We start from the raw sequence: 71,223 nt of genomic DNA, 5'->3' as shown, positions 1-71,223 counted from the left end.
TCTGGAGAAGAGCTTCTCTGCAGCCCTCTCCCATGGGCTTGCTCACCCCCGGAGCCCTTCCCAAGCACAGCCCCATCAGGTGGATGCAGCCGGCGATGCAGGGAAGAACAAGCAGCAGGCACCACAGTCAGCACTGCGGGAAAGCTGGGACCCCAGACACCCACTCAGGCTCCCCAATCCCAGCCTGGCCCACAAGAGTGCCTTTATATCCCTTTCCCACAAGTGCTGAATTCCCCTTCCAGCATTAGCCACTGGACCCACGCTGCTTCTTGCTGCGGTGTACAACAGCCAACAGAGAACTTGCTACACGTCTCTGATTTCCTGCATTTTTCCTGAAAAGGGCGGGTGTGTAACTCTCTGAATGGCTTCTATTTGAAGCAAGGCATTGCTTAGGGTCAACAGTGAAATGAGACACGGGCCATCAAAAGCCGACTACGGGTCCCTTCTTTGCCATGGTCATGGCCTACCCCACAGACTCGCCCCTGGCCGTGTTGGCCACCGGCTGGGTGAAGGTCATGGCTAACAGGGCAGGGGCTCCTGGGTGGTGCTCATCCAGCCCTGATTGCCAAGGGTGAAGCCTTAACACCCAGGTGGGATAAAGCCTTCCCAAGCAAGGGTGGTGCTCCAGGGGCACCACAATTCCTGCTGAAGCTCACCACACATTTCATTTCCCTGTGGCGCCTGGCAGGACACGAGCGGCTCTTGACTGCTGCTAGTCCCCCCGTCTTTTGGTAAAAATGGAAGTTTTTCCTCCCGGTGGGCCTGCTCCAATTCCAGCGCCTTGGGGCCTGAGGCCTAGCACGGCCTGGTTGCCAGAGGCCTTCCAACCGCTAGGCCGGCCTCCACCAAGAGGAGTCTGCCTCAGGCCACAATGGCCATCTCTAGGAAAAACAGCTTCTTTTATTGAGCAGGACCCTGTCAAAAAGCCAGGTGAAAGCGTTGGCCGCAGGCGCAGGGAGGTGGTCCCTGCCCCCTGCCCTGTCCTGCTCAGGGCTCCCCCGGGCAAGGCAGGGCCGGCCATACTGGAGAGGGCCCCAGCCCCGCCCCCCCAGGCTCCGCCCACTTTCCGTTGGGCTCAGACCGTTGGTCACGGGGAGCCCACGGCCACCACAGGCAGCACGGCAGAGCTGTGCTGGCACGCAGCGGCGCTGGCAGGAGGCAGCCTCTGGCCCAGGAGCGCTGCCACAGCACCAGCACCCCGCTTCCCAGCCTCCCCGTCGCCGGCTGGGCCCCCTCCTCGGTGCACAGCCAGGGCCCTCCTCTCCCGGGCAGGATGGGCCAGGCCTGCTGCTGCTGCAGCTCCAGGTGGGCTCCCCCCGGGCTCGGGGACACACGGGCACAGCTGGGCCACGCAGCACTGACGTTGCTCATGCCCGCCACGCTCTGCTCTGCAGGGAGGCTCTCAGCGATGCCGAGCCGGCGCTGAGCGCAGACGTGCGGCTGACCCGGGGCCGCAAGAGGAGCGAGAGGCGCCTGCTCCTCCTCCACAAGGAACTGGTGGTCGCCAAGTTGCGGTAAGACCCTCAGAGCCCAGATCCTTGCCCCCAGCCCCGGCCCAGGGACACCCTGGCACCAGCCCCAGGCCCCGGCCCCTCGGTGCTGGAGGCACCAATGTCGGTCCCAAGGCCAGGTGGGGGACAGGGCTCTGCGCGTGGGGACCCAGCCCAAGGAGCCCCCCTCCAGCTCAGTGCCCGCCTCTGCTCTCTGCAGACATGGCACCAGCCTGCGCCCACAGCTCTGCCTGGCCCTGGACCAGCTGTGGGTGCTCAGCAGCGGGAAGGAGGCTGCGGGGCAGGATGGACAGGAGGAGGAGGAGCAAGGCACCGATGAGGACAGCACCTCTGTCATCCTCGCCTGGCCTACCGGCTCCTGCATCGCCACTTTTGGGTGAGTCGTGGTCGGGCAGGAGAGCTTCCCAGCCGTGCCCACGCCATCCCGTGAATACTGGCCTCTGCCTTGCGTGCAGAGCCTGGGCAGGGAGCAGGCAGCTCGGTGGCAGGGAGGGAGGGATGGGGGATGTTTCCCCATCCTGCATCCCCTGGTCACCTTTTGGTCCCCAGAAGGGAAGGGCAAATACAGCTGCTCGGGCAGGACAGAGCGACCCAGGGCTTGGACAGCGCCTCTGTCCTGCCCCACGGGGCAGGGCTGTGCAGGCACCCACCTTTGCCCAGGGCTGGGGGCAGCAGGGCCTGACGCTGTCTCCCCTCTCTTTCTGCAGCTCCCAGGCACTGAAGGAGCTGTGGGTGGCCACGCTGCTGGGGTAAGCCGGGGACGTGCTCCAGGAGAAGCTGGGCCCACGGGGGAACACAGCCCCCAGCTGGGGAAGGTGCCCCTGGGACTGCAGGCAGCTCTCGGGCACAGCTGCCTGACAAGAGACAAGAGACGGCTTGGGGCTCACCCAGCTCTCTCCCTCTCCCTTCCCGGTGCACAGGACACCAGAAAGACGCACGGGAGCCCGCGTCACCCGTCTCACATCCATCAAGCTCCTGGAGAAGGAGCTGAGTCGCCGCCACGCCGTGAGTGTCTCTCTGCTCTGGGCCCTGTCCCCAAGCACTGCTCCTGCAGCCGAGCAGCAGACCCATGGCTGCTCACCTTCTTCCCCTCCTTCTCTCCCGCCCAGTGGAGGACAGTGCGCGCCAGGAGCCTGGAGAGGCTGATGGAGGCACAGGCAGAGGTGAGAATGGCTGCCTTTCACCCATCTCTGGCTGTGCTGGGATGTGCAGCGAGTGGGGTGACCATGTGCAGGAGGGCGGGGGTTCCCACAGTACCGCTCCGCAGCAGAGGGGGTTGGGGAGACACCAGGAACGCTGGTACGTACTGGCTGGCTGGCGGAGCTGGGACGAAACCTGCCGCACGGGGCAGAGAGCCTGGGAGGGCAGAGGGTCCCAGCTCTGCCATGCTCAGGCTGCTGGCTCCGGGGGGCAGCTCGCCGCTGGCCCTTTCTGCTGCGGGGCTGCTGTCCAAGCGCAGCCTGATTCTTGGTTCTTGCAGGCTCATCCCAAGCAAGGGCCTGCGACGGCCCCATCTGCAAACGCAGGAGGACTTTGCCACGAGCCAGGTGAGTTTGGGAAAGAAAGGCAACCTCCTGCAATGGATTGAACTGTGCTCACTTGTCCCCTGAGTGTCGCCATGCAGGTTGGGCACCGCACGGGAGGACAACACCTGGACTGGCAAGGACACCAGCTGGAGAGCGGCCGCTGCATGAGCTTCTGCAGGACACAGAGCCTCTGCGGCTGCCCACAGCTTGCAGGAGGGCAGGGCAAGGGCTGGGACAGGCTGTCCTGGTGGCACACCAGCTCTCGGCAGCCTCCAAGCCACAGCTCCTGAGCCAAAGCCACGGTTCCAGCTGCTGGCTCCCTGCCTGTCCTGCCGCACTACACAGCATCGTGCTGCGGGCAGGACAGAGCAGGGCAGGGCAGGCTCTGGGACCGCTGGCCTGGGGTTCTCCGTTGGTGGCGTCTTACTCTGTTTTCCTTTGCAGCAGGAGGGAGCAGCAGCAGCAGCAGGAGGAGGATGGGGCTGCCCTGGCCCTTTGCTCTACGGCGCACCCCGGCCGCTGCCCAGGCACCAGGGCAGGCGGGCTCCGGCTGCAGCAAGGCGCTCTTTGGGCAGCCCCTGGCAGCCCTCTGTGGGGAGGACAACACGCTGCCCCGGCCCATCCAGGTAAGCCAGCCTGCACACGGGGTCCCCAGCCCCCCACTCAGTCCACAGGCAGCGTCCCCTGGCTCCAGGTACTGGGGAATTGGGCTCTCTGCCCGTGGATCACGCTTCTCTGCTCCCAGCCCCTTTGCAGGGGGACAGAGCCCAGTCTGGGGAAGAGCTCTGGCCACGGCCACCGCTGCTGCAGGGCAGCTCCTCAGCCAAGCCACTGTCCTGCATCTCTTGCAGGAGCTGCTGGCTGTCCTGCACCAGGAAGGACCGACGACGGAGGGGATATTCCGCAGAGCTGCCGGCGGCACGGAACTTCGGCAGCTACGCGAGGCCCTGGACTGCGGCACGGAAGTCGATGTGGGAAGCCAGCCTGCACTGCTGCTGGCCGTCATCTTGAAGGTGAGCGCTTCTGAGCTGCAGCTGGAGGAGCTCCTGGCTGGCCTGCAGCGTTCAAAGGCTCACCTGCAGCCCTTGGCATTGCAGGAATTCCTGCGAAGCATCCCCACCAAGCTCCTCGTCATCGACCTCTACGAGGACTGGATGGCAGCCATGGAGAGGGCCAGCAAGCAGGCCAAGGTGGAGGAGCTGAAAGCGTAAGTGTGGGCAGCAGCCTGCCTGTTGAGCAGGGACCGGGAGAGTTCTGGGACCTGCCTGCAAAGCATGGGTTCCTCAGAAAGCTGTCTTTTCGGGCAGCTGCCAAGCTGTGCAACACGGCTGCTGGCTCCCACCCGCCTGGGGCCAGCTGCAGGCACGGCTTGTGGGCACCCTCTGCTTCATCAGCCTTGTCTTCCTCTTCCCTCAGGGTGGCTGACAAGTTGCCTGTGGCCAATCTCCTCCTCCTGAAGCGGCTGATGGCCCTGCTGCAGCACATCGGCAACAACGCAGCCACCAGCAGAATGAGCTGCAGCAACCTGGCCATCTGCGTCGGGCCCAACCTGCTGAGCCCACCCAACGAGGACCTGCTCCCGCTGCAGGCCATGCTGGCAGTGACCGAGAAGGTACGCCCTACCCAGCAGCCGGCTGCTGCCTTCCCGGCCCATCGGAGCTTGGCTGTTGAGAGGTCCCTGGCTGCCTCCTCCCTTGAGCCAGGGCTGGTGGGCTGGGTGCCTGGAAGAGCAACCCCCAGCCGCAGCCACCTGCGCAGACAAAGGGTCAGCAGCGGGAAAGGCTGCTTGACACGTCTGCAGGCACCTGGCTTGAGACCAAGGCTTTCATGTCTGCAGGTGAACGTGCTGGTGGAGTTCCTGATTGAAAACTGCGGGGACATCTTTGGGGGGGAGGTGGCCGGCCTCTCCCCTCCATCAGCCGAGGAGGTGCCAGCACCCATGGACAGGCGCACAGGTAGGAGGAGGGGCTGAGGCTTGTCACAGACACTGGGGCTTGGGATGCCAGAAACCTCAACGTTGAGGAGACAAGCGGTGTAGGGCTTGGCTGGGCTTTGCTTGAGATGTTCTTGACTTCCAAGAAGTCACGCTGCTGCACGTGCTTTTGCTTTCCAGAGCTGCAGCACGAAGAGCAAAGTGGCCCTGCAGGCACAGCAGACACCCAGCGTCCAGCAAAAGCCTTTCTGGATGCAGACGCCTCTCTGCTGGACATCAAAAGAGGAGCTGGGGGAGACACAGGGTCAGGGCCCAAAGCGGCAGAGGTACGGCAGCTCCACAGACACTGGGACAACATGTCTCAAGTGGGACAGTAATTTCCCAGGAGGCCAAGTAGCTGCTGGGCCTCCTCCTGGCAGCTGCTCTCTTGTGCCTTTGGGGCTCCTCCTCTCCCCCCAGAGTGGTACGTGTTAAGGAAAACTGGAAAGGCTGTTTCTGGAATGCATTTCATTAAGTATGATCTGCTTCATCAAACAAAACATACCTACAAAATACCCACAAAAGGACAGAAGGGAGTAGCTGTCACCTTGAGAGGGCTTTTGCTCAAATCCTACTCCGTCGCAGCTTCATCAAGTCTAGGCTGCATTGGCTGGACTGTGCAAAATGGGCATGATGCAAACCAGCATCTCCTCTGTAGAGCTAAGATGGCAATTTGGCAGTCAGGCCCTCACTACCCCAGGCCGTTACTTGCCACCCGTTACCTCCCAAATTTCTGGTTTAGGCACCTCCAGATTTGCCTCCAGCCACCCCCGAGGGCACGGAAGAGTCCCTGGCATGCCTGCAAAAACTGACCAGCCTGCCCCAGGAAACCAGGTAGGAAGAGCTCCCCTTGCCTGACCTGAGAGCTCACTGCAGGGGCCTGGGGCTTTCCCCATCTCATCACGCTGTGGGATGGAAAGTTTTTCAGGATCCCACCAGGAGAAGGAAAACTCGAGGAAAAGAAAGAGAAAAGAAATCTGGGCAGAGGAGAGGGACAGCACAGCAAAAATAAAACGGAGAAGAGAGGAACTCATTTTGCTGACCCAAACCTGAGAAAATGCAGGAAGGTGCAGCACGTCAGGAAGGCCAGGTGCGTACCAGGCGCTGCTGCCCATCTTTCCCGAGTCTGAACACGGCCCTAAGTCAGCCCAGCTGGCTGGCAAGGGCCGGCGAGGGCTGGTGCTGAGCAGGGTTTGGGATGAGCCCCACGGCAGCTCCCCAGGGGCTCCCCGTCGAGCCCTGCTGTGTGGCACAGGGGCACTGTCAGCATCCCTGCGCACGCACAGCTCCCTAGGGACATCACCCCTGGGGAGAAGGCCCCTAGTGGAGGCCAGCAAGAGCTCTCCCTTCTGGGTCATGAGGAATTCCTCAGAAACAGTGTCCTCCAAAGAAGGGGGAACCAAATCCTGCCTCTTCCTGCCTCTGGGGGCTTATCAGAGCTTTCTGACTCTGTCGTTGCAGGTGCTGACTGATTTTCACCGGCTGAACCGCTGTGACTCCTGGGCCCTCGCAGCTGGTGTTGACAATAAAAGAATCTTTTCCCTCTCCTGACTGTGTCTGCCATCGTGTCTTCCGGAGTGGGGAGCTCTTGTGCTGGGAAGGACCCTGGGAAGGGGAGGAGTTTGGGATCGTCCCTTGCCCCAGCACCCTTTCCAGCGGGCATCGGGGCTGAGTTGAGGGCCTTTAGGAGGAAAAGCAAAGCACAGAGCCACACGGGAGGGTGGGGTTGGAAGGGACCCATGGAGGTCCTCTGGGCCAAGCCCTCTGCTCCAGCACGCTCACCTACAGCAGGTTGCAGAGGACTGTGTGCCCTTGGCCTTTGAAGATCTGCAAGGACAGAGAGCCCACAACCTCCTTGGACAACCTTTGCCAGCATGGGACCACCCTGAGAGGGAACATTTGCCATTTCAATCTCTTCTTTCACTGTACACATTCCAGAACAGCCATGACATGACCAGCTCAGGCTTGAAACCAAGTGCTGTGGCCGGCCTTCAGGGCCAGCAGGGACTGGGGGCCAGAGGGGAAGTGTTTTAGAGACGGACCGTGGGGGCCGGAGGGAGGGGTTTGAGGGACGGACGCCAAGGAAGGCCTCATCCCTGCAGAGATGGCTCAGGCCCGGGGCCTGTCTTAAGGTTCAGTCTTAGTGTTAGGTCTTAAGGTTATATCTTAGGGTTAAGTCTTAGGCTTCATTCTTAGGGTTAGGTTTTAAGGTTAAGTCTTCAGGTTAAGTCTTAAAATTTATCTTAGGGATAAGTCTTTGGGTTAAGTCTTAATATTTAAGTGTTAAGGCTAAGCCTTAGGGTTAAGTCTTTAGGTCAAGTCTTAAGGTTAAGTCTTAAAGTTAACTCTGAAGTTTAAGACTTATGGATTGAGTCTTAGGGTTTAGTATAAAGTTTAATTCTTAAGTTTAAGTCTCAGGGTTAACTCTTAGAGTTAAGTCTTGGGCATAAGTCTTGGGTTAAGTCGTAAGGTTGTGTCTTAAGGTTCAGTCTTAATGTTAAGTCTTAAGGTTAAATCTTAGGGTTCCGTCTTAGGGTTAATTTTTATGGTGAAGTCTTAAGGTAAAATATTAGGGTTAAGTCTCAGGGTTGAGTCTTAAGGTTGAGTTTTCGGGTTAAGTCTTAGGATTATTTCTTACGTTTAAGTCTTAGGGTTATGACATAGGGTTAACTCTTATGGTTATGTCAGGGTTAATTCTCAGGGTTAAGTCTTAAGGTTTAACCTTAAGTTTAAGTCATAGGCTTAAGTCTTAAGGTTAAGTCTTTAGTGTAAATGTTAAGGTTAAGTTTTAAGGTTAAGTCTTAAGGTTAAGTCTTGGGGTTAAGTCTTAATGGTACATCTTAAAGTTAATCTTACCATTAAGTCTTAGGGTTAAATCTCAGGGTTATGTCTCAAGGTTAAGTCTCAGGGTTAATTCCTAAGGTTGTGTCTTTAAGGTTCAGTCTTATGGTTAAGTCTTAAAGGTTAAGTCAATGCTTAATGTTAAGTCTTAAGGATTAGTCTTAGGGTTAAGTCTATAGTTTAATGCTTAAGTTTAAGTCTTAGGGTTAACCCTTAGAGTTAAGTCTTGGGGATAAGTCTTAGGGATAACTCTTTGGGTTAAGTCTTAAAATTTAAGTCTTAGGGTTATGACTTAGGGTTAAGTTTTAAGGTTATGTCTTAGGGTTAATTCTCAGGGTTAAGTCTTTAACTTAAGTCTTAAAGTTGAGCCTTAAGTTTAAGTCATAAGGTTAAGTCTTAGGGTGAAGTCTTAGGGTTAAATCATGAGTGTAAATCTTAAGGTTAAGTTTTAAGGTTAAATCTTAGGGTTCAGTCTTAGGGTTAAGTTTTAAGGGTAAGTCTTCAGGTTAAGTCTTAAAATTTATCTTAAGGATAATTCATTGGGTTAAGTCTTAATATTTAAGTGTTAAGGTTAACTCTTAGGGTTAAGTCTTAAGGACAAGTCTTAAGCTTAAATCTTAGGGTTAAGTCTTAATGTTAAGTCTTAACGTTAACTCTTAAGTTTAAGTCTTATGGATTGAGTCTTAGGGTTAAGTATAAAGCTTAATTCCTGAGTATAAGTCTTAGGGTTAATGCTTAGAGTTAAGTCTTGGGCATAAGTCTTAGGGTTAAGTCTTAAGGTTAAGTCTTAGGTTTAAGTCTCAGTGTTAAGACTAAGGGTTACATCTTTGGGTTAAGCCTTAAAATTTAACTCTTACGGTTAATTCTAAGGTTAAGCCTTAAAGTTAAGTCTTAAGGTTGAGCCTTAAGTATAAGTCATAGGGTTAAGTCTTAGGGTTAAGTCTTACAGGTTAAGTCTTAGGGTTAAGTTTTTAGTGTAAATCTTAAGTATACGTTTTAAGGTTAAGTCTTAAGGTTAAGTCTTGAGGTTAAGTCTTAATGGTACATTTTAAAGTTAAGTCTGAGCATTAAGACTTAGGGTTAAATCCCAGGGTTAAATCTCACGGTAAAGTCTCAAGGTTAAGTCTCAGGGTTAAGTCGTCTGGTTGTGTCTTAGGGTTCGGTCTTAGGGTTAAGTGTTAAAGTTAAACTTTAGGTTAAGTCTTAGGATTAAGTCTCAGGGTTAAGTCTCAGGATTATGTCTTAGGGTAAAGTCTAGAGTTAAGTCTTAATGTTAAGTCTTAAATTTAAGTCTTCAGGTTAAGTCTTAAGTTTACATCTTATAGACTGAGTCTTAGGGTTAAATCTTAACTTTAAGTCTTAGAGTTAAGTCTGAAGTGTTAAGTCTTGAGGATAAGTCTTAGGGTTAAGTCTCAGGGTTAAGTCTCAAGGTTAAGTCTCAAGGATAAGTCTCAGGGTTATGTCTTAGGTTTAAATCTTAAGGTTTTGTTTTAAAGTTGAGTCTTATGGTTAAATCTCAGGGTTAAGTCTTAATGTTAACTCTTAAGGTTAAGTCTTAGGGTTAAGCCTTAGAAGTATGTATTTAGGTTTAAGCCTTAGAAGTATGTCTTGGGAATAAGTCATATGGCTAAGTCTCAGGATTAAGTCTCAAGGTTAAGTCTCAAGGATAAGTCTCAGGGTTATGTCTTAAGTTTAAATCTTAAGGTTTTGTTTTAAAGTTGAGTCTTATGGTTAAATCTCAGGGTTAAGTCTTCATGTTAACTCTTAAGGTTGAGCCTTAAGGTTAAGTCTTAGGGTTAAGCCTCAGAAGTATGTCTTGGGGATAAGTCATAGGGCTAAGTCTCAGGATTAAGTCTCAAGGTTAAGTCTCAAGGATAAGTCTCAGGGCTACGTTTTAGGGTTACGTCTTAAGGTTAAATCTTAGGTTTAAGTCTCCGTTTTAAGTTTTAGGGATAAGTCTTATGGATAAGTCTCACGGTTAAGTCTAAGGGTTGAGACTTAAGGTTAAAACTTAACCTTAAGTCTAATGGTTCAATCTTAATGTTAAATCTGAAGTTTAAGTCTTATGGTGAAGTATTAAGGTTAAGTCTGAGATTTAAGTCTCAGGGTTCAGTCTCAGGGTTAATCTTAGGATTTAAGTCTTAAGTTTAAGTCTTAGGGTGTAAGTCTTAATATTAACTTTTAAATGTAAGTCTTAAGGTTAAGGCCCAACATTAAATCTTAAGCTTAAGTCTTAGGGTTAACTCTCAGGGTTAAATCTTAAGGTTGAGTCATAAGTCTTAGAGATAGGTCTTAGGCTTAAGGCATAGGCATACGTCATAGGGTGAAGTCTTAAGGTTATCTCTTAAAATTCAGACTTAGGGTTAGGTCATACCTACCATAGGGTTAGGTAATGACTAGTAATTCAAAAACAGCCATGCAATTGTCCATGTTCCAGAAACACGTCTGTTCTGGCTGTTGCAAAGGCCCCAGCAATGTCCATAACTTACAGCCAATTAAATTCTTCTGTAAAATTTGTGTTAGTTTCCAATGAAGAATTAACGGGACGTATGAAAAATGGTAAACAGCTTCTGAAGTGCTGCTTCTTTGTGTCTTGCAGATGAGTAATACTGCAGCATTACACTGAGGCCAATAAGGTGCTCCCCTTCCATCTTCCCAAGCTGGGAACTATTCTCTACAGGATAGTATCAAAGTATACGCACATTTTAAAGTTAGGAGAAACACTCTGAGTTATTAACAACTAATGTTTTTTCTCATATTACAGCAGTTATCCAGCTAGAGAGCACAGTGTAAGGTTTAAAACCACTATTTCACAAGAAAGTACATCTAAACATACCTTAATAAGCTGTGCCAGAGAAAGAGGTGCGGAAGAGTCGCCAATCTATTCAGAAAAATTAAACACATATTTAAGTTCTACATACACCCCTACTGCTGTATGAAAGCCCGCACTATATCCTCTGAGTGCCACTTAAAAGAGCCACCTCCAAGCCAGTGGAATTTGGATTTGTTCAGAACAAAGTACAAACCTTAAAGGGCTGAAGTATGCCTGCGTTGTTAATGAGAAGAAACTAAAGTAACCAACCCCTCTTGAGATCAATCTATCGCTCAGGATACTTCAGAGGGGGACCCTTGTCAAATGCTCACAACTGCTTAAAAGACGGAGGGTCAAGGAAGCTGTCCATTTTCAGCTCAAAAGGATCTAAAAAAAATATTTCCGTTTATTTGAGAAGGAAGTGTCACTACAGGAAACATTGTCAGTGCAGTTTATAAATTAATCAGTTAATAGCTCAACATTTTCTAAATGCACACAGGTATGGTTCATGAACGCAGTATAGTTTTTGCGCTGTCTTTCATTTACTTTCATTAGACCCCAAGTTCATGAATTTCTAGATTAAGTTATCCTAAGAGCTTACAAAGTGATCAGATCCCGTGACCTAGAGCTCGTGTAATGCATCACACCATTCGAGTGAAGAAAAAGCAGTTATACTTACAGATGAAAAGCAAACACCACCGCAAAGTAATGTTTGTACTATGAGGGCTATTTTGAAATGCATCGTTGCACGTAGCATTCCACCCAAGGGCCAAATGGAGATCTAGGCCATTACCAGTCAAGTATCTCCTCGAGTTACTTATTCATGTCTTAGCAGCAGAACGACAGTGTTTTCTGAACTGAAGAAAAATGCTGCCCCTTTTCCAAATGTAAATTCAAAGTGGTGGTGTACTGAAGAGTGGCACCAAGTTCAGTGGTGCAAACCTTGAACCTGCAAGCTCTAAAAATGAGCCTACATTATCTGTACAACACACGGTCATACAAGAAATATTCTAGCCTAGTCAGTACGAAATGCAATGCCTTACTAGGCACAAATACCATTATTCACATTAGAACCGCGCAAATGTTGGCATTGCTCAGTTTTCACTATGCTGAATCAAATACACTGGATTTACGGCATACACTGTGTTTCACTGGAAAATATGTTTCTATATATATCTTACAAATATTCTATATAAAACATTTATATTTTATATATATAAAAGAATTAGTACAAGGCTACATTTCTTAGACTTAGGTGCAGCATGTAGAAAAAAGTTTCAGCTTGTGTCTTTACATACCTCTTTTGATGTTCTACTCGCTGGCTCAGTTTGAGTTCTAGAAGAAGAAAAAAAGATGATCAGAACTTAAAATAAAGCACTCGTAACCAACATAAAGCCGTGAAAACAGTTTATAAAACCTGAACACCAAAACACTGTGTTCTGATAGTCTTATGAATACGGAAATTTATTTCTATACATAAAGTGTGCTCTCCTGGTACATTCAGTGCAACTGAAATAAAACCCCAAATCCCATTCCTTCTTTGTCCCCAATTACTCTAAGATACAGAATACAGCAGTGCAAGAAGAAGTCCTCACATATTTTCTTTCTGCTCTCTAAGTCTCAAAACTGTGAAGACTGTGCTACAGTTTTCGGTTCTTAAATAGTCAGCCATCCAAATATGAAGGCACCTTCAGGCAATCTGCATAGCCCCACTATCACAAACAGGTACCAGATAGAGCACTTTGGTTTCTACACTCCCCTGACAAAACAAGAACAGTTGTCTGTAGAAAAGTGTTTCTTTGTGGAAGCCCAAGCACTGTGTTCAGGTACCTACTATCCTCTAGCCTAAAGTGACTACCAATAGCAGTAGAAACATCACCTGAAAGCAGTTCCAAGGATTTTCTGTGGTCGAGGAGGCCTGTGTTAAAAAAATAAGAAAAAAAGCCTGGATTACCAGAATTTGCTTTAGGATCATCTTGAACATGCTACAATATTTTAGGAAACACTTATGACACACAAGCCCTTGCCGAGATTCCACATACTCATTGGTCTGTACCTGCATGCTACTCATGAATCAAACATGCAACCGTCCATCAGTTAACAAACAATTCATACATCATCCAAAGCGTCCCACGAGCAGAGGCAACCCAAAGGCTGCTGTGCCGGTCCTGCACAAATAGAAAGGCTCATTCTTCCTGCCACTGCTACACCACCACCAGGCTCGCAAGTACAGCCACGTACCTCCTGAACATGAGGAAGTGCTTTAGATTACCACACCAGGGTTTCTCCATCCATTTGCCTTGAGGAAGATACTACAAGGTGACTAACGCATTTCTGAAGGCCTCTCCACCGTGACACCATGCGTTCAGCATTCCCAAACACTAACGACTCTACCAGTTGTTTCCACAAGGTTTCCAGCTGAAGGAATAGAAAGCTAACCTGCCCGATCCATTTGCAACTTTAGGAGAGCAGCGGCATTCATCCCTTACCCCCACGTGCAGGTATTTCTTGGATCTTTGATGCTAGTGGCACCTAGCCTCTCATTTTAGGGCAGCATTCCAACACCAGGAGAGGGTGCCATCCAACCAGAAATGGAGGCTATATTGACAAGACAGCACTAAGCATCCCCACCTAAATTAACCCCCCAAACCAGGCCATGTTTAGAAGCACAGTGCTGTGGCATCCAGAAAGTCTTGGTAGCGCCTGAAAGCACTGCAACACCTCCTGCAGTAATATGCCCAAAGCTTACAGGGGAGCCACATAAATTCAGGGGGTTTTGCTTGCAGATGCTTCATGGGTACTAGGATGCTGCTGTACTGTTTGTTTGAGACACGCTGTAACGCGCCAGTACACTCTATTTATTGAGAACTAACATTAGAAAGACATGGCAAAACCACAAGTCAATAATATCTACTAACGGTGGAGGAGAGGTCTGTCTTGAAGAAGCCTTGAAAACATGAGCATTCAAACCATGCTGATGCAGCTGATACAGAACTGAACTGTACGAATACATCGATGACAGCGATAATGCTGTAGTCAGGCTTACATTTGAGTATCTGCAATTGTAATCAGATTCTCTGTCCTCCATAAATCTGAGGAATACAGCAGTAATACCTGGAGCACAGAGAGCAGCTTAGGGTGAAATCAAACTTAGAAAGGTAACTACTAACATTTGGGAAAGTGCTCAACTGCTTTCTGAGCTTCAGGTTTGGAAAAGATCAACTGTTCCTTCACCGTCCTGGCACAAAAGGCAATACGCTTTAGGATGTTGTTCTTTTTCTCTTGCCCGACATAGACATTGTCTTTAGGAATCTAATAGGAAGCACTTAAGAATGAAACTTCTTGTTTGCACGGTTTGCCAGCTGGCCACTCTCAGTCTTTCCTCTGGAGACAGTATGCAGCCCACACACACCCCCCGCTTTGGGGTGTAAGAATACCCTGCCCCCCTCCCCCAAACAAAGGAAGCAGGCAAACACGGAGACTCGGACTGCTGGCAGATGGGAACAAATCACCAGTTCACACTGCAATGTGTCTCTCCGTTTACTCTAAAAGCAATACAAGCAAAAGCATACAATAAGGGATCTCTCTGCATAGAGGAAACAGGATGGAGAACTTGACTCTCAGAAAAACCAAGCCCAAGAACAAACCCAATTCAAACATCTGAACAGTCACCACTGTTGGAGCTTGAATGCCACGTCCCAGCGGGCTGAAAAATCTAAGTCTGCTTTGGGACAGATACATTCAAATCTGCCCTGCCACAACAAAAGTTAACAGCAGCTTTAACAAGAAAGATACACCCTGAATGCCTCCGTAAACCAACAGCCACAAAGAAGGTGAACACACTGAAACCCCTCCCAAAGAACACAACGCGTTATGGCTACTTACCCAAGGTCTGTTTTGCCGGTAGCTTTAACTCCTCTAACAGGGACTCCCCTAACAGTTACCGATGAGTTCCCCGGAATCAGGGCATTATCATCTGTGTATTCTGGAAACAACATCAATACAGAGAAAGCATCAGTCAGTTTGTAAGAGTGATATTAACATGTCGTCACGTAGCACTTCAGGGAATCCCTTTACAGATAGAAAAGCAACATTTTACACACAGCGTCATGCTTTCATCATCTCACGGTACCTTTCCAGAAATCTTCAGGTCTGATAGTCAAACACAAGCAGCAAAATCTTTCCCATTTTTTTGGAATCGTTTCAACGCCAACAGCAAAATGGTCTCTAAAGTCACTACAGCAGTGTCTGCTAAAGCATGAGGTTCTTTCCTGATCTAACTTTCATTGCTTTTGCTCCTGTTAGCTTACAAAACCCTAGAACATGTCTCCATAATAGCGAGCACGGAAGAGGACACCCCCACCCTGCCTCCCACCTTTTCAAACACATCCCAACCATCCATTTTGCCTTCCCACCATCTTCAAAAAGAGTCCACCATCTCTTTTTTTTCCCCCCAGTGATGTTTAAAATCCTGTTTACTTTCAGCTTCTATTAGCATTGCTTCTATTACGAGATTTCTGTGATCACGCGGCCCGGAAAAATCTGAACAATTGGCCATCTTCACTCAAGGTTCACTGAAGGGTCTTTCCAAGATCATGTCACCATTTAGTCAGGACTCCTGCACCAAGTTATAAAACCCACGACCGTATCTCCACAGGGAAGATCTCCAAGAACCCCCTTTAGGCAGAACATCCTGGCCGAGTTCTTTCCTTCATCTTCTGAAGGTGACTTTAGGCACGCAGATGCTGTTCAACAAAAACGGAAATTCACGGTTATGTATAAAACCCCAAAATCTGGCAGACACGTGTATGACACTGAAATGTATTCCTTAGCTTTGCTCTGACAACCACTGGGGGATTTTTGCATTTCCACAGGGAAGACACCCTTACAGAAGTTCCAGTAAGTATCTGTGTCACAACCTGTACATCTGCCTCTACCTGCATGTCTATCTCTACCGCCGTGTGACACGCGACCCCGTAACACCCCCAAGACCCCTAACACCGTGCTGTTAAGTCTCCTCACAGATACTCTCCTGAACATACTTTACCTATCTGTAGGTAAACAGCGTGTTTAGGTCCAACCACTGGAAAGGCTGGGGCCAAAGTTACAGTTACCACATGTGGCAGGCATGTCATCCTGTTTAAGTTTTAATACAACAAACAGGAAGAGGGAAAACACCTATGAGTACACATTGTAAAGAAAAGACTGTTGAGAGAATGTCACAGAACCACAGGAAAAAAAGAAAAAAACAAAACAAAACACCCGGTAAAATTTGAATGTTTAAGGAATGGAAATGGTTTCCAAGTCTTTTTATTTCTGTCATATCCCAAAGTCTTTAATCACATGCAAGCTTTGCCAGATGGTAGATTACCAAACTGAGACAGCACGCTAAGTAATACGAAACCATTACCGTCTCTGAGAATCAAGCACCATTTCTGAGATTCAAAAGAACTTAGGGCTTCTCGAAGAACATTTTTAGGTATATTCACCATAAGTGATCTGCCATAAAACTTCAGTATTGCCCTGACACCGTCTAACACGCAGTACCAGGAAAAAAATGCACCGTTTGAAAGAAAAGAAGAAATGATGCCCAATAGCATCTGAATGAAAATGTCTTTGGTGTAGCAAAGAAGCTGTATTGGCAAGAAATGCCAAGTATACTTTAGACAGAACGCTCGTCTACAAGATGGCTTTCCAGGGTCTGCATAGATTCTCACTCACAGATACACTCTTGATCCCAAACGTTGCTACTGAGCAGTTTCTGCAACAGCCAAGCACCACTTTTCCAATGCAGTGGAGTAAAAGTAGCTGAAGACAAATTTCAGTCACCAAACCCACTTTTTTCCTCTTCAAATTAGCCATCCACTCCTTTTCTATCACGTTCAGCCTTCTCTGCCGGCTTTCAAAGAAATCTGGCAGGTTTGTGATTACAAGGTATTGTCCCACATTTCCGTATCGTTTTACCTAGAAGGGTCCCAGAAACCAAACCTCTTCCACGCGCGGTGTCGCACACAGACCCCGTACGCTGCTGTGCCTGGCTGCGCACACAGCCCTGACGCCAGCTGCCAGCGCACAACCACGGAAGAGCAGCTCTGAGGCCCCAGCACAAGTCACCGCTGCCGGCCGCGGCCCAACCGCCTCACTGGCCACCTGCGCCACCGCCAGCCGGCCGGTCCCCGCATCCCGCGCCCGCTGGCCCCACGCACCTTCCATGGTCTGGGCGTTGGTGACCTGCAGGTCGCAGTGAGTTGCCTTCAGCCTCTCGCGGCCCATGATCTGGCGCCTGAGGTCCTGTCACCGCCAGGCTTTCAACACCTGCTCTCCCCTCCTGTACCCCCCAGGCCTGTCCCCACCTACTGTCCCCTCCTGTCACCCTCCAGGCTGCCATTGCCTGCTGTCCCCTCCTGTCACCCCCGGGCTGTCACTACCTGGTGACATAAGCTACATAAGATAAAAAAGAAAATAAGAAAAAAAAAAAACCAAAACGAAAACCTGCTTTGGTGAACACCAAAACACCCGTGACTTTCTCAGACTCTTCACTACCCCACATGTGAGTCAAGGGACAGGGTCTCCTAAAGGCTCTTTTGCGGGCACTTCCTGAAGACACCCCCATCCCCCACCCCCCACCCCACCCTGCTTTTCTACAAGTGCACAAAGAGGTTAAGAAGAGTTTCATGTCTAAGTTAAAGGAGGCAGTTTCTGAAATTAGCTTAGGTGAAAAAAACAAGGTGGTGTATTCATGGATTTTCTCCTCTGCAAAGCCATGAAGAAAACATGAAACGCACTCCCCAAAGGCAAAGGAGCAAACTGAGGGAGAGCAGCTCATTGGCACCTTTCAGAGCTTCAACAGTCTGGAGAAATGGGGAAAAAAACCATACAAAGATAAAGAGCAGCCAAGATGCACTTTTATAAAATGCACATTGGGGCCTGTTCCAGATCTCAGAATGACTTTCAATATTGCTTTGCATGACTATTAGACCAAGGCCTAAAGTGCCGTGATAGCTTCTGCTTGCCGGGGCATGGTAAGATCACTCAAACGAGCGACAAGGTAACAAGTAAACACCAAAGGCAATAGCGGAGCTTACCGTTTCCCTCCACTGGCGACCAGCTGTGCAGTAAACCAGCTTAACCAGCCTCCCTAAGAATGGCTCTAAAGTCGCTGAAAAGGAAAAAAAAGAAGGTAAGTCCTTAGCCTGGATGTAAAGGCACCATCTTGGCTCCCAGGCAGGTGGCACTGATGGCCCAGCAGGGTCATGTCCCCACGTTCCAGGAAAGATAAAAAAAGTGCAGGACATGTTTGTGGGGTGGGTTTGATGCATCCTTTCCGTTTGCTGAAAGCCTGAGGAAGGATGTATTCCACGGTAGGACCGGTGGCACTTTAAACCTGAGGTTAAAAAAGTGCTGCACTTCAGTGACGCTCCCCAAGCTGCTTTCACCACCAAAGAGAAAAAGATTTGCTCTCTCCAGTATGGTGGGAATGATACCATAAAGTCGGTCAGGGAGAAAAACCCTCTAAGACTTGCTTGCAAGTTTCAGAAGGCCGGCATTCTTTATGGCAGTGCTGGGAGCACGGGGGAATGTTTCCTCTGAGCGTGCTCACCCAGTTCCTCGAGGGTACGCACTATGGACAGCAGAGCACTTGCACACTCATAGCGCATTACACATGCATTTTCAGTCAGGCACGGGATGGGTTACAAGTTGCTTGCTTTAATGCAAACGAGCACACACCCTCAGACAGCACTGCTGAGGTTTTTTACTAGCTCCCCGTGCTCCCCAGGCGGGGCCTTGCCCTCTCTCGGGGGGCTATCTGAGTCAGAGGTCACGATCTCCCCCCACAACAATTACCTTTGTCCGAATTCCAACCAACATTCTGCGGATCGCAGCACTCTATCGGCTTGTCTCCTCCTGCGACCACAACGTCCTCACCCAGAGGCTCTTTCTGCATCACCGAAGAGAACGCAGATCTTTCCCCCATCCATTCTTTGTTCCCCATCCTTCCCAAGGCTGACTCCCTGGATGAGAGGTCCCTTAATTCGTCACTTCTAACAGCTTTAGAGAGTCAGCTTGGCCTAACCTTTGTGCGCAGGCGTGTTTAACGTAGAGCTACACACCAAATCAGAGCGTGGCAACTGGGGAGCTCAGACATTTTGTCCCTTTGCCGAGCCAGCAGCTTCCCCTTAGCAGAATCCCTGGACATAAATGTATATACAGTGGAATCTATACAGTGGCATCAAACGTCCCGCCAGACACCACATCCGTCCCTAAAATCCTTCCCCCCAAACAACCCTGAAAGACTTCCCTTGACACCCTCCTCCACCCCAGGCTGTTCCTGAAATCATCCCCCACCTCCACCTCCCCGCCCTGGCCCTAAAACCTGTTCCCCCAGACCCTGGTGCAGCCCTCCCCCACCCTCGGTCCGTCCCTAAAATCCTTCCCCCAGCTCCCCGGTCCTTCCCTAAAGGCCTTCATCAAACCTCCCGTCCGTCCCTAAAACCCTTCCCCCAGGCTCCCCACTCTGTTCTCTAAATAACACACACACCCTCCACACCCCCCCACCCACACCCCCCACACCCCCATACCCAGGTTTACCAATACACACACACCCGCCTCCTCAAACCTCCCCCACCCCCCATACACCCACTCCCACAAACACACATCCTTGCCCCACCCCCCACCCCCACACACCCCGCTCCACCCCTAAACACCTTCATCGATTCCCACCCGTCCCTCCCTAAACCCCTTCCCCCCGCCCCCTCCCCTGCCCCCGTCCCTCTGTCCCTGGCATGGCCCAACTGCCCAGCACCACCAGACCACTCTGGCCCAAACACCATAAGGCAATGGTTCCCACCTGACAATAGCAAGTCGAGGAACATTTTTTTTTTTCCTAAACAGAGAGAGTTCTACTTCGTACGCTGCCGACTACGCCGAATTATGTTTTGCTGGCTGACTGGATACACAGCAAAGCTGAACTCCACATCAAATATAATCAAATCTATCAAGTATATCAAATAATGGAATATATCAAATGCAGTTTCTTATATTGCAATAAAAGCAAATAGCATGCAATATGATAAAAGGAACCAGTAGCAGTTACTGTGAGCGATATGATAAAAGAGCAATAGGAGCGAAGCATCCATTTGTTATCCCAAAGTGTTAACGTGACTAAGGAAAGGAGACATCACCAATTCCCACCCCAACAACACCCAGGCCCACCCTTCGGCTGGGAGCCCCCTTGCAGCCAGTGCCAGGAGTCTCTCGGGAACTGGGAAATTCCCCTGGAGAAGGTACCAGGAAGGAATTCTCTCGCTGCTTCCCACCGTGCATGGTAGCCATGTGAGGCACAGCACAAGAGTTCTGCTCCCTGCTTTCTCTGGTGAGGAAATTGACACAGCACATTTACACCCATACAGAACCAAAAAACATGGCTTGGGAAAGTGCAGGGCTGCTCCCCTGGAGAGGGTTCGAGGAAGGAATTCTCTTGCTGCTTCTCACCCTGCCCTGGCAGCCGTGTCAGGCACAGCAGAAAAGTTCTGCTCCCTGCTTTCTGTGGTCAGAAAACTGACCTCTTTTCCTTGGCAATAATGCACAGCCCAAAAAACTCACCTTGGCAAAGTGCAGCAGTGCTCCCCTGGAGAAGGTTCCAGGAAGGAATTCTCTGGCTGCTTCTCACCCTGCCCTGGCAGCCATGTCAGGCACAGCACAAAAGTTCTGCTCCCTGCTTTCCGTGGTGAGCAAAATTAATCCTTCAGCGTTGCAGTCGTTAAGAGCCCAAAAAAGTCACTTTGGGAAAGTACAGCACTCCTCCCATAAAGAAGGTACCAGGAAAAAATTCTCTTGTTGTTCTCACCCTGCCCTGGAAGCCATGTGAGGAAGAGCACCAAACTTCTTCTCCCTGCTTTCTGTGCTGAGAACATTGACACAAACCTTGTGCACTCATGCAGAGCTAAAAGAAAAAGTATCTCTTAAGAAAGGGCAGCACAGCTCCCCTGGAGAAGGTTCCAGAAACGAATTCTCTTGCTGCTTCTCACCCTGCCCTGGCACCCATGTGAGGCACAGCACAAAAGTGCTGCTTCCTGCTTCCTGTGGTGAGAAAATTGACCAAAACCTTGTGCACTCATGCTGAACCAGAGCTCACTTTGTGAAAGTGCAGCACTATTCCCCTGGAGAAGGTGCCAGGCAGGAATTCTCTTGCTGTTTCTCACTCTGTCCTTGCAGCCATGTGAGGCACAGCACAAATGTACTGCTCCCTAATAGCTGTGTTCTGAAAATTAACCCCTCACATTTGCAATCGCATAGAGCCAAAAAACCCCTCACCTTGACAAGTGCAGCACTGCTCCCCTGGAGAAGGTTCCAGGAAGAAACTCTCTTGCTGTTTCTCACCATGCCCTGGCCGCCATGTGAGGCACAGCACAAAAGTGCTGCTCCCTGCTTTCTAAAGTTGGCAAAATTGACCGTTTATAGTTCTACTCATGTAGAGACAGGACTTTCTTATTCAAAAGCAAAACCCAAAAAGCCACGTAGCCGTGGGAAACCCTTTATCCTTCCGTGTGGCTGGTGACTTCCCATGGCTCTTCCGCAAGGCAGGAGAAACAACCATGAATTTGGAAGCCCACGTAAATTCAAGTACACTTAATCCTCTGACAGTCACTGCTTATGGGCCAGCAGTCCTCTCACCCCTCCACAGATCTGCCTCTTAGTCCTCTAGCAGTCATCCTCCATGGAGGGACCACAAGTCCTCCATACCTACCTACCAACTCACCAGAAATGAGTCAGACCACGCCAGAAGTGACACTGCCTGACCTGCAGGAGATATATTAGGCCTGTAACGATGGTTTCAAGACAGAAAAAAACACCACCATCCACCAGCCCAGCAGAAAAACAACCAGAAGAAACATCATACACAAACCAAAGGCCCCCATCCAAACCCCACAAAGGCAAAATAGCTGAAAAAAGGCACTCTCCACAAAAAAAACAACCACACAGATCGCAAGACAAGATAAAAATGCCATAACCCTAGGAACACAGGGCCAAAAAACACAGGTTCTGTCCATAACAGTAACACACTTTGACACTAACTCGCCTGACCTCTGGCATACCATAACCTTGTTGCCCCCAAACCACAGCACATTGTAGCCCTAAGGCAACACAAAATGGAACGCAAAGTCCCTGAAGATCTCTGCCAGGGCAAAAGCAAAGCACAGAGCCACACGGGAGGGTAGGGTTGGAAGGGACCCATGGAGGTCCTCTGGGCCAAGCCCTCTGCTCCAGCATGCTCACCTAGAGCAGGTCGCAGAGAACTGTGTGCCCTTGGCCTTTGAAGATCTCCAAGGACAGAGGCTGCACAACCTCCTTGGACAACCTTTGCCAGCGTTTGACCGCTCTGAGGGGGAAAATTTGCCATTTCTATCTCTCATTTCACTGTACCACATTCCAGAACAGCCATGACATTACAAGCTCAGGCTTGAAAGCCAGTGCTGTGGCTGGCCTGAAATTCTGTCCCCCTTTTTTTCATCCACTAGTAGCTAAAGGAGGACAAAGAAGGATTTCTTTCAAAGGAGAACTTCTCTTTTCCTCTGTCCTACTTCTCTACCAGTGATCTGGATTCTGAGTGCTGCGCCACTGTCCTAATGGCTGGGAGAGGGATACTTCTCGTAGGGCAGGGAGGAGGTGACAGTGGAGATCATCAGGCTGGGGAAGCTGAAGGAAAACGCAAGCAACTGGAGTTGCCTGGAGCAAGAGTGGCCAGCTTCAGAGCTAGGTCACCTCGTGTCCTCAGCTCCCATGCAGGAGCTGAACCACACACATGGACTGCAAAGCAGTGTGGCCCATAGAAAAAAACCTGCTTTTGGCTCGGGATCGCCCAGGGGCATTTAACTGCAATTCCGCCCTTGTCAGCAGGAAGGAAACATGCCCTGCAAGCACACACTGAGGCATGACACCTTCACCGGGGCTAAAGGGTACCTCAGGAGACCTGCATGGGACCCCCCAGCACCTGGATTGCTGGCTGGAGGATGGGTCGGTCAAAGGACCCTGACAGGAGCCCTGCAGGCTCCATACATTGGACCAACGGGCACCTTCCCTTGTCACACAGAGCATCCTCTCGGATGCTCTGCACAGTTTCTGGTAGATGTCTGGAGAAGAGCTTCTCTGCAGCCCTCTCCCATGGGCTTGCTCACCCCCGGAGCCCTTCCCAAGCACAGCCCCATCAGGTGGATGCAGCCGGCGATGCAGGGAAGAACAAGCAGCAGGCACCACAGTCAGCACTGCGGGAAAGCTGGGACCCCAGACACCCACTCAGGCTCCCCAATCCCAGCCTGGCCCACAAGAGTGCCTTTATATCCCTTTCCCACAAGTGCTGAATTCCCCTTCCAGCATTAGCCACTGGACCCACGCTGCTTCTTGCTGCGGTGTACAACAGCCAACAGAGAACTTGCTACACGTCTCTGATTTCCTGCATTTTTCCTGAAAAGGGCGGGTGTGTAACTCTCTGAATGGCTTCTATTTGAAGCAAGGCATTGCTTAGGGTCAACAGTGAAATGAGACACGGGCCATCAAAAGCCGACTACGGGTCCCTTCTTTGCCATGGTCATGGCCTACCCCACAGACTCGCCCCTGGCCGTGTTGGCCACCGGCTGGGTGAAGGTCATGGCTAACAGGGCAGGGGCTCCTGGGTGGTGCTCATCCAGCCCTGATTGCCAAGGGTGAAGCCTTAACACCCAGGTGGGATAAAGCCTTCCCAAGCAAGGGTGGTGCTCCAGGGGCACCACAATTCCTGCTGAAGCTCACCACACATTTCATTTCCCTGTGGCGCCTGGCAGGACACGAGCGGCTCTTGACTGCTGCTAGTCCCCCCGTCTTTTGGTAAAAATGGAAGTTTTTCCTCCCGGTGGGCCTGCTCCAATTCCAGCGCCTTGGGGCCTGAGGCCTAGCACGGCCTGGTTGCCAGAGGCCTTCCAACCGCTAGGCCGGCCTCCACCAAGAGGAGTCTGCCTCAGGCCACAATGGCCATCTCTAGGAAAAACAGCTTCTTTTATTGAGCAGGACCCTGTCAAAAAGCCAGGTGAAAGCGTTGGCCGCAGGCGCAGGGAGGTGGTCCCTGCCCCCTGCCCTGTCCTGCTCGGGGCTCCCCCGGGCAAGGCAGGGCCGGCCATACTGGAGAGGGCCCCAGCCCCGCCCCCCCAGGCTCCGCCCACTTTCCGTTGGGCTCAGACCGTTGGTCACGGGGAGCCCACGGCCACCACAGGCAGCACGGCAGAGCTGTGCTGGCACGCAGCGGCGCTGGCAGGAGGCAGCCTCTGGCCCAGGAGCACTGCCACAGCACCAGCACCCCGCTTCCCAGCCTCCCCGTAGCCGGCTGGGCCCCCTCCTCGGTGCACAGCCAGGGCCCTCCTCTCCCGGGCAGGATGGGCCAGGCCTGCTGCTGCTGCAGCTCCAGGTGGGCTCCCCCCGGGCTCGGGGACACACGGGCACAGCTGGGCCACGCAGCACTGACGTTGCTCATGCCCGCCACGCTCTGCTCTGCAGGGAGGCTCTCAGCGATGCCGAGCCGGCGCTGAGCGCAGACGTGCGGCTGACCCGGGGCCGCAAGAGGAGCGAGAGGCGCCTGCTCCTCCTCCACAAGGAACTGGTGGTCGCCAAGTTGCGGTAAGACCCTCAGAGCCCAGATCCTTGCCCCCAGCCCCGGCCCAGGGACACCCTGGCACCAGCCCCAGGCCCCGGCCCCTCGGTGCTGGAGGCACCAATGTCGGTCCCAAGGCCAGGTGGGGGACAGGGCTCTGCGCGTGGGGACCCAGCCCAAGGAGCCCCCCTCCAGCTCAGTGCCCGCCTCTGCTCTCTGCAGACATGGCACCAGCCTGCGCCCACAGCTCTGCCTGGCCCTGGACCAGCTGTGGGTGCTCAGCAGCGGGAAGGAGGCTGCGGGGCAGGATGGACAGGAGGAGGAGGAGCAAGGCACCGATGAGGACAGCACCTCTGTCATCCTCGCCTGGCCTACCGGCTCCTGCATCGCCACTTTTGGGTGAGTCGTGGTCGGGCAGGAGAGCTTCCCAGCCGTGCCCACGCCATCCCGTGAATACTGGCCTCTGCCTTGCGTGCAGAGCCTGGGCAGGGAGCAGGCAGCTCGGTGGCAGGGAGGGAGGGATGGGGGATGTTTCCCCATCCTGCATCCCCTGGTCACCTTTTGGTCCCCAGAAGGGAAGGGCAAATACAGCTGCTCGGGCAGGACAGAGCGACCCAGGGCTTGGACAGCGCCTCTGTCCTGCCCCACGGGGCAGGGCTGTGCAGGCACCCACCTTTGCCCAGGGCTGGGGGCAGCAGGGCCTGACGCTGTCTCCCCTCTCTTTCTGCAGCTCCCAGGCACTGAAGGAGCTGTGGGTGGCCACGCTGCTGGGGTAAGCCGGGGACGTGCTCCAGGAGAAGCTGGGCCCACGGGGGAACACAGCCCCCAGCTGGGGAAGGTGCCCCTGGGACTGCAGGCAGCTCTCGGGCACAGCTGCCTGACAAGAGACAAGAGACGGCTTGGGGCTCACCCAGCTCTCTCCCTCTCCCTTCCCGGTGCACAGGACACCAGAAAGACGCACGGGAGCCCGCGTCACCCGTCTCACATCCATCAAGCTCCTGGAGAAGGAGCTGAGTCGCCGCCACGCCGTGAGTGTCTCTCTGCTCTGGGCCCTGTCCCCAAGCACTGCTCCTGCAGCCGAGCAGCAGACCCATGGCTGCTCACCTTCTTCCCCTCCTTCTCTCCCGCCCAGTGGAGGACAGTGCGCGCCAGGAGCCTGGAGAGGCTGATGGAGGCACAGGCAGAGGTGAGAATGGCTGCCTTTCACCCATCTCTGGCTGTGCTGGGATGTGCAGCGAGTGGGGTGACCATGTGCAGGAGGGCGGGGGTTCCCACAGTACCGCTCCGCAGCAGAGGGGGTTGGGGAGACACCAGGAACGCTGGTACGTACTGGCTGGCTGGCGGAGCTGGGACGAAACCTGCCGCACGGGGCAGAGAGCCTGGGAGGGCAGAGGGTCCCAGCTCTGCCATGCTCAGGCTGCTGGCTCCGGGGGGCAGCTCGCCGCTGGCCCTTTCTGCTGCGGGGCTGCTGTCCAAGCGCAGCCTGATTCTTGGTTCTTGCAGGCTCATCCCAAGCAAGGGCCTGCGACGGCCCCATCTGCAAACGCAGGAGGACTTTGCCACGAGCCAGGTGAGTTTGGGAAAGAAAGGCAACCTCCTGCAATGGATTGAACTGTGCTCACTTGTCCCCTGAGTGTCGCCATGCAGGTTGGGCACCGCACGGGAGGACAACACCTGGACTGGCAAGGACACCAGCTGGAGAGCGGCCGCTGCATGAGCTTCTGCAGGACACAGAGCCTCTGCGGCTGCCCACAGCTTGCAGGAGGGCAGGGCAAGGGCTGGGACAGGCTGTCCTGGTGGCACACCAGCTCTCGGCAGCCTCCAAGCCACAGCTCCTGAGCCAAAGCCACGGTTCCAGCTGCTGGCTCCCTGCCTGTCCTGCCGCACTACACAGCATCGTGCTGCGGGCAGGACAGAGCAGGGCAGGGCAGGCTCTGGGACCGCTGGCCTGGGGTTCTCCGTTGGTGGCGTCTTACTCTGTTTTCCTTTGCAGCAGGAGGGAGCAGCAGCAGCAGCAGGAGGAGGATGGGGCTGCCCTGGCCCTTTGCTCTACGGCGCACCCCGGCCGCTGCCCAGGCACCAGGGCAGGCGGGCTCCGGCTGCAGCAAGGCGCTCTTTGGGCAGCCCCTGGCAGCCCTCTGTGGGGAGGACAACACGCTGCCCCGGCCCATCCAGGTAAGCCAGCCTGCACACGGGGTCCCCAGCCCCCCACTCAGTCCACAGGCAGCGTCCCCTGGCTCCAGGTACTGGGGAATTGGGCTCTCTGCCCGTGGATCACGCTTCTCTGCTCCCAGCCCCTTTGCAGGGGGACAGAGCCCAGTCTGGGGAAGAGCTCTGGCCACGGCCACCGCTGCTGCAGGGCAGCTCCTCAGCCAAGCCACTGTCCTGCATCTCTTGCAGGAGCTGCTGGCTGTCCTGCACCAGGAAGGACCGACGACGGAGGGGATATTCCGCAGAGCTGCCGGCGGCACGGAACTTCGGCAGCTACGCGAGGCCCTGGACCGCGGCACGGAAGTCGATGTGGGAAGCCAGCCTGCACTGCTGCTGGCCGTCATCTTGAAGGTGAGCGCTTCTGAGCTGCAGCTGGAGGAGCTCCTGGCTGGCCTGCAGCGTTCAAAGGCTCACCTGCAGCCCTTGGCATTGCAGGAATTCCTGCGAAGCATCCCCACCAAGCTCCTCGTCATCGACCTCTACGAGGACTGGATGGCAGCCATGGAGAGGGCCAGCAAGCAGGCCAAGGTGGAGGAGCTGAAAGCGTAAGTGTGGGCAGCAGCCTGCCTGTTGAGCAGGGACCGGGAGAGTTCTGGGACCTGCCTGCAAAGCATGGGTTCCTCAGAAAGCTGTCTTTTCGGGCAGCTGCCAAGCTGTGCAACACGGCTGCTGGCTCCCACCCGCCTGGGGCCAGCTGCAGGCACGGCTTGTGGGCACCCTCTGCTTCATCAGCCTTGTCTTCCTCTTCCCTCAGGGTGGCTGACAAGTTGCCTGTGGCCAATCTCCTCCTCCTGAAGCGGCTGATGGCCCTGCTGCAGCACATCGGCAACAACGCAGCCACCAGCAGAATGAGCTGCAGCAACCTGGCCATCTGCGTCGGGCCCAACCTGCTGAGCCCACCCAACGAGGACCTGCTCCCGCTGCAGGCCATGCTGGCAGTGACCGAGAAGGTACGCCCTACCCAGCAGCCGGCTGCTGCCTTCCCGGCCCATCGGAGCTTGGCTGTTGAGAGGTCCCTGGCTGCCTCCTCCCTTGAGCCAGGGCTGGTGGGCTGGGTGCCTGGAAGAGCAACCCCCAGCCGCAGCCACCTGCGCAGACAAAGGGTCAGCAGCGGGAAAGGCTGCTTGACACGTCTGCAGGCACCTGGCTTGAGACCAAGGCTTTCATGTCTGCAGGTGAACGTGCTGGTGGAGTTCCTGATTGAAAACTGCGGGGACATCTTTGGGGGGGAGGTGGCCGGCCTCTCCCCTCCATCAGCCGAGGAGGTGCCAGCACCCATGGACAGGCGCACAGGTAGGAGGAGGGGCTGAGGCTTGTCACAGACACTGGGGCTTGGGATGCCAGAAACCTCAACGTTGAGGAGACAAGCGGTGTAGGGCTTGGCTGGGCTTTGCTTGAGATGTTCTTGACTTCCAAGAAGTCACGCTGCTGCACGTGCTTTTGCTTTCCAGAGCTGCAGCACGAAGAGCAAAGTGGCCCTGCAGGCACAGCAGACACCCAGCGTCCAGCAAAAGCCTTTCTGGATGCAGACGCCTCTCTGCTGGACATCAAAAGAGGAGCTGGGGGAGACACAGGGTCAGGGCCCAAAGCGGCAGAGGTACGGCAGCTCCACAGACACTGGGACAACATGTCTCAAGTGGGACAGTAATTTCCCAGGAGGCCAAGTAGCTGCTGGGCCTCCTCCTGGCAGCTGCTCTCTTGTGCCTTTGGGGCTCCTCCTCTCCCCCCAGAGTGGTACGTGTTAAGGAAAACTGGAAAGGCTGTTTCTGGAATGCATTTCATTAAGTATGATCTGCTTCATCAAACAAAACATACCTACAAAATACCCACAAAAGGACAGAAGGGAGTAGCTGTCACCTTGAGAGGGCTTTTGCTCAAATCCTACTCCGTCGCAGCTTCATCAAGTCTAGGCTGCATTGGCTGGACTGTGCAAAATGGGCATGATGCAAACCAGCATCTCCTCTGTAGAGCTAAGATGGCAATTTGGCAGTCAGGCCCTCACTACCCCAGGCCGTTACTTGCCACCCGTTACCTCCCAAATTTCTGGTTTAGGCACCTCCAGATTTGCCTCCAGCCACCCCCGAGGGCACGGAAGAGTCCCTGGCATGCCTGCAAAAACTGACCAGCCTGCCCCAGGAAACCAGGTAGGAAGAGCTCCCCTTGCCTGACCTGAGAGCTCACTGCAGGGGCCTGGGGCTTTCCCCATCTCATCACGCTGTGGGATGGAAAGTTTTTCAGGATCCCACCAGGAGAAGGAAAACTCGAGGAAAAGAAAGAGAAAAGAAATCTGGGCAGAGGAGAGGGACAGCACAGCAAAAATAAAACGGAGAAGAGAGGAACTCATTTTGCTGACCCAAACCTGAGAAAATGCAGGAAGGTGCAGCACGTCAGGAAGGCCAGGTGCGTACCAGGCGCTGCTGCCCATCTTTCCCGAGTCTGAACACGGCCCTAAGTCAGCCCAGCTGGCTGGCAAGGGCCGGCGAGGGCTGGTGCTGAGCAGGGTTTGGGATGAGCCCCACGGCAGCTCCCCAGGGGCTCCCCGTCGAGCCCTGCTGTGTGGCACAGGGGCACTGTCAGCATCCCTGCGCACGCACAGCTCCCTAGGGACATCACCCCTGGGGAGAAGGCCCCTAGTGGAGGCCAGCAAGAGCTCTCCCTTCTGGGTCATGAGGAATTCCTCAGAAACAGTGTCCTCCAAAGAAGGGGGAACCAAATCCTGCCTCTTCCTGCCTCTGGGGGCTTATCAGAGCTTTCTGACTCTGTCGTTGCAGGTGCTGACTGATTTTCACCGGCTGAACCGCTGTGACTCCTGGGCCCTCGCAGCTGGTGTTGACAATAAAAGAATCTTTTCCCTCTCCTGACTGTGTCTGCCATCGTGTCTTCCGGAGTGGGGAGCTCTTGTGCTGGGAAGGACCCTGGGAAGGGGAGGAGTTTGGGATCGTCCCTTGCCCCAGCACCCTTTCCAGCGGGCATCGGGGCTGAGTTGAGGGCCTTTAGGAGGAAAAGCAAAGCACAGAGCCACACGGGAGGGTGGGGTTGGAAGGGACCCATGGAGGTCCTCTGGGCCAAGCCCTCTGCTCCAGCACGCTCACCTACAGCAGGTTGCAGAGGACTGTGTGCCCTTGGCCTTTGAAGATCTGCAAGGACAGAGAGCCCACAACCTCCTTGGACAACCTTTGCCAGCATGGGACCACCCTGAGAGGGAACATTTGCCATTTCAATCTCTTCTTTCACTGTACCACATTCCAGAACAGCCATGACATGACCAGCTCAGGCTTGAAACCAAGTGCTGTGGCCGGCCTTCAGGGCCAGCAGGGACTGGGGGCCAGAGGGGAAGTGTTTTAGGGACGGACCGTGGGGGCTGGAGGGAGGAGTTTGAGGGACGGACGCCGAGGAAGGCCTCATCCCTGCAGCGATGGCTCAGGCCCAGGGCAGGGCTCTTCTCTGGATGCCACGGGGTCGGTTGCAAAGGACCAGGCTGCCCCATGCAGGGAGCAGGTGCGTGCCGGGGCTGCCAGGGGCCCTGCCTGCCTGTTCCCAGCCCAGCCCCAGCTGGGGCCAGCCCTGCGCTGCAGCCCTGGGGCCGAGGCGCAAGGAGCCGGGCATTGCTGAGGGTGCTGCACCCTGACGGGCCCCGCCGCCAGCTGCCGGCTGCCCTGGGCTGCCCCTCGCTCTCCCCAGCTCTGCCTGCTGCCAGTGCCGGGGTACCACCACGGGGCTTGCCCCCTGCCCACAGCTGCCCTGACCCACGTCTGCAGCTGTACGTGGTGCCCACATCGCACAGCTGGGGCGGGGGTGGCAAGTCTCTCTGGTGGCAGCCTGGGGCTGGGGCCAAAGCCAAGCCCATCCCTCGCTTGTGATCTTTGTCCCCAGGGAGAGCCAGTGCAGACGTGTGCTGCACTGGGGAGTGTCCCACGGGGAGGTGACGGCTGACTGCAGAGCAGCACTGAGACCCGCGCGACAGCAACAGCAGCCGGTGGCCGCAGAGCAGCCCAGGGGAGCTGGTTCCCTCGACGGGCCCCAAAGCAGCCTTCCTCAGCCCCTGCTTTTGGTGACATGTGGAGCAGCGCAGGGATGTCTCTCAGGCTTCCATGCCTGAGGAGGCTTTCCTCCCCAGGGGCACTGTTAGAAATCCTGCTCCCAGGATTAAAGCACCCCTCCCCTCCATGGATCCGAGGCTGTGTATCCAGCCCCCTGGAGCTGGGTACAGGTGCCCTGAGCGGTCTCTCAGGGAGGATGGGGCCACCTGCCTGGTGGCTCTGACACAGAAATGATGAGCTGAAGCCCTGTGATGGTGGCTGGCCGGCTCAAAGCCTCCGAGTGCCTCAGCCTCTGTCCCCAGGAGCGTTTATCCCAGGCTCTGTTTCAGGGTGTGAAGATGGGTGCCGGTGATGTCCTGGTGCCTCCGTCTGGCTTCCACTTCAAGGTTGTGATGCCTGAGGTCAGGGTCCACCTGAAGGCCCTGGCGGAGATCTTCAGGGACTTTGCGTTCCATTTTGTGTTGCCTTAGGGCTACAATGTGCTGTGGTTTGGGGGCAACAAGGTTATGGTATGCCAGAGGTCAGGCGAGTTAGTGTCAAAGTGTGTTATTGTTATGGACAGAACCTGTGTTTGTTGGCCCTGTGTTCCTGGGGTTATGGCATTTTTATCTTGTCTTGCGATCTGTGTGGTTGTTTTTTTTGTGGAGAGTGCCTTTTTTCAGCTATTTTGCCTTTGTGGGGTTTGGATGGGGGCCTTTGGTTTGTGTATGATGTTTCTTCTGGTTGTTTTTCTGCTGGGCTGGTGGATGGTGGTGTTTTTTTCTGTCTTGAAACCATCGTTACAGGCCTAATATATCTCCTGCAGGTCAGGCAGTGTCACTTCTGGCGTGGTCTGACTCATTTCTGGTGAGTTGGTAGGTAGGTATGGAGGACTTGTGGTCCCTCCATGGAGGATGACTGCTAGAGGACTAAGAGGCAGATCTGTGGAGGGGTGAGAGGACTGCTGGCCCATAAGCAGTGACTGTCAGAGGATTAAGTGTACTTGAATTTACGTGGGCTTCCAAATTCATGGTTGTTTCTCCTGCCTTGCGGAAGAGCCATGGGAAGTCACCAGCCACACGGAAGGATAAAGGGTTTCCCACGGCTACGTGGCTTTTTGGGTTTTGCTTTTGAATAAGAAAGTCCTGTCTCTACATGAGTAGAACTATAAACGGTCAATTTTGCCAACTTTAGAAAGCAGGGAGCAGCACTTTTGTGCTGTGCCTCACATGGCGGCCAGGGCATGGTGAGAAACAGCAAGAGAGTTTCTTCCTGGAACCTTCTCCAGGGGAGCAGTGCTGCACTTGTCAAGGTGAGGGGTTTTTTGGCTCTATGCGATTGCAAATGTGAGGGGTTAATTTTCAGAACACAGCTATTAGGGAGCAGTACATTTGTGCTGTGCCTCACATGGCTGCAAGGACAGAGTGAGAAACAGCAAGAGAATTCCTGCCTGGCACCTTCTCCAGGGGAATAGTGCTGCACTTTCACAAAGTGAGCTCTGGTTCAGCATGAGTGCACAAGGTTTTGGTCAATTTTCTCACCACAGGAAGCAGGAAGCAGCACTTTTGTGCTGTGCCTCACATGGGTGCCAGGGCAGGGTGAGAAGCAGCAAGAGAATTCGTTTCTGGAACCTTCTCCAGGGGAGCTGTGCTGCCCTTTCTTAAGAGATACTTTTTCTTTTAGCTCTGCATGAGTGCACAAGGTTTGTGTCAATGTTCTCAGCACAGAAAGCAGGGAGAAGAAGTTTGGTGCTCTTCCTCACATGGCTTCCAGGGCAGGGTGAGAACAACAAGAGAATTTTTTCCTGGTACCTTCTTTATGGGAGGAGTGCTGTACTTTCCCAAAGTGACTTTTTTGGGCTCTTAACGACTGCAACGCTGAAGGATTAATTTTGCTCACCACGGAAAGCAGGGAGCAGAACTTTTGTGCTGTGCCTGACATGGCTGCCAGGGCAGGGTGAGAAGCAGCCAGAGAATTCCTTCCTGGAACCTTCTCCAGGGGAGCACTGCTGCACTTTGCCAAGGTGAGTTTTTTGGGCTGTGCATTATTGCCAAGGAAAAGAGGTCAGTTTTCTGACCACAGAAAGCAGGGAGCAGAACTTTTCTGCTGTGCCTGACACGGCTGCCAGGGCAGGGTGAGAAGCAGCAAGAGAATTCCTTCCTCGAACCCTCTCCAGGGGAGCAGCCCTGCACTTTCCCAAGCCATGTTTTTTGGTTCTGTATGGGTGTAAATGTGCTGTGTCAATTTCCTCACCAGAGAAAGCAGGGAGCAGAACTCTTGTGCTGTGCCTCACATGGCTACCATGCACGGTGGGAAGCAGCGAGAGAATTCCTTCCTGGTACCTTCTCCAGGGGAATTTCCCAGTTCCCGAGAGACTCCTGGCACTGGCTGCAAGGGGGCTCCCAGCCGAAGGGTGGGCCTGGGTGTTGTTGGGGTGGGAATTGGTGATGTCTCCTTTCCTTAGTCACGTTAACACTTTGGGATAACAAATGGATGCTTCGCTCCTATTGCTCTTTTATCATATCGCTCACAGTAACTGCTACTGGTTCCTTTTATCATATTGCATGCTATTTGCTTTTATTGCAATATAAGAAACTGCATTTGATATATTCCATTATTTGATATACTTGATAGATTTGATTATATTTGATGTGGAGTTCAGCTTTGCTGTGTATCCAGTCAGCCAGCAAAACATAATTCGGCGTAGTCGGCAGCGTACGAAGTAGAACTCTCTCTGTTTAGGAAAAAAAAAAATGTTCCTCGACTTGCTATTGTCAGGTGGGAACCATTGCCTTATGGTGTTTGGGCCAGAGTGGTCTGGTGGTGCTGGGCAGTTGGGCCATGCCAGGGACAGAGGGACGGGGGCAGGGGAGGGGGCGGGGGGAAGGGGTTTAGGGAGGGACGGGTGGGAATCGATGAAGGTGTTTAGGGGTGGAGCGGGGTGTGTGGGGGTGGGGGGTGGGGCAAGGATGTGTGTTTGTGGGAGTGGGTGTATGGGGGGTGGGGGAGGTTTGAGGAGGCGGGTGTGTGTGTATTGGTAAACCTGGGTATGGGGGTGTGGGGGGTGTGGGTGGGGGGGTGTGGAGGGTGTGTGTGTTATTTAGAGAACAGAGTGGGGAGCCTGGGGGAAGGGTTTTAGGGACGGACGGGAGGTTTGATGAAGGCCTTTAGGGAAGGACCGGGGAGCTGGGGGAAGGATTTTAGGGACGGACCGAGGGTGGGGGAGGGCTGCACCAGGGTCTGGGGGAACAGGTTTTAGGGCCAGGGCGGGGAGGTGGAGGTGGGGGATGATTTCAGGAACAGCCTGGGGTGGAGGAGGGTGTCAAGGGAAGTCTTTCAGGGTTGTTTGGGGGGAAGGATTTTAGGGACGGATGTGGTGTCTGGCGGGACGTTTGATGCCACTGTATAGATTCCACTGTATATACATTTATGTCCAGGGATTCTGCTAAGGGGAAGCTGCTGGCTCGGCAAAGGGACAAGATGTCTGAGCTCCCCAGTTGCCACGCTCTGATTTGGTGTGTAGCTCTACGTTAAACACGCCTGCGCACAAAGGTTAGGCCAAGCTGACTCTCTAAAGCTGTTAGAAGTGACGAATTAAGGGACCTCTCATCCAGGGAGTCAGCCTTGGGAAGGATGGGGAACAAAGAATGGATGGGGGAAAGATCTGCGTTCTCTTCGGTGATGCAGAAAGAGCCTCTGGGTGAGGACGTTGTGGTCGCAGGAGGAGACAAGCCGATAGAGTGCTGCGATCCGCAGAATGTTGGTTGGAATTCAGACAAAGGTAATTGTTGTGGGGGGAGATCGTGACCTCTGACTCAGATAGCCCCCCGAGAGAGGGCAAGGCCCCGCCTGGGGAGCACGGGGAGCTAGTAAAAAACCTCAGCAGTGCTGTCTGAGGGTGTGTGCTCGTTTGCATTAAAGCAAGCAACTTGTAACCCATCCCGTGCCTGACTGAAAATGCATGTGTAATGCGCTATGAGTGTGCAAGTGCTCTGCTGTCCATAGTGCGTACCCTCGAGGAACTGGGTGAGCACGCTCAGAGGAAACATTCCCCCGTGCTCCCAGCACTGCCATAAAGAATGCCGGCCTTCTGAAACTTGCAAGCAAGTCTTAGAGGGTTTTTCTCCCTGACCGACTTTATGGTATCATTCCCACCATACTGGAGAGAGCAAATCTTTTTCTCTTTGGTGGTGAAAGCAGCTTGGGGAGCGTCACTGAAGTGCAGCACTTTTTTAACCTCAGGTTTAAAGTGCCACCGGTCCTACCGTGGAATACATCCTTCCTCAGGCTTTCAGCAAACGGAAAGGATGCATCAAACCCACCCCACAAACATGTCCTGCACTTTTTTTATCTTTCCTGGAACGTGGGGACATGACCCTGCTGGGCCATCAGTGCCACCTGCCTGGGAGCCAAGATGGTGCCTTTACATCCAGGCTAAGGACTTACCTTCTTTTTTTTCCTTTTCAGCGACTTTAGAGCCATTCTTAGGGAGGCTGGTTAAGCTGGTTTACTGCACAGCTGGTCGCCAGTGGAGGGAAACGGTAAGCTCCGCTATTGCCTTTGGTGTTTACTTGTTACCTTGTCGCTCGTTTGAGTGATCTTACCATGCCCCGGCAAGCAGAAGCTATCACGGCACTTTAGGCCTTGGTCTAATAGTCATGCAAAGCAATATTGAAAGTCATTCTGAGATCTGGAACAGGCCCCAATGTGCATTTTATAAAAGTGCATCTTGGCTGCTCTTTATCTTTGTATGGTTTTTTTCCCCGTTTCTCCAGACTGTTGAAGCTCTGAAAGGTGCCAATGAGCTGCTCTCCCTCAGTTTGCTCCTTTGCCTTTGGGGAGTGCGTTTCATGTTTTCTTCATGGCTTTGCAGAGGAGAAAATCCATGAATACACCACCTTGTTTTTTTCACCTAAGCTAATTTCAGAAACTGCCTCCTTTAACTTAGACATGAAACTCTTCTTAACCTCTTTGTGCACTTGTAGAAAAGCAGGGTGGGGTGGGGGGTGGGGGATGGGGGTGTCTTCAGGAAGTGCCCGCAAAAGAGCCTTTAGGAGACCCTGTCCCTTGACTCACATGTGGGGTAGTGAAGAGTCTGAGAAAGTCACGGGTGTTTTGGTGTTCACCAAAGCAGGTTTTCGTTTTGGTTTTTTTTTTTTCTTATTTTCTTTTTTATCTTATGTAGCTTATGTCACCAGGTAGTGACAGCCCGGGGGTGACAGGAGGGGACAGCAGGCAATGGCAGCCTGGAGGGTGACAGGAGGGGACAGTAGGTGGGGACAGGCCTGGGGGGTACAGGAGGGGAGAGCAGGTGTTGAAAGCCTGGCGGTGACAGGACCTCAGGCGCCAGATCATGGGCCGCGAGAGGCTGAAGGCAACTCACTGCGACCTGCAGGTCACCAACGCCCAGACCATGGAAGGTGCGTGGGGGCAGCGGGCGCGGGATGCGGGGACCGGCCGGCTGGCGGTGGCGCAGGTGGCCAGTGAGGCGGTTGGGCCGCGGCCGGCAGCGGTGACTTGTGCTGGGGCCTCAGAGCTGCTCTTCCGTGGTTGTGCGCTGGCAGCTGGCGTCAGGGCTGTGTGCGCAGCCAGGCACAGCAGCGTACGGGGTCTGTGTGCGACACCGCGCGTGGAAGAGGTTTGGTTTCTGGGACCCTTCTAGGTAAAACGATAAGGAAATGTGGGACAATGCCTTGTAATCACAAACCTGCCAGATTTCTTTGAAAGCCGGCAGAGAAGGCTGAACGTGATAGAAAAGGAGTGGATGGCTAATTTGAAGGGGAAAAAAGTGGGTTTGGTGACTGAAATTTGTCTTCAGCTACTTTTACTCCACCGCATTGGAAAAGTGGTGCTTGGCTGTTGCAGAAACTGCTCAGTAGCAACGTTTGGGATCAAGAGTGTATCTGTGAGTGAGAATCTATGCAGACCCTGGAAAGCCATCTTGTAGACGAGCGTTCTGTCTAAAGTATACTTGGCATTTCTTGCCAATACAGCTTCTTTGCTACACCAAAGACATTTTCATTCAGATGCTATTGGGCATCATTTCTTCTTTTCTTTCAAACGGTGCATTTTTTTCCTGGTACTGCGTGTTAGACGGTGTCAGGGCAATACTGAAGTTTTATGGCAGATCACTTATGGTGAATATACCTAAAAATGTTCTTCGAGAAGCCCTAAGTTCTTTTGAATCTCAGAAATGGTGCTTGATTCTCAGAGACGGTAATGGTTTCGTATTACTTAGCGTGCTGTCTCAGTTTGGTAATCTACCATCTGGCAAAGCTTGCATGTGATTAAAGACTTTGGGATATGACAGAAATAAAAAGACTTGGAAACCATTTCCATTCCTTAAACATTCAAATTTTACCGGGTGTTTTGTTTTGTTTTTTTCTTTTTTTCCTGTGGTTCTGTGACATTCTCTCAACAGTCTTTTCTTTACAATGTGTACTCATAGGTGTTTTCCCTCTTCCTGTTTGTTGTATTAAAACTTAAACAGGATGACATGCCTGCCACATGTGGTAACTGTAACTTTGGCCCCAGCCTTTCCAGTGGTTGGACCTAAACACGCTGTTTACCTACAGATAGGTAAAGTATGTTCAGGAGAGTATCTGTGAGGAGACTTAACAGCACGGTGTTAGGGGTCTTGGGGGTGTTACGGGGTCGCGTGTCACACGGCGGTAGAGATAGACATGCAGGTAGAGGCAGATGTACAGGTTGTGACACAGATACTTACTGGAACTTCTGTAAGGGTGTCTTCCCTGTGGAAATGCAAAAATCCCCCAGTGGTTGTCAGAGCAAAGCTAAGGAATACATTTCAGTGTCATACACGTGTCTGCCAGATTTTGGGGTTTTATACATAACCGTGAATTTCCGTTTTTGTTGAACAGCATCTGCGTGCCTAAAGTCACCTTCAGAAGATGAAGGAAAGAACTCGGCCAGGATGTTCTGCCTAAAGGGGGTTCTTGGAGATCTTCCCTGTGGAGATACGGTCGTGGGTTTTATAACTTGGTGCAGGAGTCCTGACTAAATGGTGACATGATCTTGGAAAGACCCTTCAGTGAACCTTGAGTGAAGATGGCCAATTGTTCAGATTTTTCCGGGCCGCGTGATCACAGAAATCTCGTAATAGAAGCAATGCTAATAGAAGCTGAAAGTAAACAGGATTTTAAACATCACTGGGGGGAAAAAAAAGAGATGGTGGACTCTTTTTGAAGATGGTGGGAAGGCAAAATGGATGGTTGGGATGTGTTTGAAAAGGTGGGAGGCAGGGTGGGGGTGTCCTCTTCCGTGCTCGCTATTATAGAGACATGTTCTAGGGTTTTGTAAGCTAACAGGAGCAAAAGCAATGAAAGTTAGATCAGGAAAGAACCTCATGCTTTAGCAGACACTGCTGTAGTGACTTTAGAGACCATTTTGCTGTTGGCGTTGAAACGATTCCAAAAAAATGGGAAAGATTTTGCTTCTTGTGTTTGACTATCAGACCTGAAGATTTCTGGAAAGGTACCGTGAGATGATGAAAGCATGACGCTGTGTGTAAAATGTTGCTTTTCTATCTGTAAAGGGATTCCCTGAAGTGCTACGTGACGACATGTTAATATCACTCTTACAAACTGACTGATGCTTTCTCTGTATTGATGTTGTTTCCAGAATACACAGATGATAATGCCCTGATTCCGGGGAACTCATCGGTAACTGTTAGGGGAGTCCCTGTTAGAGGAGTTAAAGCTACCGGCAAAACAGACCTTGGGTAAGTAGCCATAACGCGTTGTGTTCTTTGGGAGGGGTTTCAGTGTGTTCACCTTCTTTGTGGCTGTTGGTTTACGGAGGCATTCAGGGTGTATCTTTCTTGTTAAAGCTGCTGTTAACTTTTGTTGTGGCAGGGCAGATTTGAATGTATCTGTCCCAAAGCAGACTTAGATTTTTCAGCCCGCTGGGACGTGGCATTCAAGCTCCAACAGTGGTGACTGTTCAGATGTTTGAATTGGGTTTGTTCTTGGGCTTGGTTTTTCTGAGAGTCAAGTTCTCCATCCTGTTTCCTCTATGCAGAGAGATCCCTTATTGTATGCTTTTGCTTGTATTGCTTTTAGAGTAAACGGAGAGACACATTGCAGTGTGAACTGGTGATTTGTTCCCATCTGCCAGCAGTCCGAGTCTCCGTGTTTGCCTGCTTCCTTTGTTTGGGGGAGGGGGGCAGGGTATTCTTACACCCCAAAGCGGGGTGTGTGTGTGGGCTGCATACTGTCTCCAGAGGAAAGACTGAGAGTGGCCAGCTGGCAAACCGTGCAAACAAGAAGTTTCATTCTTAAGTGCTTCCTATTAGATTCCTAAAGACAATGTCTATGTCGGGCAAGAGAAAAAGAACAACATCCTAAAGCGTATTGCCTTTTGTGCCAGGACGGTGAAGGAACAGTTGATCTTTTCCAAACCTGAAGCTCAGAAAGCAGTTGAGCACTTTCCCAAATGTTAGTAGTTACCTTTCTAAGTTTGATTTCACCCTAAGCTGCTCTCTGTGCTCCAGGTATTACTGCTGTATTCCTCAGATTTATGGAGGACAGAGAATCTGATTACAATTGCAGATACTCAAATGTAAGCCTGACTACAGCATTATCGCTGTCATCGATGTATTCGTACAGTTCAGTTCTGTATCAGCTGCATCAGCATGGTTTGAATGCTCATGTTTTCAAGGCTTCTTCAAGACAGACCTCTCCTCCACCGTTAGTAGATATTATTGACTTGTGGTTTTGCCATGTCTTTCTAATGTTAGTTCTCAATAAATAGAGTGTACTGGCGCGTTACAGCGTGTCTCAAACAAACAGTACAGCAGCATCCTAGTACCCATGAAGCATCTGCAAGCAAAACCCCCTGAATTTATGTGGCTCCCCTGTAAGCTTTGGGCATATTACTGCAGGAGGTGTTGCAGTGCTTTCAGGCGCTACCAAGACTTTCTGGATGCCACAGCACTGTGCTTCTAAACATGGCCTGGTTTGGGGGGTTAATTTAGGTGGGGATGCTTAGTGCTGTCTTGTCAATATAGCCTCCATTTCTGGTTGGATGGCACCCTCTCCTGGTGTTGGAATGCTGCCCTAAAATGAGAGGCTAGGTGCCACTAGCATCAAAGATCCAAGAAATACCTGCACGTGGGGGTAAGGGATGAATGCCGCTGCTCTCCTAAAGTTGCAAATGGATCGGGCAGGTTAGCTTTCTATTCCTTCAGCTGGAAACCTTGTGGAAACAACTGGTAGAGTCGTTAGTGTTTGGGAATGCTGAACGCATGGTGTCACGGTGGAGAGGCCTTCAGAAATGCGTTAGTCACCTTGTAGTATCTTCCTCAAGGCAAATGGATGGAGAAACCCTGGTGTGGTAATCTAAAGCACTTCCTCATGTTCAGGAGGTACGTGGCTGTACTTGCGAGCCTGGTGGTGGTGTAGCAGTGGCAGGAAGAATGAGCCTTTCTATTTGTGCAGGACCGGCACAGCAGCCTTTGGGTTGCCTCTGCTCGTGGGACGCTTTGGATGATGTATGAATTGTTTGTTAACTGATGGACGGTTGCATGTTTGATTCATGAGTAGCATGCAGGTACAGACCAATGAGTATGTGGAATCTCGGCAAGGGCTTGTGTGTCATAAGTGTTTCCTAAAATATTGTAGCATGTTCAAGATGATCCTAAAGCAAATTCTGGTAATCCAGGCTTTTTTTCTTATTTTTTTAACACAGGCCTCCTCGACCACAGAAAATCCTTGGAACTGCTTTCAGGTGATGTTTCTACTGCTATTGGTAGTCACTTTAGGCTAGAGGATAGTAGGTACCTGAACACAGTGCTTGGGCTTCCACAAAGAAACACTTTTCTACAGACAACTGTTCTTGTTTTGTCAGGGGAGTGTAGAAACCAAAGTGCTCTATCTGGTACCTGTTTGTGATAGTGGGGCTATGCAGATTGCCTGAAGGTGCCTTCATATTTGGATGGCTGACTATTTAAGAACCGAAAACTGTAGCACAGTCTTCACAGTTTTGAGACTTAGAGAGCAGAAAGAAAATATGTGAGGACTTCTTCTTGCACTGCTGTATTCTGTATCTTAGAGTAATTGGGGACAAAGAAGGAATGGGATTTGGGGTTTTATTTCAGTTGCACTGAATGTACCAGGAGAGCACACTTTATGTATAGAAATAAATTTCCGTATTCATAAGACTATCAGAACACAGTGTTTTGGTGTTCAGGTTTTATAAACTGTTTTCACGGCTTTATGTTGGTTACGAGTGCTTTATTTTAAGTTCTGATCATCTTTTTTTCTTCTTCTAGAACTCAAACTGAGCCAGCGAGTAGAACATCAAAAGAGGTATGTAAAGACACAAGCTGAAACTTTTTTCTACATGCTGCACCTAAGTCTAAGAAATGTAGCCTTGTACTAATTCTTTTATATATATAAAATATAAATGTTTTATATAGAATATTTGTAAGATATATATAGAAACATATTTTCCAGTGAAACACAGTGTATGCCGTAAATCCAGTGTATTTGATTCAGCATAGTGAAAACTGAGCAATGCCAACATTTGCGCGGTTCTAATGTGAATAATGGTATTTGTGCCTAGTAAGGCATTGCATTTCGTACTGACTAGGCTAGAATATTTCTTGTATGACCGTGTGTTGTACAGATAATGTAGGCTCATTTTTAGAGCTTGCAGGTTCAAGGTTTGCACCACTGAACTTGGTGCCACTCTTCAGTACACCACCACTTTGAATTTACATTTGGAAAAGGGGCAGCATTTTTCTTCAGTTCAGAAAACACTGTCGTTCTGCTGCTAAGACATGAATAAGTAACTCGAGGAGATACTTGACTGGTAATGGCCTAGATCTCCATTTGGCCCTTGGGTGGAATGCTACGTGCAACGATGCATTTCAAAATAGCCCTCATAGTACAAACATTACTTTGCGGTGGTGTTTGCTTTTCATCTGTAAGTATAACTGCTTTTTCTTCACTCGAATGGTGTGATGCATTACACGAGCTCTAGGTCACGGGATCTGATCACTTTGTAAGCTCTTAGGATAACTTAATCTAGAAATTCATGAACTTGGGGTCTAATGAAAGTAAATGAAAGACAGCGCAAAAACTATACTGCGTTCATGAACCATACCTGTGTGCATTTAGAAAATGTTGAGCTATTAACTGATTAATTTATAAACTGCACTGACAATGTTTCCTGTAGTGACACTTCCTTCTCAAATAAACGGAAATATTTTTTTTAGATCCTTTTGAGCTGAAAATGGACAGCTTCCTTGACCCTCCGTCTTTTAAGCAGTTGTGAGCATTTGACAAGGGTCCCCCTCTGAAGTATCCTGAGCGATAGATTGATCTCAAGAGGGGTTGGTTACTTTAGTTTCTTCTCATTAACAACGCAGGCATACTTCAGCCCTTTAAGGTTTGTACTTTGTTCTGAACAAATCCAAATTCCACTGGCTTGGAGGTGGCTCTTTTAAGTGGCACTCAGAGGATATAGTGCGGGCTTTCATACAGCAGTAGGGGTGTATGTAGAACTTAAATATGTGTTTAATTTTTCTGAATAGATTGGCGACTCTTCCGCACCTCTTTCTCTGGCACAGCTTATTAAGGTATGTTTAGATGTACTTTCTTGTGAAATAGTGGTTTTAAACCTTACACTGTGCTCTCTAGCTGGATAACTGCTGTAATATGAGAAAAAACATTAGTTGTTAATAACTCAGAGTGTTTCTCCTAACTTTAAAATGTGCGTATACTTTGATACTATCCTGTAGAGAATAGTTCCCAGCTTGGGAAGATGGAAGGGGAGCACCTTATTGGCCTCAGTGTAATGCTGCAGTATTACTCATCTGCAAGACACAAAGAAGCAGCACTTCAGAAGCTGTTTACCATTTTTCATACGTCCCGTTAATTCTTCATTGGAAACTAACACAAATTTTACAGAAGAATTTAATTGGCTGTAAGTTATGGACATTGCTGGGGCCTTTGCAACAGCCAGAACAGACGTGTTTCTGGAACATGGACAATTGCATGGCTGTTTTTGAATTACTAGTCATTACCTAACCCTATGGTAGGTATGACCTAACCCTAAGTCTGAATTTTAAGAGATAACCTTAAGACTTCACCCTATGACGTATGCCTATGCCTTAAGCCTAAGACCTATCTCTAAGACTTATGACTCAACCTTAAGATTTAACCCTGAGAGTTAACCCTAAGACTTAAGCTTAAGATTTAATGTTGGGCCTTAACCTTAAGACTTACATTTAAAAGTTAATATTAAGACTTACACCCTAAGACTTAAACTTAAGACTTAAATCCTAAGATTAACCCTGAGACTGAACCCTGAGACTTAAATCTCAGACTTAACCTTAATACTTCACCATAAGACTTAAACTTCAGATTTAACATTAAGATTGAACCATTAGACTTAAGGTTAAGTTTTAACCTTAAGTCTCAACCCTTAGACTTAACCGTGAGACTTATCCATAAGACTTATCCCTAAAACTTAAAACGGAGACTTAAACCTAAGATTTAACCTTAAGACGTAACCCTAAAACGTAGCCCTGAGACTTATCCTTGAGACTTAACCTTGAGACTTAATCCTGAGACTTAGCCCTATGACTTATCCCCAAGACATACTTCTGAGGCTTAACCCTAAGACTTAACCTTAAGGCTCAACCTTAAGAGTTAACATGAAGACTTAACCCTGAGATTTAACCATAAGACTCAACTTTAAAACAAAACCTTAAGATTTAAACTTAAGACATAACCCTGAGACTTATCCTTGAGACTTAACCTTGAGACTTAATCCTGAGACTTAGCCATATGACTTATTCCCAAGACATACTTCTAAGGCTTAAACCTAAATACATACTTCTAAGGCTTAACCCTAAGACTTAACCTTAAGAGTTAACATTAAGACTTAACCCTGAGATTTAACCATAAGACTCAACTTTAAAACAAAACCTTAAGATTTAAACCTAAGACATAACCCTGAGACTTATCCTTGAGACTTAACCTTGAGACTTAACCCTGAGACTTAACCCTAAGACTTATCCTCAAGACTTAACACTTCAGACTTAACTCTAAGACTTAAAGTTAAGATTTAACCCTAAGACTCAGTCTATAAGATGTAAACTTAAGACTTAACCTGAAGACTTAAATTTAAGACTTAACATTAAGACTTAACTCTAGACTTTACCCTAAGACATAATCCTGAGACTTAACCCTGAGACTTAATCCTAAGACTTAACCTAAAGTTTAACTTTAACACTTAACCCTAAGACCGAACCCTAAGACACAACCAGACGACTTAACCCTGAGACTTAACCCTGAGACTTTACCGTGAGATTTAACCCTGGGATTTAACCCTAAGTCTTAATGCTCAGACTTAACTTTAAAATGTACCATTAAGACTTAACCTCAAGACTTAACCTTAAGACTTAACCTTAAAACGTATACTTAAGATTTACACTAAAAACTTAACCCTAAGACTTAACCTGTAAGACTTAACCCTAAGACTTAACCCTATGACTTATACTTAAGGCTCAACCTTAAGACTTAACTTTAAGGCTTAACCTTAGAATTAACCGTAAGAGTTAAATTTTAAGGCTTAACCCAAAGATGTAACCCTTAGTCTTAACACTGAGACTTAAACCTAAGACTTAACCTTAAGACTTAACCCTAAGACTTATGCCCAAGACTTAACTCTAAGCATTAACCCTAAGACTTATACTCAGGAATTAAGCTTTATACTTAACCCTAAGACTCAATCCATAAGACTTAAACTTAAGAGTTAACGTTAAGACTTAACATTAAGACTTAACCCTAAGATTTAAGCTTAAGACTTGTCCTTAAGACTTAACCCTAAGAGTTAACCTTAACACTTAAATATTAAGACTTAACCCAATGAATTATCCTTAAGATAAATTTTAAGACTTAACCTGAAGACTTACCCTTAAAACTTAACCCTAAGACTGAACCCTAAGATTTAACCTTAAAACTTAACCTTAAGATTTACACTCATGATTTAACCCTAAGACTTCACCCTAAGACTTAACCTTATGACTTAAACTTAAGGCTCAACTTTAAGACTTAAGTTAAAGACTTAACCCTGAGAATTAACCCTAAGACATAACCTTAAAACTTAACCCTAAGTCATAACCCTAAGACTTAAATTTTAAGACTTAACCCAAAGAGTTATCCCTAAGACTTATCCCCAAGACTTAACTCTAAGGGTTAACCCTAAGACTTAAACTTAAGCATTAAACTATAGACTTAACCCTAAGACTAATCCTTAAGACTTAACATTAAGCATTGACTTAACCTTTAAGACTTAACCATAAGACTGAACCTTAAAGACACAACCTTAGGAATTAACCCTGAGACTTAACCTTGAGACATAACCCTGAGATTTAACCCTAAGACTTAATGGTAAGATTAACTTTAAGATGTACCATTAAGACTTAACCCCAAGACTTAACCTTAAGACTTAACCTTAAAACTTAACCTTAACATTTACACTAAAGACTTAACCTTAAGACTTAAGCCTATGACTTAAACTTAAGGTTAAACCTTAAGACTTAACCCTGAGAATTAACCCTGACATAACCATAAGAGTTAACCCTATGTCATAACCCTAAGACTTAAACGTAAGAAATAATCCTAAGACTTAACCCGAAAACTCAACCTTAAGACTCAACCCTGAGACTTAACCCTAATATTTTACCTTAAGACTTCACCATAAAAATTAACCCTAAGACGGAACCCTAAGATTTAACCTTAAGACTTAACATTAAGACTGAACCTTAAGACACAACCTTACGACTTAACCCAAGACTTATGCCCAAGACTTAACTCTAAGAGTTAACCCTGAGACTTAAACTTAAGAATTAAACTTTATACTAAACCCTAAGACTCAATCCATAAGTCTTAAACTTCAGAGTTAACTTTAAGACTTAACCTTAAGACTTGACCTAAAGACTTAACCCTAAGGCTTAGCCTTAACACTTAAATATTAAGACTTAACCCAAAGACTTATCCCTAAGATAAATTTTAAGACTTAACCTGAAGACTTAACCTTAAAACCTAACCCTAAGAATGAAGCCTAAGACTTAACCCTAAGATATAACCTTAAGACCTAACACTAAGACTGAACCTTAAGACAGGCCCCGGGCCTGAGCCATCTCTGCAGGGATGAGGCCTTCCTTGGCGTCCGTCCCTCAAACCCTCCCTCCGGCCCCCACGGTCCGTCCCTAAAACACTTCCCCTCTGGCCCCCAGTCCCTGCTGGCCCTGAAGGCCGGCCACAGCACTTGGTTTCAAGCCTGAGCTGGTCATGTCATGGCTGTTCTGGAATGTGGTACAGTGAAAGAAGAGATTGAAATGGCAAATGTTCCCTCTCAGGGTGGTCCCATGCTGGCAAAGGTTGTCCAAGGAGGTTGTGGGCTCTCTGTCCTTGCAGATCTTCAAAGGCCAAGGGCACACAGTCCTCTGCAACCTGCTGTAGGTGAGCGTGCTGGAGCAGAGGGCTTGGCCCAGAGGACCTCCACGGGTCCCTTCCAACCCCACCCTCCCGTGTGGCTCTGTGCTTTGCTTTTCCTCCTAAAGGCCCTCAACTCAGCCCCGATGCCCGCTGGAAAGGGTGCTGGGGCAAGGGACGATCCCAAACTCCTCCCCTTCCCAGGGTCCTTCCCAGCACAAGAGCTCCCCACTCCGGAAGACACGATGGCAGACACAGTCAGGAGAGGGAAAAGATTCTTTTATTGTCAACACCAGCTGCGAGGGCCCAGGAGTCACAGCGGTTCAGCCGGTGAAAATCAGTCAGCACCTGCAACGACAGAGTCAGAAAGCTCTGATAAGCCCCCAGAGGCAGGAAGAGGCAGGATTTGGTTCCCCCTTCTTTGGAGGACACTGTTTCTGAGGAATTCCTCATGACCCAGAAGGGAGAGCTCTTGCTGGCCTCCACTAGGGGCCTTCTCCCCAGGGGTGATGTCCCTAGGGAGCTGTGCGTGCGCAGGGATGCTGACAGTGCCCCTGTGCCACACAGCAGGGCTCGACGGGGAGCCCCTGGGGAGCTGCCGTGGGGCTCATCCCAAACCCTGCTCAGCACCAGCCCTCGCCGGCCCTTGCCAGCCAGCTGGGCTGACTTAGGGCCGTGTTCAGACTCGGGAAAGATGGGCAGCAGCGCCTGGTACGCACCTGGCCTTCCTGACGTGCTGCACCTTCCTGCATTTTCTCAGGTTTGGGTCAGCAAAATGAGTTCCTCTCTTCTCCGTTTTATTTTTGCTGTGCTGTCCCTCTCCTCTGCCCAGATTTCTTTTCTCTTTCTTTTCCTCGAGTTTTCCTTCTCCTGGTGGGATCCTGAAAAACTTTCCATCCCACAGCGTGATGAGATGGGGAAAGCCCCAGGCCCCTGCAGTGAGCTCTCAGGTCAGGCAAGGGGAGCTCTTCCTACCTGGTTTCCTGGGGCAGGCTGGTCAGTTTTTGCAGGCATGCCAGGGACTCTTCCGTGCCCTCGGGGGTGGCTGGAGGCAAATCTGGAGGTGCCTAAACCAGAAATTTGGGAGGTAACGGGTGGCAAGTAACGGCCTGGGGTAGTGAGGGCCTGACTGCCAAATTGCCATCTTAGCTCTACAGAGGAGATGCTGGTTTGCATCATGCCCATTTTGCACAGTCCAGCCAATGCAGCCTAGACTTGATGAAGCTGCGACGGAGTAGGATTTGAGCAAAAGCCCTCTCAAGGTGACAGCTACTCCCTTCTGTCCTTTTGTGGGTATTTTGTAGGTATGTTTTGTTTGATGAAGCAGATCATACTTAATGAAATGCATTCCAGAAACAGCCTTTCCAGTTTTCCTTAACACGTACCACTCTGGGGGGAGAGGAGGAGCCCCAAAGGCACAAGAGAGCAGCTGCCAGGAGGAGGCCCAGCAGCTACTTGGCCTCCTGGGAAATTACTGTCCCACTTGAGACATGTTGTCCCAGTGTCTGTGGAGCTGCCGTACCTCTGCCGCTTTGGGCCCTGACCCTGTGTCTCCCCCAGCTCCTCTTTTGATGTCCAGCAGAGAGGCGTCTGCATCCAGAAAGGCTTTTGCTGGACGCTGGGTGTCTGCTGTGCCTGCAGGGCCACTTTGCTCTTCGTGCTGCAGCTCTGGAAAGCAAAAGCACGTGCAGCAGCGTGACTTCTTGGAAGTCAAGAACATCTCAAGCAAAGCCCAGCCAAGCCCTACACCGCTTGTCTCCTCAACGTTGAGGTTTCTGGCATCCCAAGCCCCAGTGTCTGTGACAAGCCTCAGCCCCTCCTCCTACCTGTGCGCCTGTCCATGGGTGCTGGCACCTCCTCGGCTGATGGAGGGGAGAGGCCGGCCACCTCCCCCCCAAAGATGTCCCCGCAGTTTTCAATCAGGAACTCCACCAGCACGTTCACCTGCAGACATGAAAGCCTTGGTCTCAAGCCAGGTGCCTGCAGACGTGTCAAGCAGCCTTTCCCGCTGCTGACCCTTTGTCTGCGCAGGTGGCTGCGGCTGGGGGTTGCTCTTCCAGGCACCCAGCCCACCAGCCCTGGCTCAAGGGAGGAGGCAGCCAGGGACCTCTCAACAGCCAAGCTCCGATGGGCCGGGAAGGCAGCAGCCGGCTGCTGGGTAGGGCGTACCTTCTCGGTCACTGCCAGCATGGCCTGCAGCGGGAGCAGGTCCTCGTTGGGTGGGCTCAGCAGGTTGGGCCCGACGCAGATGGCCAGGTTGCTGCAGCTCATTCTGCTGGTGGCTGCGTTGTTGCCGATGTGCTGCAGCAGGGCCATCAGCCGCTTCAGGAGGAGGAGATTGGCCACAGGCAACTTGTCAGCCACCCTGAGGGAAGAGGAAGACAAGGCTGATGAAGCAGAGGGTGCCCACAAGCCGTGCCTGCAGCTGGCCCCAGGCGGGTGGGAGCCAGCAGCCGTGTTGCACAGCTTGGCAGCTGCCCGAAAAGACAGCTTTCTGAGGAACCCATGCTTTGCAGGCAGGTCCCAGAACTCTCCCGGTCCCTGCTCAACAGGCAGGCTGCTGCCCACACTTACGCTTTCAGCTCCTCCACCTTGGCCTGCTTGCTGGCCCTCTCCATGGCTGCCATCCAGTCCTCGTAGAGGTCGATGACGAGGAGCTTGGTGGGGATGCTTCGCAGGAATTCCTGCAATGCCAAGGGCTGCAGGTGAGCCTTTGAACGCTGCAGGCCAGCCAGGAGCTCCTCCAGCTGCAGCTCAGAAGCGCTCACCTTCAAGATGACGGCCAGCAGCAGTGCAGGCTGGCTTCCCACATCGACTTCCGTGCCGCGGTCCAGGGCCTCGCGTAGCTGCCGAAGTTCCGTGCCGCCGGCAGCTCTGCGGAATATCCCCTCCGTCGTCGGTCCTTCCTGGTGCAGGACAGCCAGCAGCTCCTGCAAGAGATGCAGGACAGTGGCTTGGCTGAGGAGCTGCCCTGCAGCAGCGGTGGCCGTGGCCAGAGCTCTTCCCCAGACTGGGCTCTGTCCCCCTGCAAAGGGGCTGGGAGCAGAGAAGCGTGATCCACGGGCAGAGAGCCCAATTCCCCAGTACCTGGAGCCAGGGGACGCTGCCTGTGGACTGAGTGGGGGGCTGGGGACCCCGTGTGCAGGCTGGCTTACCTGGATGGGCCGGGGCAGCGTGTTGTCCTCCCCACAGAGGGCTGCCAGGGGCTGCCCAAAGAGCGCCTTGCTGCAGCCGGAGCCCGCCTGCCCTGGTGCCTGGGCAGCGGCCGGGGTGCGCCGTAGAGCAAAGGGCCAGGGCAGCCCCATCCTCCTCCTGCTGCTGCTGCTGCTCCCTCCTGCTGCAAAGGAAAACAGAGTAAGACGCCACCAACGGAGAACCCCAGGCCAGCGGTCCCAGAGCCTGCCCTGCCCTGCTCTGTCCTGCCCGCAGCACGATGCTGTGTAGTGCGGCAGGACAGGCAGGGAGCCAGCAGCTGGAACCGTGGCTTTGGCTCAGGAGCTGTGGCTTGGAGGCTGCCGAGAGCTGGTGTGCCACCAGGACAGCCTGTCCCAGCCCTTGCCCTGCCCTCCTGCAAGCTGTGGGCAGCCGCAGAGGCTCTGTGTCCTGCAGAAGCTCATGCAGCGGCCGCTCTCCAGCTGGTGTCCTTGCCAGTCCAGGTGTTGTCCTCCCGTGCGGTGCCCAACCTGCATGGCGACACTCAGGGGACAAGTGAGCACAGTTCAATCCATTGCAGGAGGTTGCCTTTCTTTCCCAAACTCACCTGGCTCGTGGCAAAGTCCTCCTGCGTTTGCAGATGGGGCCGTCGCAGGCCCTTGCTTGGGATGAGCCTGCAAGAACCAAGAATCAGGCTGCGCTTGGACAGCAGCCCCGCAGCAGAAAGGGCCAGCGGCGAGCTGCCCCCCGGAGCCAGCAGCCTGAGCATGGCAGAGCTGGGACCCTCTGCCCTCCCAGGCTCTCTGCCCCGTGCGGCAGGTTTCGTCCCAGCTCCGCCAGCCAGCCAGTACGTACCAGCGTTCCTGGTGTCTCCCCAACCCCCTCTGCTGCGGAGCGGTACTGTGGGAACCCCCGCCCTCCTGCACATGGTCACCCCACTCGCTGCACATCCCAGCACAGCCAGAGATGGGTGAAAGGCAGCCATTCTCACCTCTGCCTGTGCCTCCATCAGCCTCTCCAGGCTCCTGGCGCGCACTGTCCTCCACTGGGCGGGAGAGAAGGAGGGGAAGAAGGTGAGCAGCCATGGGTCTGCTGCTCGGCTGCAGGAGCAGTGCTTGGGGACAGGGCCCAGAGCAGAGAGACACTCACGGCGTGGCGGCGACTCAGCTCCTTCTCCAGGAGCTTGATGGATGTGAGACGGGTGACGCGGGCTCCCGTGCGTCTTTCTGGTGTCCTGTGCACCGGGAAGGGAGAGGGAGAGAGCTGGGTGAGCCCCAAGCCGTCTCTTGTCTCTTGTCAGGCAGCTGTGCCCGAGAGCTGCCTGCAGTCCCAGGGGCACCTTCCCCAGCTGGGGGCTGTGTTCCCCCGTGGGCCCAGCTTCTCCTGGAGCACGTCCCCGGCTTACCCCAGCAGCGTGGCCACCCACAGCTCCTTCAGTGCCTGGGAGCTGCAGAAAGAGAGGGGAGACAGCGTCAGGCCCTGCTGCCCCCAGCCCTGGGCAAAGGTGGGTGCCTGCACAGCCCTGCCCCGTGGGGCAGGACAGAGGCGCTGTCCAAGCCCTGGGTCGCTCTGTCCTGCCCGAGCAGCTGTATTTGCCCTTCCCTTCTGGGGACCAAAAGGTGACCAGGGGATGCAGGATGGGGAAACATCCCCCATCCCTCCCTCCCTGCCACCGAGCTGCCTGCTCCCTGCCCAGGCTCTGCACGCAAGGCAGAGGCCAGTATTCACGGGATGGCGTGGGCACGGCTGGGAAGCTCTCCTGCCCGACCACGACTCACCCAAAAGTGGCGATGCAGGAGCCGGTAGGCCAGGCGAGGATGACAGAGGTGCTGTCCTCATCGGTGCCTTGCTCCTCCTCCTCCTGTCCATCCTGCCCCGCAGCCTCCTTCCCGCTGCTGAGCACCCACAGCTGGTCCAGGGCCAGGCAGAGCTGTGGGCGCAGGCTGGTGCCATGTCTGCAGAGAGCAGAGGCGGGCACTGAGCTGGAGGGGGGCTCCTTGGGCTGGGTCCCCACGCGCAGAGCCCTGTCCCCCACCTGGCCTTGGGACCGACATTGGTGCCTCCAGCACCGAGGGGCCGGGGCCTGGGGCTGGTGCCAGGGTGTCCCTGGGCCGGGGCTGGGGGCAAGGATCTGGGCTCTGAGGGTCTTACCGCAACTTGGCGACCACCAGTTCCTTGTGGAGGAGGAGCAGGCGCCTCTCGCTCCTCTTGCGGCCCCGGGTCAGCCGCACGTCTGCGCTCAGCGCCGGCTCGGCATCGCTGAGAGCCTCCCTGCAGAGCAGAGCGTGGCGGGCATGAGCAACGTCAGTGCTGCGTGGCCCAGCTGTGCCCGTGTGTCCCCGAGCCCGGGGGGAGCCCACCTGGAGCTGCAGCAGCAGCAGGCCTGGCCCATCCTGCCCGGGAGAGGAGGGCCCTGGCCGTGCACCGAGGAGGGGGCCCAGCCGGCGACAGGGAGGCTGGGAAGCGGGGTACTGGTGCTGTGGCAGCGCTCCTGGGCCAGAGGCTGCCTCCTGCCAGCGCCGCTGCGTGCCAGCACAGCTCTGCCGTGCTGCCTGTGGTGGCCGTGGGCTCCCCGTGACCAACGGTCTGAGCCCAACGGAAAGTGGGCGGAGCCTGGGGGGGCGGGGCTGGGGCCCTCTCCAGTATGGCCGGCCCTGCCTTGCCCGGGGGAGCCCCGAGCAGGACAGGGCAGGGGGCAGGGACCACCTCCCTGCGCCTGCGGCCAACGCTTTCACCTGGCTTTTTGACAGGGTCCTGCTCAATAAAAGAAGCTGTTTTTCCTAGAGATGGCCATTGTGGCTAGAGGCAGACTCCTCTTGGTGGAGGCCGGCCTAGCGGTTGGAAGGCCTCTGGCAACCAGGCCGTGCTAGGCCTCAGGCCCCAAGGCGCTGGAATTGGAGCAGGCCCACCGGGAGGAAAAACTTCCATTTTTACCAAAAGACGGGGGGACTAGCAGCAGTCAAGAGCCGCTCGTGTCCTGCCAGGCGCCACAGGGAAATGAAATGTGTGGTGAGCTTCAGCAGGAATTGTGGTGCCCCTGGAGCACCACCCTTGCTTGGGAAGGCTTTATCCCACCTGGGTGTTAAGGCTTCACCCTTGGCAATCAGGGCTGGATGAGCACCGCCCAGGAGCCCCTGCCCTGTTAGCCATGACCTTCACCCAGCCGGTGGCCAACACGGCCAGGGGCGAGTCTGTGGGGTAGGCCATGACCATGGCAAAGAAGGGACCCGTAGTCGGCTTTTGATGGCCCGTGTCTCATTTCACTGTTGACCCTAAGCAATGCCTTGCTTCAAATAGAAGCCATTCAGAGAGTTACACACCCGCCCTTTTCAGGAAAAATGCAGGAAATCAGAGACGTGTAGCAAGTTCTCTGTTGGCTGTTGTACACCGCAGCAAGAAGCAGCGTGGGTCCAGTGGCTAATGCTGGAAGGGGAATTCAGCACTTGTGGGAAAGGGATATAAAGGCACTCTTGTGGGCCAGGCTGGGATTGGGGAGCCTGAGTGGGTGTCTGGGGTCCCAGCTTTCCCGCAGTGCTGACTGTGGTGCCTGCTGCTTGTTCTTCCCTGCATCGCCGGCTGCATCCACCTGATGGGGCTGTGCTTGGGAAGGGCTCCGGGGGTGAGCAAGCCCATGGGAGAGGGCTGCAGAGAAGCTCTTCTCCAGACATCTACCAGAAACTGTGCAGAGCATCCGAGAGGATGCTCTGTGTGACAAGGGAAGGTGCCCGTTGGTCCAATGTATGGAGCCTGCAGGGCTCCTGTCAGGGTCCTTTGACCGACCCATCCTCCAGCCAGCAATCCAGGTGCTGGGGGGTCCCATGCAGGTCTCCTGAGGTACCCTTTAGCCCCGGTGAAGGTGTCATGCCTCAGTGTGTGCTTGCAGGGCATGTTTCCTTCCTGCTGACAAGGGTGGAATTGCAGTTAAATGCCCCTGGGCGATCCCGAGCCAAAAGCAGGTTTTTTTCTATGGGCCACACTGCTTTGCAGTCCATGTGTGTGGTTCAGCTCCTGCATGGGAGCTGAGGACACGAGGTGACCTAGCTCTGAAGCTGGCCACTCTTGCTCCAGGCAACTCCAGTTGCTTGCGTTTTCCTTCAGCTTCCCCAGCCTGATGATCTCCACTGTCACCTCCTCCCTGCCCTACGAGAAGTATCCCTCTCCCAGCCATTAGGACAGTGGCGCAGCACTCAGAATCCAGATCACTGGTAGAGAAGTAGGACAGAGGAAAAGAGAAGTTCTCCTTTGAAAGAAATCCTTCTTTGTCCTCCTTTAGCTACTAGTGGATGAAAAAAAGGGGGACAGAATTTCAGGCCAGCCACAGCACTGGCTTTCAAGCCTGAGCTTGTAATGTCATGGCTGTTCTGGAATGTGGTACAGTGAAATGAGAGATAGAAATGGCAAATTTTCCCCCTCAGAGCGGTCAAACGCTGGCAAAGGTTGTCCAAGGAGGTTGTGCAGCCTCTGTCCTTGGAGATCTTCAAAGGCCAAGGGCACACAGTTCTCTGCGACCTGCTCTAGGTGAGCATGCTGGAGCAGAGGGCTTGGCCCAGAGGACCTCCATGGGTCCCTTCCAACCCTACCCTCCCGTGTGGCTCTGTGCTTTGCTTTTGCCCTGGCAGAGATCTTCAGGGACTTTGCGTTCCATTTTGTGTTGCCTTAGGGCTACAATGTGCTGTGGTTTGGGGGCAACAAGGTTATGGTATGCCAGAGGTCAGGCGAGTTGTTGTCAAAGTGTGTTACTGTTATGGACAGAACCTGTGTTTTTTGGCCCTGTGTTCCTAGGGTTATGGCATTTTTATCTTGTCTTGCGATCTGTGTGGTTGTTTTTTTTGTGGAGAGTGCCTTTTTTCAGCTATTTTGCCTTTGTGGGGTTTGGATGGGGGCCTTTGGTTTGTGTATGATGTTTCTTCTGGTTGTTTTTCTGCTGGGCTGGTGGATGGTGGTGTTTTTTTCTGTCTTGAAACCATCGTTACAGGCCTAATATATCTCCTGCAGGTCAGGCAGTGTCACTTCTGGCGTGGTCTGACTCATTTCTGGTGAGTTGGTAGGTAGGTATGGAGGACTTGTGGTCCCTCCATGGAGGATGACTGCTAGAGGACTAAGAGGCAGATCTGTGGAGGGGTGAGAGGACTGCTGGCCCATAAGCAGTGACTGTCAGAGGATTAAGTGTACTTGAATTTACGTGGGCTTCCAAATTCATGGTTGTTTCTCCTGCCTTGCGGAAGAGCCATGGGAAGTCACCAGCCACACGGAAGGATAAAGGGTTTCCCACGGCTACGTGGCTTTTTGGGTTTTGCTTTTGAATAAGAAAGTCCTGTCTCTACATGAGTAGAACTATAAACGGTCAATTTTGCCAACTTTAGAAAGCAGGGAGCAGCACTTTTGTGCTGTGCCTCACATGGCGGCCAGGGCATGGTGAGAAACAGCAAGAGAGTTTCTTCCTGGAACCTTCTCCAGGGGAGCAGTGCTGCACTTGTCAAGGTGAGGGGTTTTTTGGCTCTATGCGATTGCAAATGTGAGGGGTTAATTTTCAGAACACAGCTATTAGGGAGCAGTACATTTGTGCTGTGCCTCACATGGCTGCAAGGACAGAGTGAGAAACAGCAAGAGAATTCCTGCCTGGCACCTTCTCCAGGGGAATAGTGCTGCACTTTCACAAAGTGAGCTCTGGTTCAGCATGAGTGCACAAGGTTTTGGTCAATTTTCTCACCACAGGAAGCAGGAAGCAGCACTTTTGTGCTGTGCCTCACATGGGTGCCAGGGCAGGGTGAGAAGCAGCAAGAGAATTCGTTTCTGGAACCTTCTCCAGGGGAGCTGTGCTGCCCTTTCTTAAGAGATACTTTTTCTTTTAGCTCTGCATGAGTGCACAAGGTTTGTGTCAATGTTCTCAGCACAGAAAGCAGGGAGAAGAAGTTTGGTGCTCTTCCTCACATGGCTTCCAGGGCAGGGTGAGAACAACAAGAGAATTTTTTCCTGGTACCTTCTTTATGGGAGGAGTGCTGTACTTTCCCAAAGTGACTTTTTTGGGCTCTTAACGACTGCAACGCTGAAGGATTAATTTTGCTCACCACGGAAAGCAGGGAGCAGAACTTTTGTGCTGTGCCTGACATGGCTGCCAGGGCAGGGTGAGAAGCAGCCAGAGAATTCCTTCCTGGAACCTTCTCCAGGGGAGCACTGCTGCACTTTGCCAAGGTGAGTTTTTTGGGCTGTGCATTATTGCCAAGGAAAAGAGGTCAGTTTTCTGACCACAGAAAGCAGGGAGCAGAACTTTTCTGCTGTGCCTGACACGGCTGCCAGGGCAGGGTGAGAAGCAGCAAGAGAATTCCTTCCTCGAACCCTCTCCAGGGGAGCAGCCCTGCACTTTCCCAAGCCATGTTTTTTGGTTCTGTATGGGTGTAAATGTGCTGTGTCAATTTCCTCACCAGAGAAAGCAGGGAGCAGAACTCTTGTGCTGTGCCTCACATGGCTACCATGCACGGTGGGAAGCAGCGAGAGAATTCCTTCCTGGTACCTTCTCCAGGGGAATTTCCCAGTTCCCGAGAGACTCCTGGCACTGGCTGCAAGGGGGCTCCCAGCCGAAGGGTGGGCCTGGGTGTTGTTGGGGTGGGAATTGGTGATGTCTCCTTTCCTTAGTCACGTTAACACTTTGGGATAACAAATGGATGCTTCGCTCCTATTGCTCTTTTATCATATCGCTCACAGTAACTGCTACTGGTTCCTTTTATCATATTGCATGCTATTTGCTTTTATTGCAATATAAGAAACTGCATTTGATATATTCCATTATTTGATATACTTGATAGATTTGATTATATTTGATGTGGAGTTCAGCTTTGCTGTGTATCCAGTCAGCCAGCAAAACATAATTCGGCGTAGTCGGCAGCGTACGAAGTAGAACTCTCTCTGTTTAGGAAAAAAAAAAATGTTCCTCGACTTGCTATTGTCAGGTGGGAACCATTGCCTTATGGTGTTTGGGCCAGAGTGGTCTGGTGGTGCTGGGCAGTTGGGCCATGCCAGGGACAGAGGGACGGGGGCAGGGGAGGGGGCGGGGGGAAGGGGTTTAGGGAGGGACGGGTGGGAATCGATGAAGGTGTTTAGGGGTGGAGCGGGGTGTGTGGGGGTGGGGGGTGGGGCAAGGATGTGTGTTTGTGGGAGTGGGTGTATGGGGGGTGGGGGAGGTTTGAGGAGGCGGGTGTGTGTGTATTGGTAAACCTGGGTATGGGGGTGTGGGGGGTGTGGGTGGGGGGGTGTGGAGGGTGTGTGTGTTATTTAGAGAACAGAGTGGGGAGCCTGGGGGAAGGGTTTTAGGGACGGACGGGAGGTTTGATGAAGGCCTTTAGGGAAGGACCGGGGAGCTGGGGGAAGGATTTTAGGGACGGACCGAGGGTGGGGGAGGGCTGCACCAGGGTCTGGGGAAACAGGTTTTAGGGCCAGGGCGGGGAGGTGGAGGTGGGGGATGATTTCAGGAACAGCCTGGGGTGGAGGAGGGTGTCAAGGGAAGTCTTTCAGGGTTGTTTGGGGGGAAGGATTTTAGGGACGGATGTGGTGTCTGGCGGGACGTTTGATGCCACTGTATAGATTCCACTGTATATACATTTATGTCCAGGGATTCTGCTAAGGGGAAGCTGCTGGCTCGGCAAAGGGACAAGATGTCTGAGCTCCCCAGTTGCCACGCTCTGGTGTGGTGTGTAGCTCTACGTTAAACACACCTGCGCACAAAGGTTAGGCCAAGCTGACTCTCTAAAGCTGTTAGAAGTGACGAATTAAGGGACCTCTCATCCAGGGAGTCAGCCTTGGGAAGGATGGGGAACAAAGAATGCATGGGGGAAAGATCTGCGTTCTCTTCGGTGATGCAGAAAGAGCCTCTGGGTGAGGACGTTGTGGTCGCAGGAGGAGACAAGCCGATAGAGTGCTGCGATCCGCAGAATGTTGGTTGGAATTCGGACAAAGGTAATTGTTGTGGGGGGAGATCGTGACCTCTGACTCAGATAGCCCCCCGAGAGAGGGCAAGGCCCCGCCTGGGGAGCACGGGGAGCTAGTAAAAAACCTCAGCAGTGCTGTCTGAGGGTGTGTGCTCGTTTGCATTAAAGCAAGCAACTTGTAACCCATCCCGTGCCTGACTGAAAATGCATGTGTAATGCGCTATGAGTGTGCAAGTGCTCTGCTGTCCATAGTGCGTACCCTCGAGGAACTGGGTGAGCACGCTCAGAGGAAACATTCCCCCGTGCTCCCAGCACTGCCATAAAGAATGCCGGCCTTCTGAAACTTGCAAGCAAGTCTTAGAGGGTTTTTCTCCCTGACCGACTTTATGGTATCATTCCCACCATACTGGAGAGAGCAAATCTTTTTCTCTTTGGTGGTGAAAGCAGCTTGGGGAGCGTCACTGAAGTGCAGCACTATTTTAACCTCAGGTCTAAAGTGCCACCGGTCCTACCGTGGAATACATCCTTCCTCAGGCTTTCAGCAAACGGAAAGGATGCATCAAACCCACCCCACAAACATGTCCTGCACTTTTTTTATCTTTCCTGGAACGTGGGGACATGACCCTGCTGGGCCATCAGTGCCACCTGCCTGGGAGCCAAGATGGTGCCTTTACATCCCAGGCTAAGGACTTACCTTCTTTTTTTTCCTTTTCAGCGACTTTAGAGCCATTCTTAGGGAGGCTGGTTAAGCTGGTTTACTGCACAGCTGGTCGCCAGTGGAGGGAAACGGTAAGCTCCGCTATTGCCTTTGGTGTTTACTTGTTACCTTGTCGCTCGTTTGAGTGATCTTACCATGCCCCGGCAAGCAGAAGCTATCACGGCACTTTAGGCCTTGGTCTAATAGTCATGCAAAGCAATATTGAAAGTCATTCTGAGATCTGGAACAGGCCCCAATGTGCATTTTATAAAAGTGCATCTTGGCTGCTCTTTATCTTTGTATGGTTTTTTTCCCCGTTTCTCCAGACTGTTGAAGCTCTGAAAGGTGCCAATGAGCTGCTCTCCCTCAGTTTGCTCCTTTGCCTTTGGGGAGTGCGTTTCATGTTTTCTTCATGGCTTTGCAGAGGAGAAAATCCATGAATACACCACCTTGTTTTTTTCACCTAAGCTAATTTCAGAAACTGCCTCCTTTAACTTAGACATGAAACTCTTCTTAACCTCTTTGTGCACTTGTAGAAAAGCAGGGTGGGGTGGGGGGTGGGGGATGGGGGTGCCTTCAGGAAGTGCCCACAAAAGAGCCTTTAGGAGACCCTGTCCCTTGACTCACATGTGGGGTAGTGAAGAGTCTGAGAAAGTCACGGGTGTTTTGGTGTTCACCAAAGCAGGTTTTCGTTTTGGTTTTTTTTTTTTCTTATTTTCTTTTTTAACTTATGTAGCTTATGTCACCAGGTAGTGACAGCCCGGGGGTGACAGGAGGGGACAGCAGGCAATGGCAGCCTGGAGGGTGACAGGAGGGGACAGTAGGTGGGGACAGGCCTGGGGGGTACAGGAGGGGAGAGCAGGTGTTGAAAGCCTGGCGGTGACAGGACCTCAGGCGCCAGATCATGGGCCGCGAGAGGCTGAAGGCGACTCACTGCGACCTGCAGGTCACCAACGCCCAGACCATGGAAGGTGCGTGGGGGCAGCGGGCGCGGGATGCGGGGACCGGCCGGCTGGCGGTGGCGCAGGTGGCCAGTGAGGCGGTTGGGCCGCGGCCGGCAGCGGTGACTTGTGCTGGGGCCTCAGAGCTGCTCTTCCGTGGTTGTGCGCTGGCAGCTGGCGTCAGGGCTGTGTGCGCAGCCAGGCACAGCAGCGTACGGGGTCTGTGTGCGACACCGCGCGTGGAAGAGGTTTGGTTTCTGGGACCCTTCTAGGTAAAACGATACGGAAATGTGGGACAATACCTTGTAATCACAAACCTGCCAGATTTCTTTGAAAGCCGGCAGAGAAGGCTGAACGTGATAGAAAAGGAGTGGATGGCTAATTTGAAGGGGAAAAAAGTGGGTTTGGTGACTGAAATTTGTCTTCAGCTACTTTTACTCCACTGCATTGGAAAAGTGGTGCTTGGCTGTTGCAGAAACTGCTCAGTAGCAACGTTTGGGATCAAGAGTGTATCTGTGAGTGAGAATCTATGCAGACCCTGGAAAGCCATCTTGTAGACGAGCGTTCTGTCTAAAGTATACTTGGCATTTCTTGCCAATACAGCTTCTTTGCTACACCAAAGACATTTTCATTCAGATGCTATTGGGCATCATTTCTTCTTTTCTTTCAAACGGTGCATTTTTTTCCTGGTACTGCGTGTTAGACGGTGTCAGGGCAATACTGAAGTTTTATGGCAGATCACTTATGGTGAATATACCTAAAAATGTTCTTCGAGAAGCCCTAAGTTCTTTTGAATCTCAGAAATGGTGCTTGATTCTCAGAGACGGTAATGGTTTCGTATTACTTAGCGTGCTGTCTCAGTTTGGTAATCTACCATCTGGCAAAGCTTGCATGTGATTAAAGACTTTGGGATATGACAGAAATAAAAAGACTTGGAAACCATTTCCATTCCTTAAACATTCAAATTTTACCGGGTGTTTTGTTTTGTTTTTTTCTTTTTTTCCTGTGGTTCTGTGACATTCTCTCAACAGTCTTTTCTTTACAATGTGTACTCATAGGTGTTTTCCCTCTTCCTGTTTGTTGTATTAAAACTTAAACAGGATGACATGCCTGCCACATGTGGTAACTGTAACTTTGGCCCCAGCCTTTCCAGTGGTTGGACCTAAACACGCTGTTTACCTACAGATAGGTAAAGTATGTTCAGGAGAGTATCTGTGAGGAGACTTAACAGCACGGTGTTAGGGGTCTTGGGGGTGTTACGGGGTCGCGTGTCACACGGCGGTAGAGATAGACATGCAGGTAGAGGCAGATGTACAGGTTGTGACACAGATACTTACTGGAACTTCTGTAAGGGTGTCTTCCCTGTGGAAATGCAAAAATCCCCCAGTGGTTGTCAGAGCAAAGCTAAGGAATACATTTCAGTGTCATACACGTGTCTGCCAGATTTTGGGGTTTTATACATAACCGTGAATTTCCGTTTTTGTTGAACAGCATCTGCGTGCCTAAAGTCACCTTCAGAAGATGAAGGAAAGAACTCGGCCAGGATGTTCTGCCTAAAGGGGGTTCTTGGAGATCTTCCCTGTGGAGATACGGTCGTGGGTTTTATAACTTGGTGCAGGAGTCCTGACTAAATGGTGACATGATCTTGGAAAGACCCTTCAGTGAACCTTGAGTGAAGATGGCCAATTGTTCAGATTTTTCCGGGCCGCGTGATCACAGAAATCTCGTAATAGAAGCAATGCTAATAGAAGCTGAAAGTAAACAGGATTTTAAACATCACTGGGGGGAAAAAAAAGAGATGGTGGACTCTTTTTGAAGATGGTGGGAAGGCAAAATGGATGGTTGGGATGTGTTTGAAAAGGTGGGAGGCAGGGTGGGGGTGTCCTCTTCCGTGCTCGCTATTATAGAGACATGTTCTAGGGTTTTGTAAGCTAACAGGAGCAAAAGCAATGAAAGTTAGATCAGGAAAGAACCTCATGCTTTAGCAGACACTGCTGTAGTGACTTTAGAGACCATTTTGCTGTTGGCGTTGAAACGATTCCAAAAAAATGGGAAAGATTTTGCTGCTTGTGTTTGACTATCAGACCTGAAGATTTCTGGAAAGGTACCGTGAGATGATGAAAGCATGACGCTGTGTGTAAAATGTTGCTTTTCTATCTGTAAAGGGATTCCCTGAAGTGCTACGTGACGACATGTTAATATCACTCTTACAAACTGACTGATGCTTTCTCTGTATTGATGTTGTTTCCAGAATACACAGATGATAATGCCCTGATTCCGGGGAACTCATCGGTAACTGTTAGGGGAGTCCCTGTTAGAGGAGTTAAAGCTACCGGCAAAACAGACCTTGGGTAAGTAGCCATAACGCGTTGTGTTCTTTGGGAGGGGTTTCAGTGTGTTCACCTTCTTTGTGGCTGTTGGTTTACGGAGGCATTCAGGGTGTATCTTTCTTGTTAAAGCTGCTGTTAACTTTTGTTGTGGCAGGGCAGATTTGAATGTATCTGTCCCAAAGCAGACTTAGATTTTTCAGCCCGCTGGGACGTGGCATTCAAGCTCCAACAGTGGTGACTGTTCAGATGTTTGAATTGGGTTTGTTCTTGGGCTTGGTTTTTCTGAGAGTCAAGTTCTCCATCCTGTTTCCTCTATGCAGAGAGATCCCTTATTGTATGCTTTTGCTTGTATTGCTTTTAGAGTAAACGGAGAGACACATTGCAGTGTGAACTGGTGATTTGTTCCCATCTGCCAGCAGTCCGAGTCTCCGTGTTTGCCTGCTTCCTTTGTTTGGGGGAGGGGGGCAGGGTATTCTTACACCCCAAAGCGGGGGGTGTGTGTGGGCTGCATACTGTCTCCAGAGGAAAGACTGAGAGTGGCCAGCTGGCAAACCGTGCAAACAAGAAGTTTCATTCTTAAGTGCTTCCTATTAGATTCCTAAAGACAATGTCTATGTCGGGCAAGAGAAAAAGAACAACATCCTAAAGCGTATTGCCTTTTGTGCCAGGACGGTGAAGGAACAGTTGATCTTTTCCAAACCTGAAGCTCAGAAAGCAGTTGAGCACTTTCCCAAATGTTAGTAGTTACCTTTCTAAGTTTGATTTCACCCTAAGCTGCTCTCTGTGCTCCAGGTATTACTGCTGTATTCCTCAGATTTATGGAGGACAGAGAATCTGATTACAATTGCAGATACTCAAATGTAAGCCTGACTACAGCATTATCGCTGTCATCGATGTATTCGTACAGTTCAGTTCTGTATCAGCTGCATCAGCATGGTTTGAATGCTCATGTTTTCAAGGCTTCTTCAAGACAGACCTCTCCTCCACCGTTAGTAGATATTATTGACTTGTGGTTTTGCCATGTCTTTCTAATGTTAGTTCTCAATAAATAGAGTGTACTGGCGCGTTACAGCGTGTCTCAAACAAACAGTACAGCAGCATCCTAGTACCCATGAAGCATCTGCAAGCAAAACCCCCTGAATTTATGTGGCTCCCCTGTAAGCTTTGGGCATATTACTGCAGGAGGTGTTGCAGTGCTTTCAGGCGCTACCAAGACTTTCTGGATGCCACAGCACTGTGCTTCTAAACATGGCCTGGTTTGGGGGGTTAATTTAGGTGGGGATGCTTAGTGCTGTCTTGTCAATATAGCCTCCATTTCTGGTTGGATGGCACCCTCTCCTGGTGTTGGAATGCTGCCCTAAAATGAGAGGCTAGGTGCCACTAGCATCAAAGATCCAAGAAATACCTGCACGTGGGGGTAAGGGATGAATGCCGCTGCTCTCCTAAAGTTGCAAATGGATCGGGCAGGTTAGCTTTCTATTCCTTCAGCTGGAAACCTTGTGGAAACAACTGGTAGAGTCGTTAGTGTTTGGGAATGCTGAACGCATGGTGTCACGGTGGAGAGGCCTTCAGAAATGCGTTAGTCACCTTGTAGTATCTTCCTCAAGGCAAATGGATGGAGAAACCCTGGTGTGGTAATCTAAAGCACTTCCTCATGTTCAGGAGGTACGTGGCTGTACTTGCGAGCCTGGTGGTGGTGTAGCAGTGGCAGGAAGAATGAGCCTTTCTATTTGTGCAGGACCGGCACAGCAGCCTTTGGGTTGCCTCTGCTCGTGGGACGCTTTGGATGATGTATGAATTGTTTGTTAACTGATGGACGGTTGCATGTTTGATTCATGAGTAGCATGCAGGTACAGACCAATGAGTATGTGGAATCTCGGCAAGGGCTTGTGTGTCATAAGTGTTTCCTAAAATATTGTAGCATGTTCAAGATGATCCTAAAGCAAATTCTGGTAATCCAGGCTTTTTTTCTTATTTTTTTAACACAGGCCTCCTCGACCACAGAAAATCCTTGGAACTGCTTTCAGGTGATGTTTCTACTGCTATTGGTAGTCACTTTAGGCTAGAGGATAGTAGGTACCTGAACACAGTGCTTGGGCTTCCACAAAGAAACACTTTTCTACAGACAACTGTTCTTGTTTTGTCAGGGGAGTGTAGAAACCAAAGTGCTCTATCTGGTACCTGTTTGTGATAGTGGGGCTATGCAGATTGCCTGAAGGTGCCTTCATATTTGGATGGCTGACTATTTAAGAACCGAAAACTGTAGCACAGTCTTCACAGTTTTGAGACTTAGAGAGCAGAAAGAAAATATGTGAGGACTTCTTCTTGCACTGCTGTATTCTGTATCTTAGAGTAATTGGGGACAAAGAAGGAATGGGATTTGGGGTTTTATTTCAGTTGCACTGAATGTACCAGGAGAGCACACTTTATGTATAGAAATAAATTTCCGTATTCATAAGACTATCAGAACACAGTGTTTTGGTGTTCAGGTTTTATAAACTGTTTTCACGGCTTTATGTTGGTTACGAGTGCTTTATTTTAAGTTCTGATCATCTTTTTTTCTTCTTCTAGAACTCAAACTGAGCCAGCGAGTAGAACATCAAAAGAGGTATGTAAAGACACAAGCTGAAACTTTTTTCTACATGCTGCACCTAAGTCTAAGAAATGTAGCCTTGTACTAATTCTTTTATATATATAAAATATAAATGTTTTATATAGAATATTTGTAAGATATATATAGAAACATATTTTCCAGTGAAACACAGTGTATGCCGTAAATCCAGTGTATTTGATTCAGCATAGTGAAAACTGAGCAATGCCAACATTTGCGCGGTTCTAATGTGAATAATGGTATTTGTGCCTAGTAAGGCATTGCATTTCGTACTGACTAGGCTAGAATATTTCTTGTATGACCGTGTGTTGTACAGATAATGTAGGCTCATTTTTAGAGCTTGCAGGTTCAAGGTTTGCACCACTGAACTTGGTGCCACTCTTCAGTACACCACCACTTTGAATTTACATTTGGAAAAGGGGCAGCATTTTTCTTCAGTTCAGAAAACACTGTCGTTCTGCTGCTAAGACATGAATAAGTAACTCGAGGAGATACTTGACTGGTAATGGCCTAGATCTCCATTTGGCCCTTGGGTGGAATGCTACGTGCAACGATGCATTTCAAAATAGCCCTCATAGTACAAACATTACTTTGCGGTGGTGTTTGCTTTTCATCTGTAAGTATAACTGCTTTTTCTTCACTCGAATGGTGTGATGCATTACACGAGCTCTAGGTCACGGGATCTGATCACTTTGTAAGCTCTTAGGATAACTTAATCTAGAAATTCATGAACTTGGGGTCTAATGAAAGTAAATGAAAGACAGCGCAAAAACTATACTGCGTTCATGAACCATACCTGTGTGCATTTAGAAAATGTTGAGCTATTAACTGATTAATTTATAAACTGCACTGACAATGTTTCCTGTAGTGACACTTCCTTCTCAAATAAACGGAAATATTTTTTTTAGATCCTTTTGAGCTGAAAATGGACAGCTTCCTTGACCCTCCGTCTTTTAAGCAGTTGTGAGCATTTGACAAGGGTCCCCCTCTGAAGTATCCTGAGCGATAGATTGATCTCAAGAGGGGTTGGTTACTTTAGTTTCTTCTCATTAACAACGCAGGCATACTTCAGCCCTTTAAGGTTTGTACTTTGTTCTGAACAAATCCAAATTCCACTGGCTTGGAGGTGGCTCTTTTAAGTGGCACTCAGAGGATATAGTGCGGGCTTTCATACAGCAGTAGGGGTGTATGTAGAACTTAAATATGTGTTTAATTTTTCTGAATAGATTGGCGACTCTTCCGCACCTCTTTCTCTGGCACAGCTTATTAAGGTATGTTTAGATGTACTTTCTTGTGAAATAGTGGTTTTAAACCTTACACTGTGCTCTCTAGCTGGATAACTGCTGTAATATGAGAAAAAACATTAGTTGTTAATAACTCAGAGTGTTTCTCCTAACTTTAAAATGTGCGTATACTTTGATACTATCCTGTAGAGAATAGTTCCCAGCTTGGGAAGATGGAAGGGGAGCACCTTATTGGCCTCAGTGTAATGCTGCAGTATTACTCATCTGCAAGACACAAAGAAGCAGCACTTCAGAAGCTGTTTACCATTTTTCATACGTCCCGTTAATTCTTCATTGGAAACTAACACAAATTTTACAGAAGAATTTAATTGGCTGTAAGTTATGGACATTGCTGGGGCCTTTGCAACAGCCAGAACAGACGTGTTTCTGGAACATGGACAATTGCATGGCTGTTTTTGAATTACTAGTCATTACCTAACCCTATGGTAGGTATGACCTAACCCTAAGTCTGAATTTTAAGAGATAACCTTAAGACTTCACCCTATGACGTATGCCTATGCCTTAAGCCTAAGACCTATCTCTAAGACTTATGACTCAACCTTAAGATTTAACCCTGAGAGTTAACCCTAAGACTTAAGCTTAAGATTTAATGTTGGGCCTTAACCTTAAGACTTACATTTAAAAGTTAATATTAAGACTTACACCCTAAGACTTAAACTTAAGACTTAAACTTAAGACTTAAATCCTAAGATTAACCCTGAGACTGAACCCTGAGACTTAAATCTCAGACTTAACCTTAATACTTCACCATAAGACTTAAACTTCAGATTTAACATTAAGATTGAACCATTAGACTTAAGGTTAAGTTTTAACCTTAAGTCTCAACCCTTAGACTTAACCGTGAGACTTATCCATAAGACTTATCCCTAAAACTTAAAACGGAGACTTAAACCTAAGATTTAACCTTAAGACGTAACCCTAAAACGTAGCCCTGAGACTTATCCTTGAGACTTAACCTTGAGACTTAATCCTGAGACTTAGCCCTATGACTTATCCCCAAGACATACTTCTGAGGCTTAACCCTAAGACTTAACCTTAAGGCTCAACCTTAAGAGTTAACATGAAGACTTAACCCTGAGATTTAACCATAAGACTCAACTTTAAAACAAAACCTTAAGATTTAAACTTAAGACATAACCCTGAGACTTATCCTTGAGACTTAACCTTGAGACTTAATCCTGAGACTTAGCCATATGACTTATTCCCAAGACATACTTCTAAGGCTTAAACCTAAATACATACTTCTAAGGCTTAACCCTAAGACTTAACCTTAAGAGTTAACATTAAGACTTAACCCTGAGATTTAACCATAAGACTCAACTTTAAAACAAAACCTTAAGATTTAAACCTAAGACATAACCCTGAGACTTATCCTTGAGACTTAACCTTGAGACTTAACCCTGAGACTTAACCCTAAGACTTATCCTCAAGACTTAACACTTCAGACTTAACTCTAAGACTTAAAGTTAAGATTTAACCCTAAGACTCAGTCTATAAGATGTAAACTTAAGACTTAACCTGAAGACTTAAATTTAAGACTTAACATTAAGACTTAACTCTAGACTTTACCCTAAGACATAATCCTGAGACTTAACCCTGAGACTTAATCCTAAGACTTAACCTAAAGTTTAACTTTAACACTTAACCCTAAGACCGAACCCTAAGACACAACCAGACGACTTAACCCTGAGACTTTACCGTGAGATTTAACCCTGGGATTTAACCCTAAGTCTTAATGCTCAGACTTAACTTTAAAATGTACCATTAAGACTTAACCTCAAGACTTAACCTTAAGACTTAACCTTAAAACGTATACTTAAGATTTACACTAAAAACTTAACCCTAAGACTTAACCTGTAAGACTTAACCCTAAGACTTAACCCTATGACTTATACTTAAGGCTCAACCTTAAGACTTAACTTTAAGGCTTAACCTTAGAATTAACCGTAAGAGTTAAATTTTAAGGCTTAACCCAAAGATGTAACCCTTAGTCTTAACACTGAGACTTAAACCTAAGACTTAACCTTAAGACTTAACCCTAAGACTTATGCCCAAGACTTAACTCTAAGCATTAACCCTAAGACTTATACTCAGGAATTAAGCTTTATACTTAACCCTAAGACTCAATCCATAAGACTTAAACTTAAGAGTTAACGTTAAGACTTAACATTAAGACTTAACCCTAAGATTTAAGCTTAAGACTTGTCCTTAAGACTTAACCCTAAGAGTTAACCTTAACACTTAAATATTAAGACTTAACCCAATGAATTATCCTTAAGATAAATTTTAAGACTTAACCTGAAGACTTACCCTTAAAACTTAACCCTAAGACTGAACCCTAAGATTTAACCTTAAAACTTAACCTTAAGATTTACACTCATGATTTAACCCTAAGACTTCACCCTAAGACTTAACCTTATGACTTAAACTTAAGGCTCAACTTTAAGACTTAAGTTAAAGACTTAACCCTGAGAATTAACCCTAAGACATAACCTTAAAACTTAACCCTAAGACTTAAATTTTAAGACTTAACCCAAAGAGTTATCCCTAAGACTTATCCCCAAGACTTAACTCTAAGGGTTAACCCTAAGACTTAAACTTAAGCATTAAACTATAGACTTAACCCTAAGACTAATCCTTAAGACTTAACATTAAGCATTGACTTAACCTTTAAGACTTAACCATAAGACTGAACCTTAAAGACACAACCTTAGGAATTAACCCTGAGACTTAACCTTGAGACATAACCCTGAGATTTAACCCTAAGACTTAATGGTAAGATTAACTTTAAGATGTACCATTAAGACTTAACCCCAAGACTTAACCTTAAGACTTAACCTTAAAACTTAACCTTAACATTTACACTAAAGACTTAACCTTAAGACTTAAGCCTATGACTTAAACTTAAGGTTAAACCTTAAGACTTAACCCTGAGAATTAACCCTGACATAACCATAAGAGTTAACCCTATGTCATAACCCTAAGACTTAAACGTAAGAAATAATCCTAAGACTTAACCCGAAAACTCAACCTTAAGACTCAACCCTGAGACTTAACCCTAATATTTTACCTTAAGACTTCACCATAAAAATTAACCCTAAGACGGAACCCTAAGATTTAACCTTAAGACTTAACATTAAGACTGAACCTTAAGACACAACCTTACGACTTAACCCAAGACTTATGCCCAAGACTTAACTCTAAGAGTTAACCCTGAGACTTAAACTTAAGAATTAAACTTTATACTAAACCCTAAGACTCAATCCATAAGTCTTAAACTTCAGAGTTAACTTTAAGACTTAACCTTAAGACTTGACCTAAAGACTTAACCCTAAGGCTTAGCCTTAACACTTAAATATTAAGACTTAACCCAAAGACTTATCCCTAAGATAAATTTTAAGACTTAACCTGAAGACTTAACCTTAAAACCTAACCCTAAGAATGAAGCCTAAGACTTAACCCTAAGATATAACCTTAAGACCTAACACTAAGACTGAACCTTAAGACAGGCCCCGGGCCTGAGCCATCTCTGCAGGGATGAGGCCTTCCTTGGCGTCCGTCCCTCAAACCCCTCCCTCCAGCCCCCACGGTCCGTCTCTAAAACACTTCCCCTCTGGCCCCCAGTCCCTGCTGGCCCTGAAGGCCGGCCACAGCACTTGGTTTCAAGCCTGAGCTGGTCATGTCATGGCTGTTCTGGAATGTGTACAGTGAAAGAAGAGATTGAAATGGCAAATGTTCCCTCTCAGGGTGGTCCCATGCTGGCAAAGGTTGTCCAAGGAGGTTGTGGGCTCTCTGTCCTTGCAGATCTTCAAAGGCCAAGGGCACACAGTCCTCTGCAACCTGCTGTAGGTGAGCGTGCTGGAGCAGAGGGCTTGGCCCAGAGGACCTCCATGGGTCCCTTCCAACCCCACCCTCCCGTGTGGCTCTGTGCTTTGCTTTTCCTCCTAAAGGCCCTCAACTCAGCCCCGATGCCCGCTGGAAAGGGTGCTGGGGCAAGGGACGATCCCAAACTCCTCCCCTTCCCAGGGTCCTTCCCAGCACAAGAGCTCCCCACTCCGGAAGACACGATGGCAGACACAGTCAGGAGAGGGAAAAGATTCTTTTATTGTCAACACCAGCTGCGAGGGCCCAGGAGTCACAGCGGTTCAGCCGGTGAAAATCAGTCAGCACCTGCAACGACAGAGTCAGAAAGCTCTGATAAGCCCCCAGAGGCAGGAAGAGGCAGGATTTGGTTCCCCCTTCTTTGGAGGACACTGTTTCTGAGGAATTCCTCATGACCCAGAAGGGAGAGCTCTTGCTGGCCTCCACTAGGGGCCTTCTCCCCAGGGGTGATGTCCCTAGGGAGCTGTGCGTGCGCAGGGATGCTGACAGTGCCCCTGTGCCACACAGCAGGGCTCGACGGGGAGCCCCTGGGGAGCTGCCGTGGGGCTCATCCCAAACCCTGCTCAGCACCAGCCCTCGCCGGCCCTTGCCAGCCAGCTGGGCTGACTTAGGGCCGTGTTCAGACTCGGGAAAGATGGGCAGCAGCGCCTGGTACGCACCTGGCCTTCCTGACGTGCTGCACCTTCCTGCATTTTCTCAGGTTTGGGTCAGCAAAATGAGTTCCTCTCTTCTCCGTTTTATTTTTGCTGTGCTGTCCCTCTCCTCTGCCCAGATTTCTTTTCTCTTTCTTTTCCTCGAGTTTTCCTTCTCCTGGTGGGATCCTGAAAAACTTTCCATCCCACAGCGTGATGAGATGGGGAAAGCCCCAGGCCCCTGCAGTGAGCTCTCAGGTCAGGCAAGGGGAGCTCTTCCTACCTGGTTTCCTGGGGCAGGCTGGTCAGTTTTTGCAGGCATGCCAGGGACTCTTCCGTGCCCTCGGGGGTGGCTGGAGGCAAATCTGGAGGTGCCTAAACCAGAAATTTGGGAGGTAACGGGTGGCAAGTAACGGCCTGGGGTAGTGAGGGCCTGACTGCCAAATTGCCATCTTAGCTCTACAGAGGAGATGCTGGTTTGCATCATGCCCATTTTGCACAGTCCAGCCAATGCAGCCTAGACTTGATGAAGCTGCGACGGAGTAGGATTTGAGCAAAAGCCCTCTCAAGGTGACAGCTACTCCCTTCTGTCCTTTTGTGGGTATTTTGTAGGTATGTTTTGTTTGATGAAGCAGATCATACTTAATGAAATGCATTCCAGAAACAGCCTTTCCAGTTTTCCTTAACACGTACCACTCTGGGGGGAGAGGAGGAGCCCCAAAGGCACAAGAGAGCAGCTGCCAGGAGGAGGCCCAGCAGCTACTTGGCCTCCTGGGAAATTACTGTCCCACTTGAGACATGTTGTCCCAGTGTCTGTGGAGCTGCCGTACCTCTGCCGCTTTGGGCCCTGACCCTGTGTCTCCCCCAGCTCCTCTTTTGATGTCCAGCAGAGAGGCGTCTGCATCCAGAAAGGCTTTTGCTGGACGCTGGGTGTCTGCTGTGCCTGCAGGGCCACTTTGCTCTTCGTGCTGCAGCTCTGGAAAGCAAAAGCACGTGCAGCAGCGTGACTTCTTGGAAGTCAAGAACATCTCAAGCAAAGCCCAGCCAAGCCCTACACCGCTTGTCTCCTCAACGTTGAGGTTTCTGGCATCCCAAGCCCCAGTGTCTGTGACAAGCCTCAGCCCCTCCTCCTACCTGTGCGCCTGTCCATGGGTGCTGGCACCTCCTCGGCTGATGGAGGGGAGAGGCCGGCCACCTCCCCCCCAAAGATGTCCCCGCAGTTTTCAATCAGGAACTCCACCAGCACGTTCACCTGCAGACATGAAAGCCTTGGTCTCAAGCCAGGTGCCTGCAGACGTGTCAAGCAGCCTTTCCCGCTGCTGACCCTTTGTCTGCGCAGGTGGCTGCGGCTGGGGGTTGCTCTTCCAGGCACCCAGCCCACCAGCCCTGGCTCAAGGGAGGAGGCAGCCAGGGACCTCTCAACAGCCAAGCTCCGATGGGCCGGGAAGGCAGCAGCCGGCTGCTGGGTAGGGCGTACCTTCTCGGTCACTGCCAGCATGGCCTGCAGCGGGAGCAGGTCCTCGTTGGGTGGGCTCAGCAGGTTGGGCCCGACGCAGATGGCCAGGTTGCTGCAGCTCATTCTGCTGGTGGCTGCGTTGTTGCCGATGTGCTGCAGCAGGGCCATCAGCCGCTTCAGGAGGAGGAGATTGGCCACAGGCAACTTGTCAGCCACCCTGAGGGAAGAGGAAGACAAGGCTGATGAAGCAGAGGGTGCCCACAAGCCGTGCCTGCAGCTGGCCCCAGGCGGGTGGGAGCCAGCAGCCGTGTTGCA

The sequence above is a fragment of the Falco punctatus genome (assembly GCF_963210335.1).
Source record: "Falco punctatus genome assembly, contig: scaffold_58, whole genome shotgun sequence".
Classification (NCBI taxonomy): Eukaryota; Metazoa; Chordata; class Aves; order Falconiformes; family Falconidae; genus Falco; species Falco punctatus.
Note: the sequence above shows the minus strand (reverse complement) of the source record.